General features: G+C 47.9%; 1 long non-coding RNA gene across 1 annotated transcript; it reads right to left on the bottom strand.

Moving 5' to 3' along the window:
* Nucleotides 1-16,938: 16,938 nt before the first annotated feature.
* LOC146768091 (uncharacterized) lies at nt 16,939-37,174 on the bottom strand. Its single transcript, XR_014950244.1, has 2 exons — nt 30,723-37,174; nt 16,939-29,181 (listed from the first exon to the last, which is right to left on the bottom strand). It is a non-coding gene; the product is annotated as an uncharacterized LOC146768091 (long non-coding RNA).
* Nucleotides 37,175-60,416: the final 23,242 nt, after the last annotated feature.

Below are 60,416 nucleotides of genomic sequence, written 5' to 3' on the forward strand. Positions count from 1 at the left end.
AACATAAATGGGGTGAAGGAAATTACAGAAGGATATGAGGGTTTTTCTTCCCAATTGGGATGAAATGAAGATTCTGTGGTTACAACTGTCCTGCTAGCCTGGAGCAATTCTAGTTTTCAAGTCCATCAGGTGACAACTGTCCTTTACAATGGCCAGTAATTCTTTTATTCAGTTTAGGTATTTTCAGATAGTCAATTTTAATTTTAATTCCCCCTCTGTCTGCTCATGGGTCAGGCAGAGCTCTGTGAGAATCCTTCTTGGAGACACTCTTGAGGTGTGGGAGTGAAAGATTTCATCCTTGGTGGGCCATGAGATGGAAAGGGCTCCAGTTCCTGCAGAAAGATGCCAAACCCCCCTCAGGCCCCCTTGCCTCTCTGGGAGTGCCCAGGGTTCACCTCCATCAGATTTTCAGTGCCCTTTCTTAGTGCTTTTTACCATTTTCTATTTCCAAACAAATCAGACCTTCTCAAAGCCTTTCAAGCAAATTTCCCTTTGCTTGAATCCCTCCTCCCTAAGCTTGAGTACTTATCACAATAAACAATTTTGCCTGTCTACTGTAAAATTTAAGTGGTTTCCACAGTAACAGGATCAGTTTTGAAAAGGCCATATTCAAAAATTTCCCGTCTTGAACCGTAAATTTACAGAGCAACTGAGATCAGAAGACACAGAGCTGGCCCTGAGCAGAAGCTTTCATCAGCACCTGGGAGAAAAGCAGGGATCACCATTCCCTCTATACATTAGGGAAAAAGATGCCAAGGGGATGCTGATTGTCTTTGAACAGAAATTGGAGCTTGTGAGAGCAATTTCAGCCTTGATTAACGAGGCCACAGCTCTCCTCACCCATTCTCACACCATCTTCTACCTGCACCTCGTGGAAAGGTGAGGGAAATGTTCTTAGGGTTGGGAACTGGGTTTGGGGTTCACCTCTTCTTCTGAGATGGTCACTTCTTGGTCATCCAGGGCTCTGCTCAGTGGAGACGTCTTTGGGTGCCTCCAGATTCATCAGTTTGGAGTCTCTGGTGCGTGTGCCAAGGCTGTCAACTTCCCTGCCTGTTGTAGGTGCTCCCAGGCACCTGTAAAAATCTCATTTTGGACAAATCCATGTGGTTCCAGGCTCTGTGGTCAGTGGAAAAATCGTCCTACCCACAGAGGATGCAGTGAAGGAATGGAATCATCAGATTGATCCCAGAATGTTTTGGGTTGGAAGGGACCTTCGGAGCTCATCTCACCCATGGGACACCTCCAACAGATCAGCTTGCTCAGGGCCTTCTACAAACTGGAATATTTCCAGGAATGGGACATCCACCACCTCTCTGGACAACCTGTTGCAGTGTTTCACAACACTCACAATAAAAACCTTCCACATTAACCCTCAAATCACCCTCTCAAAGCACTGACCTGTCTCCATTGACCACGGAGACAGCCGGAACGAGCCGCACAGATGAAAAACTTAATTTTCAGGGGGCAGAGCTGACTTCTACCTCCCTGATACCACCTTCAGGAGCAGCAGCTGGCTCGATTAGGGCTGCAACCACAAGCGTCTGATTCCTGCCTGTGCTGCAAACTTGCTCTGGGGTATTTGCGTGTCCCTTCTTGCCCCCCTGCCCCGGGGGCAGCAACATTTCCTTTGTTGTCCCCCGTGTCTTATTTAGACTCGGAGCTCTCTCCGGGGCAGGGACTCGCCTTTGGAGCACCTCACCCTGCAGGACTCGGATCACGGCTGAGCCTCTCGCTGCAGGAGTAAATAATAATAACATGCATTAGCTGCTAAGTAGGGGAATTAGGGGTTAGCTTATGTGTAAGCACCGTGCATGCTGTAATGATATCCTCGTGCTTGATGCAACTGGATCCTTCCATTATTAAAGCAGCAGGAGAACTGATGTTTGATCTACAGGGCTAATTCTAGTTTTTGGAGACATCAAACAGCTGCTTTTCTTTTTTTTTTTTTCCTTTTCTTTTTTTTTTTTCCCTTGGCAAATGCGCATGTTATAAGCAAATCTGAAATTACCAGGTTCACAAGTTGAGTTTCATGCAGAGAAATGTTTACTTTGATGCCAGAGGACCTGGCTCATTTCCATTTACAGTAAATGAGGAAGAAAATTGATTTGCAGCAGCAGGAGGGGTGTCAAACCTTTATTGCTGCTCAGGACATGTATGCACTGCTAACCAGGAAGATAATTAACCTAAATTAACCTTCTGCCTTGAGATGAGTCATAGTTTGGGGAGGGGGGAGGTGGGAAGCGGGGGTGGAGAGGGTGTAGGGAGGGGAACAGTGCTGTAGAGCTGTATGGACATGTCCTGTGCATTTCCAAGCGAAAACGATGGGCCCATGCAGCAACTGATTAGATTTAAATGGAAATTCTCGATGGGCATGAAGGAATTTTTTAAAACCCTGATGTTTAAATTAAGGCCGGACTGTGAATTGCATAAGTTGTGGCTGTAAAGTGGGGCAGAAAAGTGCATTTCCAGGTGCTGCTGAGCCAGGAAATAGCAAGTTCATGACTTTGACCTGCCATTATTTACCGGCCTCATCTGAAGGGTGGAGGAGCTCCCAGGGGTGGGAGTCTCTGCTCCAGGCTGCTTGGATGAGCTGGCTCCCAGGTGGATGTCAAGGCAAGACCCATGTTGCTGTTATCCACCTGCTCAATTAATGGAACCTGAATTTCGTTATTAATTCAAAACAAATAACCATGTAACCATTCCAGGCAGTCATCAGGCAGTTACGGGTGATGGAGGTGGAAAACTGGCTCTGTTTCAGTTTTGTTTGAAATAAAAGCCTAAAATCGGGACCCTTCATTTAGTGATGTTTGAACGTCCTAGATCCAGAAAGATCCAGCAGCCAAGTGCTCCATTTCCTAGGAAATCCATCACCAAACCTGACCTCTTATGATGGAATCATTAAGGATGGAAAAGCCCTCCAGGATTCCCAGAAGCTGTTCCATGGTCACTCCAACCTCCTCCAGGGCGAGCAGCTATGGGGCTGAAATCTCCTTTCTGTGGATCCAGGCCCTGGACATCATTTGGGTCAGGGAACAGCTGAGTTACTGCTTCCCACTTCCTTCCCCACAGAATCACCAACACCTCCAAAATCAGCGAGTCCCAGCATCAGCCCAGCCACCACCAACCCATGTCCCCACCTGCCACATCCACATGGGTTTCAAATCCCTCCATGGCTGGTGATTCAACCAATTCCCTAGAAAACCAGGCAAAGCCAAAGCTGGGTTTCTTTTAATTAGTGTGTTTTAGAGTTTTTTTTGTTTTAATGGAGCCTAAGGATTTCAGATGCCCAAATGCCTTTGACATAAATCCAGTCTTTTACAAATGCCAGTACTTCTTTTATTCAATTTAGGTATCTTCAGATAGTCAATTTTAATTTTAATTCTCCCTCTCTCTGCTCATGGGTCAGGCAGAGTTCTGTAAGAATCTTATTTGGAGACACTCTTGAGGTCTGGGAGAGAAAGATCTCATCCTTGGTGGGCCATGAGATGGAAAGGGCTCCAGTTCCTGCAGCTCCTGCAGCTCTGCAGGAAATCAGAGTCCCTGCAGAGGGTCGCTTATCCAGAGGGAGGTTGTCCTGACTCCCTAAGGATGGGTGTCCTGCTGAGGTTCCATGGGAACAGCTCTGGATCTTTGCCCACAGCTCTGCACACCCCACACACTCTCCAAATCACCCCACATTCACCATCTCTACTCCTCACCTCCCGGGGGAATCTCCATTCCAGCGAGGCTGTGCAGAGCTCATCCCAAATTAATCCTCATTCCCACTGCCCATTTCACAATCCCTCCCCTTCAGAGGCAGAACCCAGGATGTTGGGCAGAAAACTCCTCTTTCAGGGAAACAAATCCCAGGCCAGAGGCATCCAGGCTGAGAAAGGGACAGGCAAAGCTGACCCAAGAGCATTTCTGCTCCTCCTGGAGCTCTCAGAAAGTCTCAGCTGCCACCTGAGGGACAGGTGACCTCTGTGGATCCTCTGTGCTATCCATCCTCCCCCTGGAATGGTGGAGATCATCCAGGTGTGAGGATGCAGACACTGCATGGCGATGAGGAGTGGGTCAATACCTCAATATCATGACCAGTCAAGCCTCCACTTCTTCTCTCTCCTTCTCTCTGAAGGGGAGAAGTTGTCAGTGACCCAACACAGTTTAGACTCATCCCAGGTGGTTTTGTGGAAGAATTTATGGTGATTTAAACAAAAGGCTCTTGGGGAGGTGGGGGAACATCTCAAAAAGTCAAACCTTGATTTTGTTTTCACTAGGTGTTTCTTGCCTTTCAACAAAATCAAATATTAAGTAATTAAAATCACCCAAAGCTTAGAAGCAACACGAAATGGGCCGTTCTGGAGCCAAGCACAGCACTCCGCCCATCTCGAGGCAAAACGGTTTTGACGTTTTTTGGTTCTCTGAACAATTTGGGAACCCAGTCAACCAAAAGCAGCAGTTGTGTGCACCACCCTCCACCTGGCCAGCACAAACACCAATAGCTGAGAAGCCTGATGTGGGAGCAAATGATCCTGCACATCTGGTGGGATGCATCCCAACGTGTTGGCTCTCAGCAGGGATTTGGGGATTTTAAACCACATAGGCCACCCCTCGTTTCCCACATTAAGTTTTTAAGCTCAGTTTTGGCTAAATCCAGCAACAGTTTATCAGTCTTGTTAACAGAAGTCCCTCCACATTCTGGTGGATCCATACAGGACCTGCAAGAAAAGTGCTGCATCCACTTCCCGAGCCCAAACCAGGGTCTCCCCTCCTCCAGAGACAAACAGGATTTCTTTTGAAGTCTGAGTGTCTGTTCCTGGGCCAATAAAGTGCCTCATTTTCCCAGCAAGAAGGTAAAGGTGGTGAAAGGTGTTACAAGCACCTCCTTGTGAAGTGCAATTAGCAGCTGGGTGAAGGGGGGAAGTGTTGGCACAACAAGGGGAGGCGATGGCTGTCTCACCTCGCTGGGGATGGGCCAGATGGGCCAGGCAGGAGCCCAAACACCAGCGCTGGAGACAGTCTGGCACGGCAATCCTGGGCCACTGGAGCCCTCCAGGGAGGCTGAGGGGTTTCCTTGCTCCATATCTCATCCTGCTGGTGGCACTTGGAGGGGGTTGGATGAGCAGAATGGAACAGGAGCTGCTTGAGGAGTTCAGCAAAGCAGATATTTGGTCCGACTCAGAAAACAGGACCATGGTAATCTTCTGTAGCTCTACTGGATTTAAAAATTGGCCATACAACAAGTCCCAAATGCATCTACATCTACAAGAAAATACATCCTTCAAGACCTGCTGTTTTAGGCCTTTCTTGACTACTCTGTTGTCTCCATAGGATGTGGCTGTGGAGGGAAACAGCTCAGAGTCAGAAATAGGGAGGATTCAGGAGAGAGGGGGAATGTGTGGCTACTGTGAGAAAAAGGACATGGAAATGTAATTCTGTTAAAGATATCCCAGGCAATTTTCCAAGGTAGCAATGCTTCTCTGAAAGAAAAAACCAAAAAAACCAGGGAATGAGAGGAAAATGGAAGAGTAGTGAAACACCATAATGTAGTTTGTGGTGTCTAATGCTCGGAAAATGATCCACACAAGGTTCTCACTGGTGGCAGTTTTGGTGTAGATTTGGTGACAGACCCTGAGTAACACAGTCTGCTGGGAGTGCTGCTGTGCTGCTGTTGCCTCCATCAGATCCCACCATCAGTCTCAAGCTAACAGGAGAACCCAGGGACATCCCTAGGGTCAAACCATAATCACACCCTCAAACCTAAACCCAGCTCACTGCACCAAACACCATCACATTTGCACAGTAATCCTTACACCAGGCTGCCAGCTGGGGAGAAAAAGTCCATTTTTGGGACTCAGGTGGATCAAACACTCAAGAAATCTGGGGTTTGCACATCTGCTTTTATCAGCGGACAATTCACTTGTACAAACACATCCAGTCCAAGGGCAAGGTGAGCCCTCTCCAATATTAAGCCACTAAAAGACAGGGGAATAGGTTAAGGACTGGCTAGCAGCCAATGAGGTTTGCAAAACAGTGGAATCTAATAAAAATAATTGAAATATTTAAAGGCAGTTGCTTCACTTTATAAAGAAGCACCTGCAATGATTACCCAAAACATTTGCAGGTGGAAAAAGGGCTGAGCACGTCACTGGTGTTAATATCATTTATGCTCAGAGGGCAAATTAGGCATTGTAATTGTCAGGAACCATTGGAGCTATTTCAATAATGGGATGAGTCTGATAATGAGGGATGATTCCTTTAGATCACCTTCAGTGTGTAACAGTGCAAAGCCAAGGCTTGGGTCTGCTAAAAACCTGCCATCAAGGTGAAAGGTGTTCTCTGCAGTGTGTCCCAGGATCATTTACCTGCTTCAGCCTGTCCCTGTCTGGCAAAAACAGAGGCCAGTTCAGCTGAAATCCCTCCAGCCAATCCAGCTGATGCAGCTCAGTGCATTTCCACTGACTTCTGTAGGAAGCTGCCATTCCATCCCAGCATTTGGCATTTCAGGTTTTGGTTTGGGTGTTGATCCATCACATCCCAATGCCTGGATCCTGGAGCACGAAGGTGTCACTTCAAAGAACAAACAAAAGGCAGACATGCACAGGGAAGGGGAGTTGTACAGCCACATCTTTTTATCCAAATGGAGCCACACCAGCAGCCAGGCCCAGCCATGGCATCAGCCTGTCACCAAACATTTTGGAAGCAGAATCACCTGGTGTCTTTTAAAACAGGTGTATTTAAGCACATACCCCTCCTCACTCTCCTGGGTTCCCAGCAGGATATAGCCACCCCTCTAGACCTGATACAAAATCCAGGTATTTCCATGGAAAGACACTTTATTTCTCATAAAATTTATACTAAGCACTATTAAAATTCATTTCAAGAGTTGGCAAGTAGGTGACCCTCTGCTTGTGCCATCAGGCAGTTTCTTGGCATCAAAAAACAAATGCACTGAAGAGCCTGGGGCACAGAAAACTGTGAGACCAGTTTGTGCCATCCCAGGGCCAAGTTATTTAGGAAGTAAAATATGGAAGAGGACAGTCAGATGTTGTTTGATGCCTTGCTACCATTTCTAAAAATCCTGTTCTACAGATGGTGCCTTGGGTGTTTTCCATCCCAGGAGAAAGACGACTGGAGGGGAATATTCCTTCACTTCAGGAAGAGCACTTCAGCCTTTGTGGAGGATTCACAAATTTAGAAAAGAGTTTTCACACAGAATCTGGAGAAGACACTGTACAGACACCATCTGACTGAGTACAAACCCAAAATAAAACCCTCTGGCTTTTTTTCTGGCCCTCATGGACTCCTTTGAGGGACCATGGAGATCTGGGTAGCACCATCAGCAGGAAAGCTGAACTTCATCCTTCATTCTGGCTCTGAGGGAATGAAAATATTCTGAGGGGGAAATTATCCTGCAGGAAGTACAACAAAGATGAATTCCAGAGTATTTTCATTATGTTGGCCACAAAACTTAGAGACTTCTTCCCAGATCTGGCAGTGGCTGACCTATCAGCTCTGCTGAAGAACATCACCATCATCTGGGATACAATTCCCTGTCCAAGTCCTTCAAGTCCTTAAAAATTTTGTGCTGTTGCTCAGCACTTCAACAAATAAGTCAAGAAGGGCTTCAAAGGTGGCTTAACCTCAATTTAAGGGACTAAAATCTTTGCCAGGACGTTTCCCAAAGTACTGGGCTGAGTGGAAAAGTTGGATTCACCTTTTCCTTTGAGGATTTGAGCCTTGGTGCCCACAGGTGGGCACAGATGGACAACTTAGCCAGGTATGCAGCCAGATTTTGTGTGTAGGCATCAACCTTTCCCAGAGATCTGTAAATTCATTCCTAAAGCAAATAGCTAAAATTAAATAGATTATTCAGTAGATCAGCTGGGGCTAGAAATAAAGAATAAGCTTTCAGCTTGGAGTGGAATTAATCTACTAGTTAATGAGATAAACTCATTAAATCATAGAATCACAGAATGGATTGGGTTTGAAGAGACTTTAAAGATCATCTCATTCCAGCCCCCTGCCAGGGCCAGGGACACCTTCCACTATCCAAGGGTGCTCCAAACCCCATCCAGCCTGGCCTTGGGCACTTCCAGGGATCCAGGGGCCACCACAGCTGCTCTGGGAAACCTGTGCCAGGGCCTCAGCACCCTCCTAGCCAACAATTTTCCCACAATATCCCATTAAAGAAAAACAGTGATGTCCTTTTTTCCTCGGACAGATTTTGGATTGGTATTTAAAACTTGCCCCTGAAATCACCAGGTGGAGCAGGAGAGGAGAGGAGAGGAGAGGAGAGGAGAGGAGAGGAGAGGAGAGGAGAGGAGAGGAGAGGAGAGGAGAGGAGAGGAGAGGAGAGGAGAGGAGAGGAGAGGAGAGGAGAGGAGAGGAGAGGAGAGGAGAGGAGAGGAGAGGAGAGGAGAGGAGAGGAGAGGAGAGGAGAGGAGAGGAGAGGAGAGGAGAGGAGAGGAGAGGAGAGGAGAGGAGAGGAGAGGAGAGGAGAGGAGAGGAGAGGAGAGGAGAGGAGAGGAGAGGAGAGGAGAGGAGAGGAGAGGAGAGGAGAGGAGAGGAGAGGAGAGGAGAGGAGAGGAGAGGAGAGGAGAGGAGAGGAGAGGAGAGGAGAGGAGAGGAGAGGAGAGGGGTCCAGCTGCTGCAGGAAATTTTGCATCTGAACATTTTCCCTCGTGGCAGGACACAGCACGAGAGAAGCCTGCTTGTTCCCAGGAGACACTTGCCTAATTGCACAGAGTCAGCAAGTTGAGGCCTTGGGAATAGTTTTGGATAACATCCCATGCCTCTCACCTTGCACAACCATGCCCAGTGCCCTCCAAAGCCTGCTGAAGCCTTCTGCAGCACCAAGGGCTGTTGGACCAGGTTCACAAACCTGAGCACCATTAAGAGAAAATCCTACCAATATCAGCACTCTCCACTCACTTACACCTACTTTGCATTTTAAATGCCAGTAAATGACTGCCCAAGGGAACAGAGAATCAGACCCATCAATGTGGGTATATTTCAGCAACCCAGACCCCAGGAATTTTGGAAGTGTACCAGCATTAAACATTATTAACGCGTATTGAAAAATAGCTGGAAATCTCCCCAGCATTGTTAAAGAATCATTTAATTATTATTAACTGAGTCACGGAGGGCAGGCAGGCAAGTTTATGAAACCGATACACTGAGTAACTGCGGACTCTGGAGGATGAGCTGGCTCTAATGCCAAGGTTTGTAATTAAACTGTGGCCCAGGGCTGGGTGCTGATGCATTCAGCAAGTGCCCTCTGCTGGACTCCCATCCCAGCCGGAATCTCCCACATCCATCCCTCACCCTTCTCCTCTGCAAGCCTGGGTGCCCCATGGCATCCTCCCAGTGTGACTTCCAGCCCGCTGCCCTTTTGCCAGCAGCCACCTCCCATTCGTTTTCTCAGCAAGAGCAATTATTCAGGAAAAAAAACAAAACCAAACCCCAACCAACAATATGAAGTTACACCACAGCTTGGTTGGGCTTGAAATGTGGGCTCAGCTCTGGGGAACTCATTGCCTTTTCCTACCCCATTCCCACCAGGGACTGGGAAATGTCCATCCTCACTGGTTTCTTCTGGATGATTAAAACAGGTGGGGCTCACTCGGTGAGCAGATATGATGTGAGAGTGCAATTAAACAACAGAGCTTTCAACACCCAGCTCCCAGGGCCTTATTTAGCTAATTAAGAAAGCCATGCATTCATTCCCCTGAGGTGTTTCCAGCACCCTCAAGAGCACTGCCAAGGTCAGATTTGCTGCTGACCATTCACAATGGGCCGTGCTGACCATTCACAATTTGCAATGCCAAGCCACAAGAGCATGATTAAAGAGTGTTAGGCTTCTCTAACTGGGACACATAACAGTCCTGGGTCTCTAACTGGTCACCAGGAGTCCAGCTCTCCACTGGCCATGCCAAGTGAGCCCGTGCTTTTTGCCCCACTCACATTTTCCATCCCCATCGCCAGGTTTGGCTGCCAGGTACTCAAGGCAGGAACGGTCTCTCCGTGTAGGACCCAGCAGAGCAAGGCCTCTAGGCATGCTTATAATGCAAACAGAGAGATTAGATCAAGTCTGGCCTCTCTCTCAACGCTGTAGGCAGCAGAAGAGTGGAGTGTTTGCCTCTTATCTGGAGTCTTGGGGGATTGGCCCAACATATTGACATAAACTCCTGCCAATGTCAGTTTACACGAAGGAAAGCGGGTTATAAAATGTGTTGGCTCGGGAGCAAGATCAGAGCCCTGGTAAGGCATCCCCTCTGCAGAGCCCAGAACCTCCCACAGAGAGGAAGGGACCATCCAAGCCACTCAGCTTTGGACCCCCAAATTTACAGGGGGATGTAACTCAGCAAGGCTCCAAGGCCAAGAGTGTGGGACACGTCCTTAGCGGGCTTGGGGTCCTCCAGAGCTGTTCAGAGACAAGCACAAAGCAATTCCTGGCAATCTTGTGAGGCATTCAACAGTTAGAGGGAAAAAAAGACAAATTTCCAAAAAAAATTCAATTTTTTCTTTTATCTCAAACAAAAAAAATTTGTTTTCACATCAAGAATTTTTGTAAAAAAATTAAAGTGCAAGAAAGGCCTCTCTGAGTCAGACCAGCAGTAAGGGTAGCTCAGCAACCTGTCTGGCACCCCAGAAACAAGAGATGCTCTCCAGGGCGGCCACTTGGTGCAGCCATTGCCCTCAGGTTGTCCCAGCAGCCACCTCCATCACACAGGGATGCTGGAGAGTGCCCCTCTGCTGCTTCTCCATCCATGGCTGAGCCCGGTGTCCACGAATTTTTGACCCTGATGATGAGAACTTTCTGTTGTTGAGGCACATCTCATCAACAGAAGGTTGCTACCTTCTGTAGCAACAGATTCCAGGAGTTCAGAAATTACTTTTTTCACTTAAGAATTAAAATTCATGGAATCGATAAGGTTGGAAAAGACCTCTGAGGAGGCCATGGAGTCCAGCTGACCAAATGCCTCCATGCCCAGCAAACCAAGAGCCTCATTCCCTGACTCACCCCACATGTGCTGGGTGTTTCCAGGGGGTTTGGCTCTCAGGGCTCCCACTGCAGCCACTGGTGCCTCAGACTGTCACAGAATCGTGGAATATCCTCAGTGGGAAGGGACCCACAGGATTGTCACGTCCAGCTCCTGGCTCCACACAGGACACCCCATCCTGTGCATCCCAGAGAATGTTCTCCAAATGCTCCTGGAGCTCTGGCAGCCTTGGGAATGTGGTGGTTCCCTGGGGAGCCTGGGCAGTGCCCACCACCCTCAAGGGGAAGAAGCTTCTCCTGACTGTGGCTCCAAAGGGAACTCTTCCCCCAAGCCCTGTGAGCAACTCAGCTGAGCCTCTCAGGAGGAGACCCCAGAGATCCCAGTGCTCACAGGTCTTTTTTTTATCTCTGTCATCATTAGGACGTCTCTGGCATAAGCTTAGAAGCTGAGAACATCTAAATGTGGGTGCCCAAGTCTGGTGCTCAAATTTACCCAGAAACATATTTAAATTAGGAGAGAGACTTTTGAAATTTAGCAAAATTTGAACATTTTGGTTTTCAGATGTTTTCTGTTTAAAAACAGGAAAGATTAACCAAAGAATAGGCTTAGAGCACAATTCAATTTGGAAGGGATTCCATCTCTCCTCCAACCACCTGTTCCAAACAAGGCCAGCAGTGAGGTCAGACCAGGCTGCTTTAAGGAACAAAACACAAAATCTGGAACTAGAAAATTCCAAAGCAAGGCCCAGAGCTAAGAAGCAACATGGTTTTGAAGCATGGTTTGATTGCCATGGTCCCTGGCAAGAATTTCACCCAGATGTGAGGGAAAGCTGTGGATGAACACACAACAGCAACAATGGTTAAGTGTCCACAACCACAATGACAATGGTCCAGAGGTGAGGCATGGAGAGGAAGGGATCAGCAAATCTTCATAACCACACAAGAAGGAAGAGCAGGTCAGGGGTTAATGTGAATAAATGACAACAAGGTTTCAGTGAAGATCAAGACAACCATGTCCTCCAGCTCCTTTGTGCTCCATGAGGGACGCTGGAAACACACAGGTGGAAGCTGAGTGGTGTAAATTTGGCACAGACCAGAGAAAGACCTTTAACATTTCAACAAATTAAGGATGGTAAGGGTTCATCCATCACAGGTTGCATCCCAGGGAGAGGAATTCCCTTCAACCCTCGTCTTGCAACAAAGGAGGAACAGATCCAAGTGGTCAAACAGCAGCAGCTTCAACAGGAGAGACTTTGCATGAGTCAATATGTGAACTACTCAAGAGTGTTTCTGCTTGCTGATTTAAAATCTACAACCCTTATCAACAAGGAGAGGGACCACAGTGGCTTTTCTTTAGGGCAGATTAAGAAGGAAAGTAAAAGTAGTTATTTAAGATAAGAAAAAAAACAAGCGAGTTATTGTATTAAAATAAAACTGGCAGAATGTATGGAATAAAAAAGACATTTTTGTCCTAGCTAGAGCTCAGGAGTGGGGAAAATCAATAAGGGAAATAAAGGACTTGAAGAAATATTTATAGTCAGCAGAGTGAAGGTTGAAGAGAAGGCACTTTTCTTGTGCAAGCAACAAAGAAACCCTGACGAGAGCATTAATTTGTTACTCCGGGGGAATGGTGGAACCATGGATAATAACCAAGAAAAGCCCTGGGTATCCAATAAAGACCTCAGGTCTGCATTTTGAGAAAAAGCTGCACAAGCTACTTCTACCACACACTGCTGATGATCACACTTAGGGCTCTAACCATAAGCAAGGAGATGGTAATCAGCATCTCCCACAGCTAGCCATTAATAAATCTGCAGATTCAGATCATTTACATCCAGGAGGTTTTAAAGAGCTGGCCAAGAAGGCATTGGAGCCTGTTCAAAAGTCTTTGAACCCCAGGGAAGTTCTAGAGGACCAGGAGAAAATGAGTGTTTTGTCGGTGATTTAAAAGAGGACAACACGGGTTCTAGAGTGCCAGCCTGCCATTAATCCCAGCAAAAAAACAATAATAGAATAGCTCATATGAGATTTGTTTATTATGGAATCAAAGGAAGGTAATATAATTGCTGCCAATCAACTTGGGTTTATGAAAAATAGATCTTGTCAAATTAATTTGATGTATTTTGTGATAACAGCAAAAGCGTGGTTAATAAGGGGAAGAGTGCTGATGTAATTTTACTTGGATTTTCCTCAAGGCAACTGCCTGGGTACTGCATGATATTTTGATTAAGAAACTGGAGTCCCAAACATGGCACACATTAAAGGGATTAAAAACCAGCTAACGTAGGTCTCGGAGCGTTCCTCTAAACAAGGGATGGCTGCCAGATGGGTGTGTTCGAGTCAGGTCCCACAGGGAACCGTTCCTCAATGCGCATTTTAACATTTTCTCCATGTCCTGGGAAAAAAAAAAATAATTAAAAATTGCTGATGACAACACAAGGTTTACTGGATCAGCAGGTAAGGAAGAGGCTGAGGTCAATGGGGTGGAGGAAAAGGACTCCCTTGTTCAGGGGGGTGAAGGCAGGTGAGGGCCAAACGTAAAGGCAGATGTGCTGAAGAGAAGAACGTGGCCGTGTTCCCCCTCCTGGGAAGGAGCAACACAGGAGAGATTTGGACATCACAGCAGGCAGCATAGGAGGAGAGATTGAGGGCACTTGGTTTGTTCAGCTGGAGCAGGGGAGACTGAGGCCAGACCTCACTGCGAGCTGCAGCTCCTCCAGAAGGGCAGTGGAGGGGACAACGAGGCTGGAGAGGGGCTGGGAACACAAACCCTGTGAGGAACCCCTGAGGGAGCTGGGGGTGCTCAGCCTGGAGAAAAGGAGACTCAGGGCTGACCTCAGCACTCCCCACAGCTCCTGAAAGGTGGCTGTGCTCAGCTGGGGCTGGGCTCTTTCTCCAGGAACTGACAGAACCAGAGCACACAGCCTCGAGCTGCACCAAGGGAAACTCAGGTTGGATATCGGGAAAAAGTTTTTCACAGAAAGGTGATAAAGTTCTGGAATGGCTGCCCGGGGAAGTGGTGGAGTCCCCATCCCTGGGTGTGTTTAACAGAGCCTGGATGTGGCACTGGGTGCCAGGGCTGAGTTGAGGTGTTGGGGCTGGGCTGGACTCAATGATCTTGAAGGTCTCTTCCCACCTGGTCATTCTGGGAATTCTGTGAATGGAGAGGCAGCTCTCATCTCTGCTCCCTGTGACTGGGGACAGGACCCAAGGGAAAGGCTGGAGATGAGCCAGAGTTTTCACTGATTTAGTGAACAATTCCTTGGGTGAATAATAATCTGTGAGGAGAACAACAGTGGGATACCATCCCAACACCAGCACAGACCTGGGTAAAGGTCCAGCAGTTCTGTTTGAGGGTGGCAGCGCTGATTCTGTGTAAAGGAACCAGCTCTGAAGGTGTGGATTAAAAGCCTGGGTGCTTTTCCCACAGCAGGAAATGGGACTGGAAGGTAAAATAAATGAATAAATGCAGGAATTTTGTGTGCATGGGAAGGAGAGAATTGGAAAGCCAAAGGGATTTTGGAAAACCTTTGGAGACACAAGTGAGAGCTTTCAAAGTAACAGAATCATACACTGGTCTGGGATTGAGGGGACCTTAAACATGGTCTTGTTCCAAGGTTTAGGTTGGATCTCAGGGAAATTTTCTTCCCCCAGAGGGTGCTGGGCACTGCCCAGGCTCCCCAGGGAATGGGCACATTCCCAAGGTTGCCAGAGCTCCAGGAGGGCTTGGACAAGGCTCTCAGGGATGCACAGGGTGGGATTGTCGGGGTTGGACTCATGATCCTTGTGGGCCCCTTCCAACTCAGAATATTCCATGATTCCATGATTCAGCCCAGTCTGCCTGCAGCTGCAGTTGATTGATGAAATCTCCAGTGCTCTTGGATGCTGGGAAGGAGGAAATATTGAATTTTTGGGATGTGCTCATGACCCCACACTCCTGTGAGAGCCTCGGATTCCTTAGGGTGCTCCAGCAGGCAGTGGAGGGAGATGTTCTTGCTGGGAAGGATCCAAAGCAGGTTTTTAGGGATGGTGAAGGAGGTGCTGAGGGGTCCTGCTAAGTCCTCCCACTGCCCAAGCCAGTCCTCCCAGGCTGCAAACTGGGCACAGCTGAAATACCAGGAGGTAGAGGCATGAAAAGGAGCTGTTAAATCAAGGTGGATTTGGAGGAGAGTCCCAGGAATGGAGGCAAGGCTGGAAATTGTTAGAGGAGGTCAGTCCACCAACTCCATGGACAGAAGGATGGTAGTTTGTGAGCCCATGAATTGTCCACGGAATGGATGTTCAGAAATGAAGAGCTCTTCATTCTGTCTCACAAAGGTGAGAGGAGATTGAAACGCAAATAAACAAAGTTAGCTGTAATAAAACACCAAACACAGCGCCTGAGCTTGATTGTGTGATGGGAAAATTTAGCAGAGAGGATGACAATTCATAACCACAGGTTCTAGAGAGATAAACATTTTATCTAATATAATATGCATTTATGCATTATAATGTATAATATGTGTTGTCACTATAGGACACGTGAAAGCGCAACACACTTTGCTATTGCAAAGGTGAAAAAGAAGAAGTTTATTTTCTGACTCCAGCGTTTATACTTTTCCAAAGGTGACAGTGGATTGGAGAGTGGATGTGCCACCTCTCCAATGACATTGGACAAACTACCAGTCCATCAAATTTCTCCCTCTCTATGGAGGAATGCAAAACAATATGTTGTTTACAGAAAGTTGTGTGAGAAAGTTCTCTAACAGAATGTAAACTCAGAAGGCTTTAAAAATTCTTAAGAATCAGGGTGAGAATGTGTAATATATTATTTTCTAGCTCAAGCAGGATTTTTCCTTCTCTGGCTTTTATTCACACAAGAAGTCTGGGAGAGCAATTCCAACGCTTCTCTGGCTATTTAAACTCCTTCCCTGAACTGAGGCAGAGGATGAGGAGGAGCTCTGTCCTCTGAGAGCCGTGGAAGAATCACCACGAGTCACTCCCAGCCCAATTTGGCTTCCACACAGATGCCATCAGATGGGAATTCATCACCAATGGCCTGGAGAAAGGATTCCACCTGTGAAGACCACAATTCCCAAAAATCCTCTCATCCTTTTTGTCAAGGGAAGGCTTTCTTTGCATTCCTCCCATATTTTTGACTCCTCCTCTCCATTTGTGTGTTCACAAGAGCTCATTCCACTGAACCTCTCCTATGAGGAAAGGCTGAGAGTGTTGGGATTGCTGAGCCTGGAGAAGAGAAGGCTCCAGGGAAAAATTGTTTTAAATGGAAAAAGGGGAGATTTAGATGAGAAACTTTTATATGATATCTATTACTATATTATATTATATTATATTATATTATATTATATTATATTATATTATATTAATTATATTATATGTGAAATATATGTATATTTATGTTTCATTCTGATACACATATATGTATATGTATTTTTATATGCATATATATATGTCTTTTTTATAAATGTATATAAAATATATTTTTGATATATATTTTTATTTTTATACATATTTCTTTGCTCTTCTATTTAAAGACATCTATATACACAGACCTTAGACACACATATACCACAAAGCTATTTATATTTATATTTATATTTATATTTATATTTATATTTATATTTATATTTATATTTATATTTATATTTATATTTATATTTATATTTATATTTATATTTATATTTATATTTATATTTATATTTATATTTATATTTATATTTATATTTATATTTCGTTTGTGTACCCCCATGGCTCCTCTACAGCTGTTTCCCTTTTGACAGCCATGGGCCCAGCCCCACCCAGCACAGGTAACTCGGGTAAAACCACCTCATCCTCTCTGCCTGTGGGCTGCACTTTGCTGTGGTCACCAAAAGGGACAAACAGGGAAATGGAATTGCCAAGGACTTATAACTGTAGAACCAATGTTGGCAAATTGATGCCAACAACTGGCATCAATTTATCTTAATTGATTTAAGATAAAAGGTTCATTTTCCAAAAGCATCCACCCATCAGCACCTGGAAGTTTATTTCTAAAGTCTCACACAAGTCACAGAGTCAGGGATGCTCCCATGGACCATCTGTTCCTGCTCAGAACCCTTTGGAAACATTCACCCAAAATCCATAGTGGGAAGAAATACTTCAGAATAAATTGTTCTTTGTCACCAAATGTTTTAATCATTTTCCCACCCGGGAGCTGTACATTATCCTCAGCCTTGGGTCTAAAGGGATGTATTTACACCAGGAAGAGTTTTTACACTAAGAGAGCTCAAACCCCTCACATGACATTAAATGCGAGTATTAAACATTGTTTTCAAAAGAGACATCAGGGGTTTGAGTGTTTTACAGTTGGCAGCCAAGCCTTGTGATAAATTTTGGGACTTGCTGAGCCAGGGGCAAGGTGTTCATTCCAGACAAAGCAGCTGATGTCTGGTGAGCAGCAGGGTGGGAACGCAGCTTTCCTTAGGGATACACCACGCTTGGCAAGGGATTGCAAACACCACTGAGTTGGGATGGACCTTCAAGGTCTCACCACGCCAAAACCCTGTCCACCTTGCCAAGGAGAAATGGCACACCCTCACAGCAACCAAATCTGTGCCTTCAGACCCAAACCAGCCCCGAGGGAGGGCTCGGGGTGCTCCTCAGCACCTGCAGCCTGGCTGTGCTCAAGGCACAACCTGTTTTCCTCCAGCCTCTCCCTTGTGGCACCATTCCACTGGGACACTCCGGGCCAGCATCCCTGCTCCCCTCACAGCTGACAGCCCTTTGAAGGGGCTGAGCCCTGGGTTTATCTCCAGGATTTTTCTAATGAGCTCTTAAACCTTCTATCAATGACACATTCCATCAGTGGATCAAGGCACCTAAATAAAATTGACATAAGGCAAGGCCTTTTAATTATCCAATTATTTTGTTTCAAGCAGCAGCTGTTAAAAAGTAAAAAGACTTAGTGTTCTTCTTTCGTCTCTGTTGACATAAAATCAAGGATCAAAGCACCTTAATTTTTGGCCTCTGATTTTTCTTTCCTTGATTTAAACACGCCTGTTATGAGTTCAGTGGCCTTCCTGCCCCTTTGCTTATTTAGCAGTGATTAGCGAGTGCTGAAGCTGCAAAGCCTCAGAGTTTGCTGTCATGGGATGAAGCCCCCGTGGCACTGGGAGCTGATGCTGTGCAGTATAAGTCCTCACCCCATCACCAAAACAGTTCTCAATCCCAAGAGTGAGACAGGAATTATTTATCCATGGGAACTAACATGGGAAAGATGAAGGGCTGCGTGGGAAGTGTTAGGGAGACAAAAGCACCTGGTGCGGGTCACACCTCTGTTCAGGGACCTGCTGGAGGTGCTGGTTTGAAATTCCACCAGTGTTTGGATCCCCAGTGTCAGACCAGACTGGAAAATTTTAAATCCTGATTGATTTTTTTCTCCACCTTTCCAGAGAATCCTGTGGATGCAGCCTGGACCTCCCCTGGGTTTCTTAAAGAAGAGATAACTCTGTGGATGCACATGGTCAGATGGGTTTTGCACCAGGCTTGGTCTGCAGGGTGGAGTTTCTGAGGAAACTTCATCCCAACGAGCAATTTGGACCACCCCAGATCAGCCTTGTCCCTGGAGAGGTCTGTTCCTCCCCAAGGGAATGGTGATCCAGGTTCCAGGGAGAGATCTGGGCATGAGTTTTACCCGAGTGTAGCACAAAAGCAAATACCACTCACTTTCCTGATTTATCCTTGCAGAACCTGGACCTGAAGATGTGGTGGGCTGTGAGTCTCTAACATGGGATGCAGAGTCCATCTATCCATGTGGATTCATTTGTTGGAACCCTGGCTGCTGAGAATTTCAGACTTTCTGTGCTGCTAGGCACTGACCCCCAGGAGAACACTGCACTGACCTGAGGCTGTGGAGAAGCTTCCAAAATGGAATGAGAGAACTGGGATTGTGGGTGTGGAGCTTGAATAGAAGTGTGTGATATCACAGGCTGGGAAACTCAGAGTTTGAGGGTTTCGAATACAGGAATAGATGTAAAGCAAGATGGAGGTTTTGGGGCGGAGCCTGCTCCTTCTTCTTCTCCTTCTTCTTCTTCTTCTTCTTCTTCTTCTTCTTCTTCTTCTTCTTCTTCTTCTTCTTCTTCTTCTTTTCCTTCTTTCTTCTTCTTCTTCTTCTTCTTCTTCTTCTCCTTCTCCTTCTCCTTCTCCTTCTCCTTCTCCTTCTCCTTCTCCATGGGTTTGGGTGGTTTTGTGTAATTGGATAAAAAAGTCCCCATTGCAGGCACGGGTGGTTGGTTATTGTGTTAAAAGTAAAAATAATTCAGGTGTCATTTCTTAATTGGATAGTTGATCCTTAAAAGGCCTTGCAGAGAGAGATGGGCTCCATGTTTAGTTTGTCAGAGTGAGGGGCTGCAGAACTCAGGGTTTGTGGGACTGTGACAGAGATGAGAACTGATAAACATCCCAGTCCCAACATGAAATTCCATCTTGAGCATTTGGCAAAAAAGAAGCAAAGATTCAGCATTCATGTACAGGGATATTTATGCATGGATAGAGGGGGAAGCAAAAGCCCAGGAGAGGGTTCCCCAGAGTGTGACTGGACAGCAGAGGCTCTGCAGGAGGTTCTGTGGAGCAGGAGGTGGTGGCAGGTCCCAGCGGAGCGTGGGATCCTGAGCGCTCCGGCACCGCCCTGGGGCTGCACTCCCGGGAAGCTCGGGCAGAACTCCGTGTTCATGCAGGTGTCTCTGTGGATGGGATCCAGCACTGTGCACGAGGAGGGCTCTGCAGAGAGCTCTTCCCACTAAACAAGGGAGGTACCACCCAAACCAGCAAATTTGGGATGCTATCACGCACTCCCAGCTCCTCCAATGACTCTGGATGTCCTGAATAAAGTCTTTTTAAGTCTCTCTTGCAAGACTGGCACTGAAAAGCTTTCACAGCCTTGCCAAGGCTGCTAAGCTGGGTAGTTTTAGGGAAGCTCTATGTGGGCAGACCTGATCTGGAATTCTTCTTGTCACTCAGGTCAGCCATGCTGGAGGACCTGCTTCTAATTCACCCAGCTTCCTCTCATCCAGTGGTCCCAAATCCACAGGAAAATCTTTTTTCCTATGGGAAATTGCAAACTCCAGGCTCCCCATCACCAGGAGAAGCTTGCTGAGCTACCCTTCACCTCCTCTTCCTCAGCTGGAGTAGTGAAAAGCAATAATTAAATGGATGAGGGATTCCAGTGGCAAACCAGCCTTTTGCCACCAGCACAGGGTAGGGGGTGAGGGGCACATTGGCCTTCCCAATCCATCCCTGCAACGGAATGGTGACTCCTTGAGTTTTTGGAACACAGGACATGTTCAAAATCACCATCACTGCCTGAGGTCTCTCCTAGGGTGAATCTCTGGGTGATCCCAGGTTGGTTTTATAAGAGGACTTTGCTTTGTTGGCTAATTGCAGGGCTCCTGTTGATAAAGCCAAGGAAGCCAGGGTCCTTCCCTCAGCTGGGAAATGGGATGTCTAGAGGAGCTGGAGAGTAAATATTAGCCCCACCACCAACCACACATTGTGCTGGTGATGTCTCCAGGCTGGAAATGTTGCCCTCACCAACTCTTCTCCTTCATTTCCATCCTGTCATGGGTCTGGCTCCTTCTGTGACCTTGGCCAAGCCCCTTTGCCTTGGGCTGCTCTGTTTTGCTGCTCAGGAAGTTTTATTGATTTCATTATCAGGAACTGTGTGGCCAGCAGGAGCAGGGAGGCCATTCTGCCCCTGTGCCAGTCACTGCTGAGGTCCCACCTCGAGGGCTGTGCCCAGCTCTGGCTCCTCAGCTTGGGAAGGACCTTGGGATGCATCCAGAGGGGACAACGAGGCTGGAGGGAACACAAACCCTGTGAGGAACCCCTGAGGGAGCTGGGGGTGCTCAGCCTGGAGAAAAGGAGACTCAGGGCTGACCTCAGCACTCCCCACAGCTCCTGAAAGGTGGCTGTGCTCAGCTGGGGCTGGGCTCTTTCTCCAGGCACTGACAGAACCAGAGCACACAGCCTCGAGCTGCACCAAGGGAAACTCAGGTTGGATATCAGGAAAAAGTTTTTCACAGAAAGGTGATAAAGTTCTGGAATGGCTGCCCGGGGAGGAGGTGGAGTCCCCATCCCTGGGTGTGTTTAACAAAGCCTGGATGTGGCACTGGGTGCCAGGGCTGAGTTGAGGTGTTGGGGCTGGGTTGGACTTGATGAGCTTGGAGGTCTCTTCCCATCTGGTCATTCTGGGAATTCTGTGAATTTGAATCCCAAAGGTCCAGCTGACAATGTTGTATTACTCTGATATGCACACCACATTCAGCCACTCGTCACTTCGTCTCACCAAGGGTTGGTTCCTTGTTGTCCCTTCAAACCAGGGTATTCCATGATTCTAAGAACACAAATCAAGCCCAGCTGCTGTGTTCACTGCCAAAACCAAGCCCACATGGAGACAAAGACCTTGGGAATGGTCCAACCCTCTTAACTTTGAACATCCAGAGAAGGTAGCATCTTTTCTCACGTCTCTTCAGGCTGAACCTTTCCTCAAAGCCTTCCTGTTTGTTGTTCTGGGCAGCAAAGGGCAGGTGGCCATCCCAGAGTGCCAAACCAGCCCTGTGGCCATCTGAAGGGGGGTGAGGTGAGCACCATCCTCGCTGAACCTGCTGCACTTCAGTCCAAGCCAGGGGGATGAGATTTCTCTGAGTTGGTGCCACTGGTGGCTTCAGGTGTCCCAAAATCCTGTCATATCCAGGGTGCATTTAACACGGGAATGACCACAGAAGAGTTGGGACAGCAGAAAGTCAGGGGCCAGGTTTAAATCTGAAAAACCCCAGGTGTGGCATCCCCTGAGGACCTGGGGAAGCCTACGGAACAGAAAACTCAAAGTAAGAGTTCATCGCTGAGGATGCAGCTTCATCAGGGGTTAACAGGAGCAGTATTTGGGAAAAAGGAACCCAGAGTTGGGGTTGGAGCACTCCCATAAAAACTCCCAGAGTTTGAGGTCTGGTAGCCTGCAGGCACAGGCTAGCTCAGATTAAAGCTGCATGGGAAGCTCAGATAGAACTGGGGGTTCCAGAGCTTAATCACATCAGCAATCCCAGGTTATTCCTTTCAAAATCAAAGATTAATTAAAGAAGAAACCCAAGGCAGAGCTCAGCACAGTGTCTTGCTCAGAGGAACACAGATTTCACACAGCAGACACAGGACTGACAAACCATAATTAACATCTGGGAGAAAACAACGAGGACCTGGAGAGGCAACGACTCCTATTGTAAATTAAATATCAGTTTGGTCAGAGGGTCAATAAAAATAGGCTTTCACCTGCTCCTAATTATTTCCTCCACTACAATAGCTGTTTGTTCCCACTCAGGGGAGGACAGGGCTGTGAGACAGAGTGTGCAGAGGGTGGAATTCACCTCTCTGAGGCAGCTCTGACCTGCTCACACTCAGGGCTTCACGAGGGCAGAAGTCCTTTGCATAAAAGTGCTTTTCACCCCGGTGTGAAGCTCAGAGCACCTGAAAAATTGCATATTTTAATCTGCTGAGCCCGTGGCTGGGCTCTGGCAGCAATGGAAGTGGCTGCAATCCAGCTGCAGAACCAGCCCTCCCCGTGTGTTCGTGTGCAGGCAGTGTGTGTTCATGCAGCTATGCAAATGCACCAGCAGCGTGTTTTTAATGCAATTGAATTTCATCACAAATTAAATTTTTAAAAATAGAAAAAAAAAAAAGAAAGAAAATAAAAGAAAAAAAAAAGACAAAAAAAAAAGAAAAAAATAAATTTAAAAAAAGGGGAAAAAGAAAGAAAAAAATGAAGGAAAAAGCCCCACATTTTTTAAGCCTTCAAAACAAACGCTCTTTTCAACCCACTGGCAATTACGGAGAGGTCCTGATCCTTTCTGCATGTTACTGTCAAACAAGTTTTCAGTAGGATTCAATAAAGTGATCTGACATTTCTTTGGAGATCTTTACACACAGTAGCTCAAGCCACGAAAGAACTTTACTTCTGGCAGCTATGTGAATATTTTATTTTGCCCAAAGCTAGACAGGTGTGATCAAGAAGAACAGGGGGGAAAAATATATTAGCAAAAGGCCTTTCAGTGGCAATACAGGTGTTTGCTGGAGTGCAGTCAGTTTGGGTTGTGTGTGTTTTTTTAAAGAAGAAAATCTTGGTAGGGTTAAGATTAAAGGCACAGCACATTTATTTCTCATAGACTGAAAATCAGGGAAGCATTTTCTAAAAGGAAAGGTAGGGTTTGCCCCTGGAAAGGGCATTTTGAACTAGGTCTGAAATAAGGATTAAGCTCCCCATTCCCATAAGCTCAAAGAGATTTTGGCACATCAGATATTCCCTGGATCCCAGCCCTTCTCACCAAGCACTGGGGAGTCAGTAAAGAGTTAAATGATTTTATAATTCACAGAACAAGTCAATACATTCATTCAAACAGTTACAGAAAGGTCACAGGCTGGGATGCCTGAAACCTGCTTAAGCAACAATTTTTTGCTCCTAAGGTAAGGCGAAAGGCAGGGCACATTTCCTGGAGATCCTGCTAAAGCACCAGGACAGGGGGAGGAAGCTGCACTGGTTTTTTTGGGATCTGGGAATCCTCCTCCCAAGTCAGATGCTTGGGAAGTTTGTTGGAGATAAGAGGTGGGTCGAGAAAAATTGAGTGTGTGTAGGAGAGTCTTTATTTCAGTGTTGAGGACAAAACGTGGCAGAGGAGCTGGAGTGAGGTCCAGCAGGAGGGAGACCCCCAAATCCCACTGCAGGGTGGGGGATCCAACGTCCTTGGGGATGTTGGGAATTCTGGGACCATGTCTGGGGCTGGGATCCAGGCCAAGGAGAAAGGAGAGGGACAGGGAGCAGCTGGGCACTGGGTCAGGGTCATCCATGGAGGAGGCAAAACTGATGTCTGAGCATCTCCAGCTGGGATGGTCCTCAGAGATCCTACAAGGTGTCAGCTCAACCCTAAATATTACACAGCAAGGCCCTCAGTGCCTGAGCTCACAGCATTTCAAGTGAAAATCTCTCTTTCTGGTTCATAACCACCATGGGCTTTCGTCTTAAAAATTACTTGTACACAGCTTTTCTTTCATTCTCCCAGAGGGATGGACAAGAAATCAATCTGCAGGGGTTTTAAAACCATGAAGGACAGAAGCCATGGTGAGGAAAGAGAAGGAACAAAAATTGAAAATAAAACTAAAAAAAAAAAAGGAAAAAAAAGAAAAAGAAAGAAAAAGAAAAAGAAAAAGAAAAAGAAAAAGAAAAAGAAAAAGAAAAAGAAAAAGAAAAAGAAAAAGAAAAAGAAAAAGAAAAAGAAAAAGAAAAAGAAAAAGAAAAAGAAAAAAGAGAAAAAGAAAAAAATATAAAAAGAAAAAAGAAAAAGAGTCACAGGAGGGAAGTGGTACATTTTTCTTTAGGTTAAGTCTCACTTTGCATTGATCACAAGCACAGTGAGGCACAAAGGATCCCAGCAGCCATAACCAGAGAAGAAATTTATGACTGAGCCACCTCCAGCCTCACAGCAGGCCCGGGTTCTTCATCTGCAAACCTACCCTCCACATCCCCATAGATAATTTATGATCCTAAAAATGATTATTTTTTGCATTGGTGCTGTCTTATGCTTATGGTTGGGAAGCTGCCCAGTGCTTCCCTGAATTACTGAAAAGATCTGGGTTCTGTTTTGGGGAGGAAAAGCCACTTTTCTTGCTGTTTATGCAGCACAGCCCCACACGAAAGGAGGGCTCGGGGCTCGGAAAGCTTCAGGATCTTTGGAGCCTCTCAAAAGCCTTTTAATTACCTTTGAAATAGGACAGGTCTCACTCTTTGGGGAACATCACGAGACCTGAGAGCAGAAAAAAGCTGAGAGAGCTGGTCCCACCGACTCCCAGCTCCAAGCCAAACAGGTTTGGCCAGCCCTAATTAAGGTAATTAATATCCCCAAGCCTGTTATTAAGCAAGAAGCAGTACAAGGGAGTCTCCCCTTTACCTCGGGGTCCTGCTGAGCACCTCAGCCCAACAAGCAGCCCATTGTCAGCCCCAGGGCTGGGTCCTGCTGCTCACAGGAAGCCACCAGAGGAGCCCCCATCCCCTCCTGAGCAGGATTTCAGGCCGTGTTCCAGCACGTGCTTTGGGCACAACGATGCCTGGTGGGGCTTTTGGCCAGTGGGAGGTGGGGTGAGAGGTGTTGGAAAGGGGGCTCAGGTTATTCCCTGCTCACCACGAGACAGGGGGGGTGAGGTGGGACCATCCCCAGGGCAGGGTCAGGTCTGCACGTCACCCCCAGAGAGCTGGAGTCTGAATTTGGGCCTTGGGCTGGAAGGCTCATGGACATGCATTTCAAAGACCCTGGTGAGCCTTCAAAATGAAATAATTAATATAAATTGAGAGAGATAATGAAGAAATCCCATTTAAATGTAAAAAGCAGATTTTTCACTGTGAGGGTGGTCCAACAGGGCTGCCCAGGGAGGCAGTGGAGCCTCCATTCTTGGAGAAAGGCAAAATCCAATGGAAAATGGTCCTGGGCAGCCTGTTCTAGGTTACCCTGCTTGAGCAGAGTGCTCTCCAGAGATCCCTGCCAGCCTCAATTCTCCCATGATTCTATGAAATTAAATATACATCAAATAATGATATGCAGCAAATTCATGAAGTGAGAAAAACCCAGGATGGTTTGGGTTGGAAGGGACATCAAAATTCATCCAGGGACACCTTCCACTATCCCAGGTTGCTCCAAGCCCTGTCCAACCTGGCCTTGGGCACTTCCAGGGATCCAGGAGCAGCCACAGCTTCTCTGAGAATCCAATCCCAGCCCCTCCCCACCCTCCCAGCCAATAATTCCTTCCCAGTCTCCCATCCATCGCTGCCCTCTGGCAGTGGGAGCCATTCCCTGTGTCCTGTCCCTCCATCCCTTGTCCCCAGTCCCTCTCCAACTCTCCTGGAGCCCTTTTAGGACCTGGAAGGGCTCTGAGCTGTCCCTGGAGCTTCTCCTCTCCAGGGGAACATTCCCAGCTCTCCCAGCTTTTCCTCACAGGAGAGATGCTCCAGCTCTTGGAGCACTTTCATGGCCCTGAGTGTCCATAAATACACAATAAATACGTGTATATGGGTGTGAAGTGTACACCATGGTGGAACACAATGTATTCCAGGCCTTTCTCTCCTGATGGGACTCATCCTTCCAGCTCCACCAGGAAAACACCACGAGGCATCCAAGGAAACAACCCCTGGTGCACAGCAGCTACAGGAGAGATGCTCTGCCACCAACCTCCCCTTTTTCCTGTGCAAAATAAAAAGGACCTGACCATTTTTTTAACCTCATACCTGTCTGTTCAAGTCCTTTTTCCCCCCTCAGCGCCCCCAGGTAGGAAAATTCCTCCCAGAGGAAAGCATTGTTGCAATCTATTTTGTTTCTCAGTCAAGTACAAGAGTTTGGTATTTTTCCACTGGAAATTCTTCTCTGGTGCCTTCTTTCAAACACGCCTAGAAGGGAAAATTTGCTTTTCCACTGCTGGCCTGTGAGAGCCCAAGGTGTCAGGCTGCCCTGCAGGAATGTGGGGTTGGATACCGTGGAAGGAGATGAGCAGCCCCTGGAGCAGCACGCCCAGGGAATGGCTGCTACATCCCAGCCAGCCTCCAAGAGGGAAGGAAGGAGCACAAGGGCTTGGAAAAGCAGCAGCAGTGTGGTCCTGGATGGTTTTCCATAGGGGGATGGAATATCCCAGCGTGTGCTGGGATACGTGCAGACAAACAGTTGGATCTGTTCAGCCAAAAAACACTTTCAGTCTAAAACCAGCACAACTGAAGGACATTTTCTATAGCAGCTGATATTCTGAGCTTGAGAAATCCCATCCTCATCATTCCACTTCCCTGGAAGTGTCCAAGGCCAGGCTTGGAGCACTCTGGTCTAGAGGAAGGTGTCCCATGGCAGGGTTGCAATGACTTTAAAGTCTCTTCCAACCAAAGCTGTTCTGTGATATTTTTCAGGGTCTGGGTTCCCTTTTCATGAAGATTTATATCTCCATGGGGTTTGTCAAGCCTTGCTAGCCTCAGGGGCTTCCTGGAGCCATGGATGATAACTACTGAAATGGAGAGTCACTGAAATGGAGAGCTTCAAACTCTGACCAGCACCGTCCCAGGACTGGCCGTGGCCATGGCTCTGGGCTTGGAGGGTTAGCCATGAGGATGGGATGTGGCAGGATTTACCTTCGCCTTTTAAACTAACTTTTCCTGGCCATGTGCAAACAGGAGTTTTTGCTCTCTGGAGGAGGACAAAATCCTCGGTTAACTCCAAAACTAGGAGATCTTGCCCCAAAAATGTGTGAGTTCGCACCACCAAATCCAGCAGCTGTCGCTGAGAGGAGCAAACCACTGAGGTCTCCCCTCTCAGCAGCAGCAAACAGGCAGATGTGGGCCTGGAAAATTTCATCCCAAATACTGAAAGCAAAGTTCGAAGACCAACTCGTAGAGGGAAGTGTCAGACCAAATTCCATCAGAGCTGGACAGAGCCCAGGAGGCAGGACAAGCTCCATCCCTCTGCTCTCAGCCACCCTCTGTGCCAGGACCTCCCTCATCCTGGCCAGGCACCAGCCCTCACTGCACCGGCTTCATGCCCTACAGAGCTGGAGAAGAGCTTTAATTACTTCAAACAAAACCTTCCAAAGCTTTATAAGAACGGGTAAACCACCTGTGTACCTGTGGAAAAGATAATAAAGGAGCTTTTTTTTTTTAATCTGAGGTGTGTGGTTGCCCCAGGGAACAGAGAACAAGATTCCAGCAGGGTTCAGAAGCAAACTGGACATTGATGCAGATGGAGATTCAGAAGGGTGACCCCTCTGGTGCTCAGCAGGGAGAGGACCTCCAGTGCCTGGCATTTCATGGGGGATTTTGGAGACAAGTTCTTCCTTCATTTGGAGATATTTTCTATGTATTGTTTTGCTGCTCAGGTATGAGTTTGTGGGCTCAGAGCCCGATCCAGTGAGCAATAACTCTGCATTGACTTCAAGAAGCTTTGGATCAGGCACAGAATGAACTCAAAACCAACATCTTTGAGCTTCCTAAAGAGAAATTCCCTCTCTTCACATTTCTGAGGCCAAGCAAACACTTTAGCACAGTGGTTGCTTTCAGGGCTGGGCTCAGGTACACGGCCTCAAGTACATTTTCCAGGGCCAAGGAGGAAGCTCTCCACATGAGTGGGGGCTTTTCTGGTTGGTGGAGGAGAAATCTCTTCAACAGAAAGTGTCTGACTGGACAAACATCCTTCCTCAACATCATCCAGCCCTGATAAGCTCCCAGCACTAGACAGGGCAGAATCTCTGCAGAAAGGTTCTCTAATAATTCTTTCCCCTCTTGGGCAGGTGCCAGTTGCTCAACATGGGTAATAATTTGCTTTGTGAGTAAGAGCACCCAGATCCCTCGTGCTTGACCTGTGTCCTGCCTGGAAAATTCAGAGGAGTGATCAAGGACCCACGCTGGTGAGATGGTCATAACAAAGAGAACACCCTGTGTTTAGGAAGATTTCTCTTTTATTTTAGCAGCATGGTGCCTTTCATACCCTCTCACAAAGTTTATACCTTTTCATTGGCCACAATAAATCAACATAAAGTTCATTGGTGCAAGGCAGTCTCCACGATTGTTTTCCACCAAAATCTAACTGCAGGCCCCTCGTTTATCTCCTCTTCCATTTGCACCCCAATAGTCCTTTCAAGGGATTCTTATCAGCTTCTCCACTTCAAATGACTCTTTCTGACTCTCAGACCAACTGTGAGCCCCTTCCTGCTCCCACGGGAATGTCCACGTTGGCTCATCCATCCTCTCCTGGCGGGTTGGGATGGAGGCTTGCAGCACACCCAGGATGCTGATACACAGCTGGCGTGCAAAGCCAGGAAATCAGCGCTGTCCCCACGGGAACAACACTGGGAAAAGCTGGGTTATATCCTAAATTCCTGGCTGGGGGAAAACGGGAGGCAGCCGGAGCTCCCAATCCCGCCGGAGCGCGGAGCCAACAATCTGTCCAGGGAGACGGAGGGGAAATGTACCAACACCAGATCTATATTTCTTAAAGGGATTAATTCAATCAAATCAATTCACATCACGCAGTCAGCAGCTCGTCAGGAAGCAAAACAGAGGGAGGGAGGGAAAGGAGGAGGCTGAGACAGGCCGGCTCCGCCAGCCTCCCCTCCGTGCCCTCCCGAGGGATGCACGGCTCTGGGGAAGCACATCCAGATGCCTGCAGGGAGAGACAAGTGGCTAATTAGAGTCCTGACCATGAAGGGCACTCAGCAGCTCTCTGAGGGCCTCTCCCCGAGCCCCAGGATGAATTGCCAAAGGGAAAACATGCCAGGAGCGAGCTGGGAGATTCAGTCACACCGTTTTTTCCCCCCTATTTTTTCCCTCTTCCTGGCGGTGTGATAATTTTTTATTAATTATCAGCTTGTGTTGCTTTGACTATCTCAGCAGCATGGGGCTGGAAACTCAAATATCCATCAGCTGTGGAGCAGTGGAGGTCCAAGAGGGATGAGAAGGTTGGGATCAGGGGGGATTCCAAACACGTGTAATCATTTTAGCCACCATAACTTTGGGCACAGCCCCTTTTCTTTCTGAATTCTGAATCTGTAACTTTTCCAAGATCTGTTGTGCTTCTCCATGAGCTAAAAGCTGCTGGTTCCTCAAGAGGAAAGTCATGACTTCTCTGAAATTTCAAGAGCCCAGAAGTTGGAACAGCAGAAGGAGAAACATCAGGAACCCCAGGAATCACACAGGTTGGTAATGCTCAAACCACATTCCCAAGGGAAAAAAAAATCTGGAAAAAATGCTGAAAAGAATTAGTAGGGAGAAAACCCTACTGAGGTTGTCTCTAAACCAGTGGTATTTATTTTGCAGTTCAGAATAGCTGAGGAGCTTTGAAACTGCTCCTGGCATTTTTAGTGAGTGGGAAACTGGAGCTCAGAGTGATCAAATCATGTTTCTGAGCACAGCCATGGATTTTTGTTTTTTCTTCCTCTTTGGGACCCTCTGGCTGCTCTCATTTGGACTTGTCTTGGGAGAGGTCACTAAACTCAGCTTTGGTAATGCCCCTAAAACCAGCATCTATTTTTTCAAGTGCAGAATTGAATTCAAATGAAGCAATTTAGCAGCAATGATCAGAGCAACCTGAATTTCTCACCCTTGGCTTGACCATATATCAGAGAGGGCAACCAAATTTTCCACAGGTGATACTTCCCTCGTTCTTCTCTCACATTTTAAAATTTCTTTTGAAAAAGTTCCCATCCCCATTTTACTTTTTGTCCTCAATTGTCCCCCTGAAGTCTCCAGCAGAGGTCACAAATGAATCACTTCTGCCATGGACTAAACCAAACATTTATTTGCAGCTATCTAGAAGTGAAAAGAGCTTTTTCAATATTTTTGAACTATTTTGCTAGTTTGTTCCACTTGGGCCTACCAGGATAAAATTATCACCTGATTTCAGCCACCAAAAATGCTATTCAGAGCAGTTGAGTGTGAGTTGGTGTTTTGGACAATTTTTGAAGCGTTCTTTATTTCATAAATTAATAAAACATAGGCACATCCCATTTCCCACCAAACTTGCCAGGAAATATTATTTTGTCCCAAACTTTCTGATTAAAAGCAAAGGAGAAATATTGCAAGAGCAGTTCATATCCACTCTAATGAGAAATTAATGCGTTGCATCATCCAGTCGCTCCCTTCCTTGAGGATTTTGAGATAAGGGCAAGGCAGAGGGAAGGAGAAGGTTGAACTTGGATCTCTGACCTTGTGAAGGGCTGATCCACCAATGATCCTCACACAGAGCTGCTCTTTGTCCTTTTCTTGGTGGCCTGGATCCCACCTTGCTGAGGAACAGGAAAAATCCTTTTATTACAATAATTTCTCACCCTGTTCAAGCTGGAAGGACCCCACACAACCCACAGGGCCCTGGAATGGATGGGAATAAAATTCCATTCTCATCCTTGTGCAGGATCTTCCCAAGGCACCAGAGAAGGGGACACAGGAACAGGAGCTTGGGTGGCCCTGCCAGTGTCAAAGCAGCTTTTCCAGAAGCCCTTAAATAGTACTTAGGGCTAGATCTGCTGGCACATTTTTTATTTATTTTAATGCAGAGCATTTCTTTCTTGGCACTCAAGAGGCACTGAATCCATGACTTAATCCAGCAGATCTGCACCAGAAAATCATCCAAGTGTATTGGCCAAAAGGGGTGGGGAAGATAAATAAAAGAGGAGGAAAAAAAAAAATCAACAATTGGTTTAAAGTCTAAATAACTGTGTCGAGTGACAGCTGCAGGAGTGAGGCTGAAATCCTGAGTGGGAGATGAAGAGAAATAACCCCAGACCACAGAGCTGGTGTGATATTTCCCACCCCACATGGTGCCCACGTGGCCAGGCTGGGTTTGTGTGAGAAGGAAACGAGGACAGAAGCTCTAGTGAGGAACGGGAGCGTGGTCCCACCTCTTCTAATTGCAGCTGTGGTGAGATTCATCCCACCTAATGACAGGGATGAAAGCCAGCAGAGAAATTAAGACCCCCAAATTGAGATGTTCATATAAAATATCTTCTTAGGCCCCTGGTGTTTGAGCTCCCAGAGGAAAGAACAGAGATCCAGGCACTTAAACCTCAAAGAATTCAATCTGAAAGATGTTTTTTCCACAACGACCTGAGCTCCTCAGCAAAGACGTGTTGAAAAGCTCTGCTCCACCTTCAGATTTTCTTCCCCATCTTCACCTGAGGAGGCAGCAGCTTGCAAAGAGGCAGAGTGAAGCCTCACCAGCATTTGGGATTATCCATCTGCTTGGATTGGCTCCATGTGACACGAACACAAGCACGCTGGAAATGCCAGGAATTGCCCCATTTTGCTTCAGGGAGGGCCATAATTAGATAGGGTCGGAGAGAAGCCACAGCAGAGCGAAGCATCAGAGGCATTTCAGAGCCAGCTTTGTCACTCAAGAGGAAAACAATCCGGGGGAAGATGGCAGCTTGCCACAAAAATGTTCCCAATCCTCACGTGGCATTTGGAGCTCAGTACCTGGGACGTGTCCCAACACGGAACTCGACGCCTGACACGCTCCACAGCATTGCTGGGGAGATGGAGAGGCCTGGAGTGGACAGGAGTCTGTTCAAACCTGAGGAATTGCAGTGGAGAAACCAAATGTTGCATGAGAAAAGGGCCCAGCCCAGAACAAGCTAATCCCAGGCTGTTCAAGGGCTCGGAGGACCATGTTGGAGCACTGCTGCCCATGGTGGGAGCATCTCCAGGAGGGACATTTGATGGGATGAGCTGCCCTGAGAAGGTGCCTCTGTTGGTCATGAGAGTTGCTCAGATGGGAACAGCTCAGATTTGGTGGAACAGGTTGCCTTGGTCTCAGGGTTCTGTGGTCAAGATGACCCCAAGATGGTAAAAAGTCTTTTCCTCCCAGCCCCCCAGCCAAAGAAGTCCAGATGCATCAGTTTTGCTCCTCAAGGTTGTTTATTTTCTCTTATCTATAAAATTCTTTGTCTGACCTGCCAAGCTCTGTCCAGCCAGTCAGATCGTGGCATTCTCTCTGCCCTCCAGGGCAGTGTTTACATTTTATACTAAAAACTACGAGTACTTTATTTACGATTAATTCCCAATACCCATCACTTATGTTAGACAGTGTGTCTCTAAACCAATAAAAGTGTCACCATCACAGTGAAAGATGGAGGACAAGAAGAAGGACAAGACACATCCAAATTCCTCCATCTTGCCTCCTGAACCTCATTCTAAAAACTCCAAAATTCTACTTTTTAACCCTGTATTACATTAACTCAAATTCTTGTGACCTGTAAATCTTCACACAAAGTTGGCATTTTTTTTCCACAGGCTAAAATCAAAGCCACAGGTGTTTTTGACTTCGTGCCAACATCTCTGATCCAATGTCTGGAGCCAGCCTGGGCAGCCAGAGGGATGTGCTGGGTTCCCACACCTTGGGAGGAAAACAGCTGGGGATACAAAACAAGAGGAACCCACAGGATGGTTTTTCCTCAAGGCCCAATGGATTCAAGCCTGGGAATTGAACTAAAGGAAGTTTATGTTAGGATCTCACTGGCCAGGCCACGCCAAGCACACCCAGCACTCCCACGGGGACCAAAATGAGCCTCAACCCAAGTCAAAATGAGACTCCAACATCAGCTTGCAGGAAGGTTTTGGGATTTTGCACCAGAAGAGGAACATGTCAGAATTTAACCCTTCCTCACAAAATCAGCGATATTCCCAAATAACCAACCCTCAGTGTGCTTGTGCCCAAATTTCCTCAGGAAGCCCTAAGCCATCTTTTTGATGGGGGAAAGGTGGGGGTGGTCCCAACTGGCTTTGCAGAGGAGGACACAAACTGTCCCACTGGCCTTGCAGCCCTGGTGACCACCACAGATGTGCCCAGGGACCATCCTGGGTTCATCCCAGCAGAGTCAGGACACAGAGGGACTGTGGTGCTGACAAATCCCACCAGCACGGTGGTTATGGAGAGGGATTTTCCAGATCTGTCGTAGCTGAGATGGAGACAGTTCAAAGCAGCACACTCCATCTTCAGAAGGATTCAAACTGGTTTTATTCTAGCATGCATGCTTTTTATACACGCTTACAAAACTCCTAAGTTTTCACTTTATTCATTGGTCAGCAGAGACAAACAAAGGGCTCATTGGAACAGGCAGTTGCAGGTTCCTCCTATTTATCCTTATTTCTTTCTTGGTTTCTGTGTCAGTGACCTTGGCAGAAAATTCTGTCAGGGGTAAACGTGGATCCTCTTCTCAAACTGCTCTCTTCAACAGAAGTCGTTTTAAAACCTCTTCCACACAGATCCTGTCAAAAGACCAGTTCAAGGAGTGGGAAAGGCCGGACAGTGCACATGGAGTGAGGCTGATGATGCTGCAAGCAGAGCCTGGAGCCAGGAAAATCTGCAGGATGCAAAGGGAGAGGAGGAGAGAGAGAGTGACCTCCCTGCTCAGCCCAGGCCCAGGGCAAGTCAGGATTAACTCAGCCTGGAAAATACACCCGGGTGGTCCATAGGGTCTGGACACAAGGGATGAGGCTTCTCTTCCAAACTGCCACTGACAGCCTCAGTTTCCCCCTGCTCGCGCTGTTTGGAGAGGTTGGAGGAGTTTTCTCACATATCTGTCCTCACCTGCACGGCTTCAGCTCAAACGCTGCTCGGGAGGACGCGATAAGGAGATGTCAAGGCTGTTTGCCAGCCTGCCCAGCAGCAAGAAGCTGCTTTGACAGCCAGGAATGACAGGGAAAGAGGAGAAATGAAGCTGGCTGTCAGCCCTGGGAGCAGGGAAGTCACCGGGGATGTCCAAGGGTTTTATCTGAACTGTCCAGTTACATACGGGAGGGGAGGAGGAGCACGGGTGGCTCACAGATCCTTCCCACACCCAGCATCACTCTGAAAAACCCAATTCCCTGCCCCAGGGGTTGTTTTGGTGGGTAAAACTCCCAAAATTTGCTTGTCCCTCCTGGTGAATGGGGTGGTGAGTGAGAGGGGATGTTTTGGAGGATTTGCACATCACTTGAGTGGTGCACCAGGCACTTCCTGGCATCTCCTCAGGCAGTGGCATTTGTAGGGATGTTGTAGCTGAGCCCAGATCACCACCACCATATTTCTACAATTAGTATTATTATTGATAATCATTATTAAAATACTGCTACCAGTCACTGCTCTAAGTTATTACTGAAGGTGGCAGTGGAGGGGGTGGAACAGGAAATTTCTCAAGACAAAACCAGTGAGTTTTGTCCCCTGGTCTGCCTCACAGGGACACCTCAAAGCTTTACATCAGTGGGAGAAATTAAAGATGCTCTTCCTGGGACAGCAATCCTGAGTGTCCTTCTGGACCTGAGCAATTCCCTCACCCACCAGGGATGTTGAGGTGAACTTTACAGTGAATTTTATAGTGAATTATCAGTTTCTCTGTGCTCTGCTCTGCAGTCCTTGGCTGCAACTGGGACTCAGGAGCTGAGGTTGCAGCCTGGATGTCCAAAACGGGTCAGCTGTAGGCACCTGAGCTTTTCCTGATGGAAAAGCACTTCCTGAGGAAATTCTCAGCTGCTCTAATAGGAGACAGGTGAGAAGTGACACAAGCATGGAGGTGGTAGTCGCTGTCAGATGGAGCCCTCTTTCACCACCCATCACTTTAATATTCACCCTTCACTTTATGCTTCTCAATAATTAATATTGGTAATTATTATCGCCACCAGCCACCACGCCTCACCCCTGTGCTGGCATCCATGTGCTCTGAAAGTAAATTTGCTTTGCAAGGAGGCTGAAAAGCGTGCACTTGAAGAGGAAGGGAATAGACCCAACTCGTTTACACAAACAAGCAGGAGAACAGGCTTGTCACATTCCAGGCGTGTTTCCCCTGGCCGCCGGCCCCCTCCTGCTCCCACCAAGGAAAAAAGGCTTTTTCAAAAGAAATCCAGCATGGAAAGCTCCCCATCCCCAAAAATCTAGGGGGATCTATTTGTGAGGTGACCTGGTTATGTTTGAGCTCCCAGAGTAATTTTTCCATCCTTGTTTCGAAACACGAAGGGAAGGGGTTGAATTTTCCCCTTGGAAGGGCTGTCATCTATTGTAAATGCAGGTGAACCCAATGGGAAGAAATGACGATGTCTGAGTCAATTCAGAAGGCTGAATGATTTCTTTATTATAACTATGCTAAAATACATTAATATACTATATCAAAGGAGGATACTAAAACTACATACTACTCTCACACAACTCGTGACCCACTCTGAGAGTCCAGCCCGAGGTGGGTTGGATTGGCCATCAGGCTCAAACAATCCTCACCAGAATCCAACCAAGCAATCACCCCAGGGAAACAATTCTCCAAACACGTTCCACATGGGAAAAACAAGGAGCAGAAATAGAAATTGTTTTCTCTTTCATTTCTCTCTCTGTACCTCTATGAAAAATCTTGAGAGGGAGAGAAATGTGCTTGCCACAGTCATCATCTCAGTCCCTTCCCTGAACAAGATGGGATGGCCTGTCCAGGCTGGGGAACTTTTTGGTGTCCAAAAGGCAGAGACTGTTCCCTCTTTCGGGGCACGTTCCTGGATCCACTCTCTCTGGGAAGATCCCAGTGAATCCCATCGGCTCCTTACTGATGCTCCCTTGGGATGTCTGGGTCTGGGAGCCCGGAGGGGAGACTGAGCCTTGGTTTGCAGGGCTGGGGAAGAGAAAATCCAGGAGGGAAATCAGATAAAGCACATTCCTGGGCGCACATTACTGGAATGACTCCGCGTTGTTGCAGGCGCACTAATGCCCATACTTGACCGAGGAGCTGCACAAATCCACTTGATTTATGGGGCAGAGGCACAGGCAGAGCCAGCCTGGGGAGGGAGGGTGTTTTCCCACCCCCCGTGGAACAGGGACAATGTCTGTGCTGTGCGTGAAGTGCTGCGCCGGAGAAAATGGGAAATGCCAGCAGAGAGATAAGCGCTGCTCCAAGCGTGTCCGTCACTCCTCGGCTCTTTATCAGCCACCTGGGCACCTGGATGGGGGATCCTGCTGGCTCAGGGCCTGCAGAGATGGAAAGAACTCAATATTAATGAGGGGGAAACAGCTCAGCCACAGCCCAGGCCACAGGGCTGTCCCTGCTCACCCCACAGCCGATGGGCACCAGCGATGATCGACTTCCACAGCTCTCCATCATCCCCATCCTCCTCCACCCACCTCCCAACACCAAACTGCTTTTTCACTCTTTTTGCTGCATACTTGGCAGAGAACATTTCAGAACATTGGAATCATGCTCAGCACATATCTCAGAGGAGTTTGGGTTGGAAGGAACTTTAAAAACCATTAATTCCAACCCCTGCCACGGGCAGGGGCAGCTTCCACCATCCCAGGTTTCTCCAAGCCTGGTTCAACCTGGCCTTGGACACTTCCAGGGATCCAGGGGCAGCCACAGCTGCTCTGTGCCAGCCCTTCATCACCCTGATATTGAGGAATTTCTTCCTAATAACTAATTAGAAAGCTCCTTTGTCAGTTTAACCATCACCCCTGTGGGTTGGTTTGATTGGTCTCATTTTGCAGAGGAAACTGAGGCACAAAAGAAACAGGGTGGCATCCATTCTCCGGGCAAGTGACCAGGCCTGAAATGGGCTGGAATTGACTGTGGTGATTCTTCAGCTTCCCTGGGAGAAATTTATTTACCTTCACACCTCAAGCTGGAGGGGGAATTAGAAGGGTCTGATGTGAAAAGCCACATCAGAGTCCAGCCCTGATAGCTGAGATTTGAGGATTTTATTTTCTGGGATTTGGGGCTGTTTATTTTCTGGGATTTGGGGCTGTTTATTTTATGAGTTTGGGGCTGTTTTTTTCTGATCCCAAGAGAAATGGGGGTAATTAATGGACTCAGAAACATCAGAAACACAAGCTGCCAACTCCTGTATGCTCTCTGCCTCAGTTTCTCCAGCTCCCATAGGATGAACTCTGCTTTGATTCCCCCATCCCAGCAGAAATCCAAGGAGAGCGCTGTGATTTCACCCAAAATGAGAGCTGGCAGCTTGGCTCCAGCAGCCTGGGTGTTCTTCAGCAGTTCAGCCTAAATCTGCACTGGGCTCAGCTGCAGCACAGCCCGAGGTGCTGAGATTATCACCCCATACCTGATGCTTTGGATTGTTCTGCTATGGCCCGAAATTCCAACCCCCTGACCACCACCTCCTGGAGTTTGCAGCTTGTTTACACACATTTCCTCCCCTAGACGGTGACTCAGGCCACAGGTATTTGAGAAATTGGTAATTCCTGAGCTAAGTCACCTTCCCAGCACTGGGAGGGACTTTGGGAATCCTCAGTGGTGCGTCCCAGTTCCCACCACCCCTGTCTATGGCATGGTTTCCCCTGTCCCAGGCATCCTGGAGTCATGGAGAAGCCAACAAGGCATGACCCCAGCATGTGCTGTGACACCACCGGGAGATTTTTGGTGCTGGGGCCAGGACAGAGAAAGCAGACCCACATCTTTCAGGTTCAGCTTGGAAAAGCAGCAGCAACAGCATCAAATTAACAGCATCAAATTTAGGGCCAGTCTGATGCTTCTTGTCTGGGGGTGGAAAGCAGGAGGTCTTGGGGCTCGGTGTGGGTTTGTGCTGGTGTGGGACATGGACACTGTTGGAATCTGAGGTATTGATGATTCTGGGATTGTAGAAAGTCTCTGTCTGTCAGTCCCGCTGCCAAAGCAGAAGCCATAATTGGTCTGTGCTGGTTTCCAGGTTGTTTATTCTGTTGATCTCTCACATGTTCTGCTGCCCTGCCCAGCTCTGTCCTGCAGGGCAGCGTGTGGGGCTCTGCCCTCAGTGGGATGTGACAAACATTCAATACCAGAAACTCCCTGGGCTGCATTTACAAGAACGTGCCAATATCTGTCACCTACGTTGGACAGTGTGTCCCCAGCCTGAACCAACAGAAAAATGCCAACACCACAGTGAGACATGGAGGGCATGAAGAAGGAGAAAAAGGACAAGGCACACCCAATTTCCTCCATCTTGTCCCCTTTGGACCCCTCATCTAGAATCCTAAAATTTTACTTTTGCACCTGTGCCACACTTAATTATTACTGATATCAAACCCTCAGAGCTTGTAATTCATCCTGTAAGACTGAAAACTCTTTTCCATGGGCAGAGATCACAGCCAGTGTCTCTGGGGGCTCTGTCCAGGGGGGTTCCTGACCCCTGCCAGGGTCCCAGACCTGCCAGGGCAGCCAGAGAGAAGCTCTGGCTTCCCACAGAGAGGGATTTTCCAGATCTGTCGTAGCTGAGATGGAGACAGTACAAAGCAGCACAGTCCATCTTCAGAAGGATTCAAACTGGTTTTATTCTAGCATGCATGCTTTTTATGCATTCTTACAAACTCATAAGTTTTCACTCTACTCATTGATCACCAGAGACAAATAAAGGGTTCATCGGAAGTTGAACCTGCAGTTGCAGGTTCCTCTTATTTATCCTTCTTTCTTTCTTTCTTGGTTTCTGTGTCAGCGACCTTGGTAGAAAATTCTGTCAGGGCTAAACTGCAGCCCTGAGGGACCCTGGCACAGGGTGCCCAGAGAAGCTGCCCCTGCATCCCTGGAAGTGTCCAAGGCCAGGTTGGATGGAGCTTGGAGCAGCCTGGGATAATGGGAGGTATCCCTGCACATGACAAGGGGTAGAAGGAGAAGAGCCTTAAGGTTCCTCATCCAGGAGAAACCCCAGCAGTTCTCACAGCCACGAGGCAGGAGGGCAGCCAGCTCCGTGTCACCACTCCCAAAGGCCGGGCCATCCCTCCTAATCCCCAACCTCTGACCTGGCTTTTGTGCAGCCCAGGGAGCGCGAGGCAACACGGAAATGACCCCGAGCCTGATCCCCTGATCCCCTGTTCCCTGTTCCCTGATCCCCTGTTCCCCTCATCCCCTGTTCCCCTGATCCCCTGATCCCCTTATCCCCTGTTCCCCTGATCCCCGATCCCCTGATCTCCTGTTCCCCTGCTCCCCTAATCCCCTCATCTCCTGTTCCCCTGATCCCCTGATCTCCTGTTCCCCTGATCTCCTGATCCCCTGATCCCCTGATCCCCTGATCCCCTGTTCTCTGATCCCCTGATCCCCTGATCCCTGTTCCCCTGTTCCCCTGATCCCCTGATCCCCTGATCCCCTGTTACCCTGATCCCTGATGCCTGATCCCCTGTTCTCTGATCCCCTGATCCCCTGATCCCCTGTTCTCCTGATCCCCTGATCCCCTGTTCTCCTGATCCCCTGATTCCCTGTTCTCCTGATCCCCTTTTCTCTGATCCCCTTTTCTCTGATCCCTGTTCCCCTGATCCCTGTTCCCCTGATCCCCTGATCCCCTTTTCCCTGATCCCCTGATCCCTGATCCCTGCTCCGCCTCCGGGACAGGCGATTTCCCACACCCTAATCCCCCTGCCCGGGCAGCGTTGCACTAAGGTAGAAAAATCACACAGAAAGTCTTCATAAAATCAAATTTTCTCCCTTGGAATCAAGCTGGCCTTGTCAAAGCTGCCATTTTGCAAGTTCCCATGTGACAGCAACGCTGGTGTGAGCAATTCGTTAACATAACAATCTATTCCTGGGTAAAAAAATATTCTATACCAATCTATTCCTGGGTAAAAATAATAACTTGCGCCTGGCATAAATTGGTTTTGTACTGTTAGAAAAATGAAAAATATCTTTCATAAACGACTTTTCCTGCACGTACACAAGTTTGAGTGAGCAACCAGTACAGAATAACAACTTGTTAATAACCAGTAAAGTAATTGGCAAGAAAGCTCCTGACCAATTGAAGTCACACACTGAAAAACTGAATAAAAAGGATTTATGTGAATAAAGAATGGGTTTTTTCCACCATGGGATTTATTCCCATTGGGCAGGCTATGGAGGGATGGTCCCCAGCGCAGGACACTGAGCACCCAAGGAGTGGTGACCTGTCTGAGTGCTGGAAAAGAGCTGTTCTGCCCCAAATCCTTCCCAATCTGTCCCAAATCCTTCGGGGGCCGAGGTGGAAGGCGAGGATGGAGCGGATGAACCTCGAGCAGGGAATTTTTGTTCCTTCATGTCTAGGGTCACTGCTCCATCTAGTGTTGGAAGTGTCCCTCCAGCAGCCGGGAAGGGACAGATCGGCTGCCTGGGAAAAACCACACCGAAAACATTTTGGAGGAGCAAAAAGTCCTGGTGACTTTATTCTGTTCGGTTTCCTGGGGGGTTTTGTTGGTTTCTTTTTTTTTTTTTTTTTTTTTTTTTTTTAGTTTTTGTTTGTTTGTTGGGCTTTTTTTGGGGTTTTTTGGGGGGGTTTTTGGTTTGTTTTTTTTTTTTTGTTTTTTTGTTTTTTTTTTTATTGCCAGGAGGATGTGTCTCTTTTCTCTTACACATCCCAAAAACTTTGCCAGGTGATCTCCAAAAATGCCATGGAAGGAGCTGGAGAGTTGGATCAAATCCGGGTGCTCAAGTGTGGGTGGTCACTTTATTCCCAGGTCTCAAACATGACACCTCGACCCCCAAATGAAGATTTAGGTTCAGGGGAAATCAGGAAAACCCTCTGGTGAGGGCTGGCACCACGAAGGGGAAGAACTCAACGTGACACAAAAAAAATGCCATCAGCAGGGTTCAGATAAAGATTTTCTCATTTTGGGAAGGCAGCCGTGCCTCTCTCCAAGGTGTGTGAGCAGGAAAGAAGGTTTGCAGCCTCTCTGTAAACCTTGCAGTTATCTCAGACCAGCCTGGGCTCGAGACATTCTCAAGTTTTGGGGGTGAAACAGAGGAAATTGGCTCATTTTTCAAAAATAGCCCAAAGTGATTGTTTGTGACTCAGCTGGGTCAACCATCCCTGCAAAAACCCAGGGAAAGGGAGGAAAGGAGGATCTTATCCAGAATTTTCAGAGAGCTGGAGGGTTTTGATCCTGCTCCTGGGGAAGCAGGAGGAGGTCACACCGTGGGGGCACCCAAAGTGCAGATGTGAGGAACCAAAAGTGCCTTCCCCAGTCAGCAGAGTGAGATGGGCTCTGCTGGGGCAACTCTGGGCACAGCTCTGGTTTGAAATCCCTGGAGAAAAGTGATACTATTGGAGCATTTCTTAAAAAAATTAAAAATAAAAATACCCAACCGAATAATTACCTGAAGCAGTCATGGTCTCAAAATAAAATGGATTTTTTTTTTTCCTAGCTTGTAAATAACACTGATTGCTTCCAAATTGTTTTGATGAAATGTCTGTGATGGAGAAGTGAAATTTTTAAAATGCTGGAGTGGGAGAGAAATTTAAGTTATTTAGGAAGCACCACACATGGATCTGGGTTGATGCCAGAAGAGAACCTTCTAAGAGGACCTTAACAGAGTTTTCCAGTACTGAAAGGAGGCTTAAAAAATAGAGGGACAATGAGTTTTTACATAGGCAGGTAGTGACAGGACAAGGAGGAATAATTTTAAACTAAAAGATATTAGATTTAAACAAGATAATTGGAACAAATCCTTTTCTCTGAGGGTGGGGAGGCCTTGCTAGAGATGCCCAGAGCAGCTGTGGCTGCCCCTGGATCCCTGGCAGTGCCCAAAGCCAGGTTGGACAGGGCTTGGAGCACCCTGGGACAGTGGAAGGTGTCCCTGCCCATGGCAGGGGGAGAGCTGGATGATCTTTGATGTCCCTTCCAACCCAAACCCATTCTGGGATTCTCCTTCAGAACCCCCAGTGGGGTCTCAGCTGCCTGGACAGACCCAGCAGTGTCAGCTCCTGGCTTTGAGGAGCTCCTCCAGCCACCACAGGAACAAGAAAAGCCTCCAAAAGCTCAGACAGGACAGGAGCAGAGATCCCTCATGTCCAAGGGCTGGAGGACAACTCAGGTGGGAGGGAACCTCAGGGGGTCCCCAGTGCATCCTCTCACCCAAAACATGAGGGGGTGGGTCAGACCGAGGTGGGTAGGACATCCCCCAGATGGGCCTTGCAGGGTCACTCTGCCCTTGGCTTTATTCCTGATGCCAGAGAGGGGAAATGTGGGTGGAGGAACGGCAGGTGGTGACCTGGGTCAGGATTTTGGGGTCCAGGTGTTTGGCAGTGTCGCATCATCACTTCTCACTCGAGAAATCACAGAATTCACAGAATGAGCAGGTTGGAAGAGACCTTCAAGATCATCGAGTCCAACCCAGCCCCAACACCTCAACTCAACCCTGGCACCCAGTGCCACATCCAGGCTCTGTTAAACACACCCAGGGATGGGGACTCCACCACCTCCCCGGGCAGCCATTCCAGAACTTTATCACCTTGCTGTGAAAAACTTTTTCCTGATATCCAACCTGAGTTTCCCTTGGTGCAGCTCGTGAAAGGGAGGAAAGCTGCAGGAGCTGGCAGGGAGCACAAACCCCTCTGCCCATCCGTGTCCCTGCTCAGCCTGGCACACCTCCTGTCACAGCTGCCCCAGCGGCACCAGGGAGTTTAATCAGATCTCACCTTAAAGCCAGGGACGTGTCAGGAGGAGCTGAATGAGCTTTTGGTTTCCCCCCCAAATACAATTTCCCAGCAAATGGTCATTTTGAATGGGAGGTTTGCCCAGGACATGAGATCGCCCAGCCCTGGGGTATTTCTCTCGGCATTACACACTCTGAATGCTCCGAGACAAGAAGTTCCACAGAGAACGCCTTTTGTCTGGCAGCACAATCTGCTTTTTTGTTCCAAGGGGGCCGGGATAATTGGAGCTGCGAAGCGCTACCTTAACGCCCTTCCACCAGTCATGGACTTAATTCTGGGGAGAATAACTCCCCGCAGTTATTGCCATAAAGCAAGGCAGCGATTCAGAGAGCCCTTTTCACTCGCCGATGCCGGGGGCGACCACCCAGGCTCCGGCGGGGACAAAGCCACCCCGGCGCCCGCTGCGAGGGGCAGAGCCGGGGAGGGACGGTGCTGCTCTGGTCCCCCCGCTCCGGGATGCAGGGATGCAGGTCGGAGCCCCAGAGCATCCCACACGTGTATAAAGCAAAGAGCATCCCTCTGGCTGCCCTGGCAGCTCTGGGACCCTGGCAGGGGTCAGGAACCCCCCTGGACAGAGCCCCCAGAGACACTGGCTGTGATCTCTGCCCATGGAAAAGAGTTTTCAATCTTACAGGATGAATTACCAGCTCTGAGTGTTTGATATCAGTAATAATTGTGTGGCACAGGTGCAAAAGTCAAATTTTAGGATTCTAGATGAGGGGTCCAAAGGGGACAAGATGGAGGAAATTGGGTGTGCCTTGTCCTTTTTCTCCTTCTTCATGCCCTCCATGTCTCACTGTGGTGTTGGCATTTTTCTGTTGGTTCAGGCTGGGGACACACTGTCCAACGTAGGTGACAGATATTGGCACGTTCTTGTAAATGCAGCCCAGGGAGTTTCTGGTATTGAATGTTTGTCACATCCCACTGAGGGCAGAGCCCCACACGCTGCCCTGCAGGACAGAGCTGGGCAGGGCAGCAGAACATGTGAGAGATAAACAGAATAAACAACCTGGAAACCAGCACAGACCAATTATGGCTTCTGCTTTGGCACTGGGGCAGAAAGAGACTTTCTACAATCTCAGAATCATCAATACCTCAGATTCTGGCACACACGGATGAGGCATGTGCAGAAAGGGATGTTGTGCTCACCAGGGGGGCAGAGTGATTCGTTTTTTAGGGGTGCACAGAGGCAGCCACCCCCTCTTTGCCACCTCTTCCCTGCTGCTGTGCTCGTGCATCAGCTGCAGAGGCGTTTGCCAGCTCAGGCATGCAAATCTACACATATAAATCCATAGAAATATATGTTAAGGGTTGGGGAGGGGGAATCAGTCCTTTTTTTACAGCTATTATCTGATTTCTTCTTGCATCATCACCATCTCCCCTTCTCCCATCCTCTTGTCCCCTGGAGCAGGTCATGCTCAGACATCAGCTCCCTGACCCCACAGACAGCAGCTGTCCAGAAACTGAAATTAATTTTGGCAGAAACGAACCTGGAGAAGGGCTGAGGCACATCCCCTGAGCCACATCCACAAGCAATGTCTGCTGACCTCCATCCCTGAGTGATGTCCTCTGAGCCCCATCCCTGAAAACCATCCCTGAGCCACATCCCTGAGCCACATCCCTGAGCCCATCCCTGAGTGACATCCCTGAGCCCCACTCCTGAGCCCCATCCCTGAGCCCATCCCTGACATCCCTGAGCCCCATCCCCGAGCCCATCCCTGAGCCCCATCCCTGAGACACATCCCTGAGCCACATCCCTGAGCCCATCCCTGACATCCCTGAGACACATCCCTGAGCCCATCCCTGAGCCACATCCGCGGCTGTGTTGTTCCCACTCCCCAAGGAAAACTCAGCAGGAACACAGCAGCATTCCCACCTCTTCATGGAAAGAAAATCTTCATTTTCCCCATACTGGGGACCAGAGGCAGCTCTGCCATTGATGTGTGTGGCCTTGGGCACGTCACTCGTCCCTGTCACCCTCCCATCTTTACAGCAGGCATGGTCTGGTGGGTCCAAGCTGGATGGCTGCTCCCACAGGGACTGTGTTCAGGATTTGGGAAAAGCATTTTCCTTAACTGGGCTGAAATCAGCCCAGAGAACAGGAATCCTATGGAGAGGACACACCAATGACATCAGATCCCTCCTTGATTTCAGAAAGTTAGCTAAAAAAAGAATCAGAAAAAGGGAGAAAAACAGGTTCATTAGGAAGAAGAAATTATTAAAAGACTGGCTGAGATTCCCAGAGGAATCTCCACTGCAGAGAAATAAGGATAAAGTGGTCAGGCTCTGTCAGTGTTCCTGTCCACCCCAGCTCCAAACCAGTGCAATATCGAGCACATGGAGGTTTCTGGGACCACTGGAATGAAAATTTACTGTCTGGGGGGAATATCTGTTCAGCAGCCCCCACATCCAACCCCAGCACCGGGAATTCCAGGAGAGCAGGAGCTGCTCAAGCCCTCTGTGGGACCCTGGAGAACCCCCCCACACCCCAGCAGCTGGGGTTTGCTGTTTGGCTGTGGGGTGCAGAGGTTGTGGGATGATGGGTGGGACACTTCCCTCCCGAAATCCCTGCTGGAATCGTGGGGTTGGATTCAGGAGCTGCCAGGACCTGGCTCCGGTGGCTTCTCCAACCCGCTGCTGCCATCTGCTGCGAGAGACCTCCCTGGGAGCCAGAATTGGGGCTGGGAAACCTTTCCCGAGCCAATCTTGCTGCTGTCACAGCTGGACGGGAGCCAGTGCCTCAGTTTACCTGCAGGGAGGCTCTATCCCGATAAAAGCACAGATCCACACGGCTGATTTCAGCATCAACCCCGTTGGGAATGGGCTATCACAGCCAAAGTACTGCATGTTTATTCTTCTTCATGCACTCAAATATCATCCATTCCCCCTCCAGGAGGAAATACAGAGATTTTCCAATGGGATAAATCCTCCCCTGTGAGGTTGTAACTCATGGAAAGCAAAAACAGCAGAAAAAAGGCCATATTTGATGCTGTTTCTCCCTGGAGAAAAGTGGTCAAAACATTCCAATTTGACTTTTTTTTTCCTTAACTGCCCATTTGTTTTACTTTTCCCCCTTTTTTTCCCCCCAATTTTCCATGGTTTCCTACTTGATCTCAAGACACCTGGGACCAGATTGGGCCCTCTGGCATTGCAAAGAGCTGCCAATCATTATTATTTGGCCCCCAAATTTAAATTTTATCCGGAGAATTTTGCTTTTGCTTTCATTTCAGCTGGAAAGGGAATAAAGAAAGAAAGAAAGAAACCAAAAAAAAAAAAAAAAAAAAAAAGGAGAAGAAGAAGAAATGAAACCACAAAAATCTTCTCAGAGAAGAGCAAGTCATGCTCTTGTCCTGCTCTAATGCAAAGAGCAGCTGGGGCTGGACCAAAAAAAAAAATTTATGATCTCATTAAAATGAGGGGAGCAGTCAAAATCATCCCAGCACAGCTTGCAGTACCCTGCAAACAGGATTGCACCTCAAAGCTGGATTTGGGATTTTTTTGGGGGTACCAGCAGAAAATTCAGGGTGATGGTTCCTGTTTTCGGAGATGTTCTGGAAATCTCTTTAATCCAGGAGCTCTTGGAGCAGCTGCTGGAGGGATTTCCAGCCAAGGAAACTCGCTGCTGTAGGTTGTTCCTTGGAAAATGAGGGTTTGAGCCCAGGCTCCTCCAGGGAGGTGTGGAACTGGAGTCAGTGTGAGCTGCAGCAGGAGCCAGAGGGATGGAGGAGCTTCCAGGGTGACTCAAACTCTGGAGCTCACAGCTCAGCAGCTGCTCCTGACATGGCCAGAGGGGACTTCCCCTCACCAAAAGTCTGCACCCAAGGAGAAAAGCCTTGCAAGGGCACCAGAGGTTGGGATTGAGCATTTTACCGCTAAAGAAATTCCAGGTGGCACATCCCAAACCCACGTCTTGCTGGATGAAGCCACCAAAGCAGGAGGGGAACACCCCTGCAGCCCAGGGAGGTCACTCTGCCCTGTGCTGGTGAGGGCACATCTAGAGCTGTGCCCAGCTCCGGCCCCTCAGCCTGGGAAGGACCTTGGGATGCATCCAGAGGGGACAACGAGGCTGGAGAGGGGCTGGGAACACAAACCCTGTGAGGAACCCCTGAGGGAGCTGGGGGTGCTCAGCCTGGAGAAAAGGAGACTCAGGGCTGACCTCAGCACTCCCCACAGCTCCTGAAAGGTGGCTGTGCTCAGCTGGGGCTGGGCTCTTTCTCCAGGAACTGACAGAACCAGAGCACACAGCCTCGAGCTGCACCAAGGGAAATTTAGGTTGGATATCAGGAAGAAGTTTTTCACAGCAAGGTGATAAAGTTCTGGAATGGCTGCCTGGGGAGGTGGTGGAGTCCCCATCCCTGGGTGTGTTTAACAGAGCCTGGATGTGGCACTGGGTGCCAGGGATGAGTTGAGGTGCTGGGGCTGGGTTGGGTTAGGGTTAGCAAATAACCATTTTCTGGGAAATTGTATGTGGCAAGCACATTTCTCTCCCTCTCAGGATTTTTCATAGAGGTGCACACAGAGAAATGAAAGAGAAAACTATTTCTGTTTCTGCTCCTCATTTTTACCACGTGGAATGTGTTTAGAGAATTGTTTCCCTGGGGTGATTGCTTGGTTGGATTATGGTGAGGATTGTTTGAGCCTGGTGACCAATCCAACCCACCTGGGGCTGGACTCTCAGAGAGGGTCACAAGTTGTGTGAGAGATAGAGTCAGCGAAAGTAGTATGTAGTTTCAGTATCCTCCTTTTATATAGCATATTAATGTATTTTAGCATAGTTATAATAAAGAAATCATTCAGCCGTCTGAATTGAGTCAGACATTGTCATTTCTTCCCATTGGGTTTGTCTACATTTATAACAATTGTATTTGGGGGGGAAGCCAAAAGCTCATTCAGCTCCTGCTGACACGTCCCTGGCTTTAAGGTGAGATCTGATTAAACTCCCTGGTGGCGCTGGGGCAGCTGTGACAGGAGGTGTGCCAGGCTGAGCAGGGACACGGGATGGGCAGAGGGGTTTGTGCTCCCTGCCAGCTCCTGCAGCTTTCCTCCCTTTCACGAGCTGCACCAAGGGAAACTCAGGTTGGATATCAGGAAAAAGTTTTTCACAGAAAGGTGATAAAGTTCTGAAAGGCTGCCTGTGGAGGAGGTGGAGTCCCCATCCCTGGGTGTGTTTAACAAAGCCTGGATGTGGCACTGGGTGCCAGGGTTGAATTGAGGTGTTGGGGCTGGGTTGGACTCAATGATCTTGAAGGTCTCTTCCAACCTGGTCATTCTGGGAATTCTGTGAAGAAAACTTGTCCCCACTTGAGCTTCACGTCCAGGCAGAAACCAAGGCGCCCATCCCAAAGCCACGTCGCCACCACGCTCGTGCTATGCCCCAAATCAACCTGGAATTTGTGTTTTCCTTTGTAATTACAGGTTTCACAACTCCAGAAATTCATGGCTTCAGGTCCTGGATGCTGGCTGCCAGTGGATTAGGAGAGGTGCTCTCCAATTCAGGGCCTCAAATCTCCATTTCCCCTCCATTTTCCTGTGCCTGCCTATTGTAAATGCAGGTGAACCGAATGGGAAGAAATGCTGATGTCTGACTCAATTCAGAAGGCTGGATGATTTCTTTATTATAAGTATGCTAAAATAGATTAATATGCTATATAAAAAGAGGATACTAAAACTACATACTACTTTCTCTGACTCTATCTCTAACACAACTTGTGAGCCTCTCTGAGAGCCCAGCCCCAGGTGGGTTGGATTGGCCACCAGGCTCAAACAATCCTCACCAGAATCCAACCCAGCAATCACCCCAGGGAAACAATTCTCCAAACACATTCCACATGGGAAAAACAAGGAGCAAAAATAGAATTTGTTTTATCTTTCATTTCTCTCTGTGCACCTCTATGAAAAATCCTGAGAGGGAGAGAAATGTGCTTGCCACACCTGCCTCTCACACACTGATGGGAAGAAGTGGTTGGTCCCCTCCAGCCTCTCCATCCCAGCACCCAACCCCCGTGCTGAGCTCACATCCACCCCTGCAGAATAAAACGGGGAACCAACCTCTATTTTGACAAGTTTATTGTCACATCCGTTTTAATTAGTGCCCATCACGTGCTCCTCAGAGCCTGGCCAGTGGATCAGGGAAAGGTGGAGCTGTTTTGGCAGCTCTGGAATCAGTGATAGCATTTTCTGTTGTGTGCCCAGCTCCCACCAGGATGAGCTCATGATTAAAAACCTGATTCATTATATTGCTTTTGTAGCTGCATCATGGGCACAGGCAAATGTTAATTGCAATCTCTCGAGGATAAATCCCAGCTGTTTCCCTAGAGATGAGTGTGGCACAAGCCCTGAAAATGTCAAGAAAATGAGTGTTTTTCTAAGGAATGGCAGAAACCCAGGGGACAGATTTGAGGTTTTACCCTGAATCCTTGAGGGGGGAGAGAATGTCACCCCAGGGTCTCAACTATGAGGCTGTCCCTCGGCCAGTCCTTGCTGATGGGTCAAGGCCTTCCCCTCTGCCCTGTGGTTTTGGGCAAGGAGATGTCCTGGCAGGTGATTCCTGAGGCAAGAGACCTCTCAAGGTCCTCATTTGTGATGTTTGTAGGTGTCACATGGAGCTATTGGTAAATGTTATGGCCAGCTGCTGTCCTTGAGGGCTTTTTCCTCCTGGGAATTCTGATGGATCTCTGGGAACTTTCAGCACTGGCAGATTCCACCCTCACCTGCAGAAAACTGGGAGGATGATCAGGCTCTACTGCACCATACAAGCTGTTGAGTCCTGGTTATTTCCATTTGCCTTTGACTTCAGCAGATTTACCTTTGGTCAGAGAAAATCCTCCTGATCCAGCCCATGGGAGCAAAATCTGCTGATCTGAGCTCGAAGCAGGTGCTGGAGGCTTCTGAGTGAGCCAGCCACACCCCTGCCAGCCAGGCAGCTCCTCTGCCCCATGCCCAGGGAAAGAAGGGAAAACCTCCCCAGTCCCCAGGGTTTGTGGGGAGGTGCAGGGATTGTAGAACAGAGAGATTTCTGCTCCTGGGGGCAGCTCTGAGACCCCTCAGATCTCACCTGAGAGAGAGACAGTCAGCCCAGGGCCTCTCTCATGCCTCTGTCATTCTCCTCCTTCTCCTGGCACAGAGATCTGTAAAATGAGGATGGAGCTGGCCCAGCCCTGGAAACACTCAGGGTGGTGTTGGACAGGCTCTGAGCAGCCTGATCTGCTTGAAAGTGTCCCTGCTCACTGCAGGGCTGGACCCAAATGTTCTTTAAAGACCCTTCTGACCCAAACTATTCTATTTTCTACAATTCTTAGGGAAAGAACTGTGGCAAGCACATTTCTCTCCCTCTCAGGATTTTTCATAGAGGAGCACACAGAGGAAAGAAAGAGAAAACAATTTCCATTTCTGCTCCTTGTTTTTCCTATGTGGAATGTGTTTGGAGAATTGTTTACCTGGGGTGAGTGCTTGGTTGGATTCTGGTGAGGATTGTTTGAGCCTGGTGGCCAATCCAATCCAATCCAATCCAATCCAATCCAATCCAATCCAATCCAACCCAATCCAATCCAACCCAACCCAACCCAACCCAATCCAGTCCAACCCAATCCAATCCAACCCAATCCAATCCAACCCAACCCAATCCAACCCAACCCAACCCAATCCAATCCAACCCAATCCAATCCAATCCAATCCAACCCAACCAAATCCAAACCAACCCAATCCAATCCAATCCAATCCAACCCAACCAAATCCAACCCAATCCAATCCAATCCAATCCAATCCAATCCAACCCAGCCTACCCGGGGCTGGGCTCTCAGAGAGGGTCACAAGTTGTGTTAGAGTTGGAGAAAGTAGTATATAGTTTTAGTATCCTCCTTTTATATAGTACATTAATGTATTTTAGCATAGTTATAATAAAGAAACCATTCAGCCTTCTGAATTCAGTCAGACATTGTCATTTCTCCCCATTGGGTTCACCTACATTTACAATAAAGAACTTGTCAGGAGAATTGCTCATGGAGACAAATGTGATTAAATGGCTCTGTGCTGCTGTGAGTTACACATTCACCACTTTTTGACCTCCACACCTTTCTCCTGGCCACAAACCCTTCTCCATCTCAGACCAGCCTGGGCTCAAGACATTCTCAAGTTTTGGGGGTGAAACAGAGAAAATTGGCTCATTTTTCAAAAATAGCCCAAAATGATCATTTGTGACTCAGCTGGGTCAACCATCCCTGCAAAAACCCAGGGAAAGGGAGGAAAGGAGGATCTTATCCAGCATTTTCAGAGAGCTGGAGGGTTTTGATCCTGCTCCTGGGGAAGCAGGAGAAGGTCACACCATGGGGGCACCCAAAGTGCAGAGCTGATGTGGGGAACCAAAAGTGCCTTCCCCAGTCAGCAGAGTGAGATGGGCTCTGCTGGGGCAACTCTGGGCACAGCTCTGGTTTGAAATCCCTGGAGAAAAGTGATACTATTGGAGCATTTCTAAAAACTAAAATAAAAATAAAAATACCCAACCAAATAATTACCTGAAGCAGTCATGGTCTCAAAATAAAATGTTTTTTTTTTTTTTTCCCTAGCTTGCAAATAACACTGATTGCTTCCAAGTTGTTTTGATGAGATGTCTGTGACGGAGAAGTGAAATTTTTAAATTTCATTTAAGTTTGCATAAGTTGACTCATTAGCAGATAATCAATGATTCATTAATTCTGCAAGGAAAACTTCGTGATTTACACCAAGAGGCATGGATTTCTGCAACTTTTGTCTTCAGAAGAAAGCTGAATACATGAATGGAGTAAAACTGAAGGTACAAGTAGCAACATACACAGATTAATCAGCTCCTCCACGGCCCTTCCTCCACTCCAGCAGCCTCCCCAGTCCAACTCCTCCTGCCTTGCAAACTGAATTCCTCCCTCCTGCATCCTCAGCCTTTCACAAAATCTTTGCTGCCTGCACAAAGCCCTTCAAGGTGACATTTTTCCAGCCTGGAAACAGAAGCTGGACCCCAATCACCACCGTCTGGGTTTTTTTTTCCCCTCTCCATCAGGCAGGTGTCCAGTGAGGGGCTGTGACCTGACATTGATGTTATAATTAGGCTGGTTTCCATCTCACAGAACAATTGCCGGCATTCTTGCCGGCGGTCAGAGTTCACCCAGGGCCAGGGATGCTGTGACATTGATTGGCAGCTCCCAGCCCAGCCACCATCTCCTCCTTGTCAGCTCTGGGCTTATCAATTAGTGGCTGCACAGCTTAATGAGGTTTTGATGATGGAGGGCGGGTGGGATTTCATTCCCACCCAGGCAAACACCGTGGCAATAACTTTGCTCCCTCTGGTGTGATGTTTTCTTCCAGAGCAGTGACTTCATCGGGAAATTGGGAGCCTTTCTCTTTTTTTACAAGGAATCCTGGCTGGAAAAGTGTCCTGAGTGACAGGGTGCAACATTAAGAGTGTCTGAGGGGGCAGCTTTGCTGGAGTTTCAGAGCACTCTGCTGATGGAGGGCAAATATTTCAGCTGAGCTTTAAAAACCCAGATTTTCTGTCCGTGCTCATTAAAAGCAGGAGGGTTCGTGCCACAAGAAATCCTGTACAGCAGCGTGGTGACTGGTGATGGTCAGAGAGCTTTCCCTGATGGAGTTCTGTGAAACTGCACTGAGCTCTCCAAATGGCATTACTGCATGCTGCCCCTCTTTATTTCAGTGCTTCCAATTTGCTTTTAATTCTCCCATCTTTTATGTTAATGCTCCCACTTTTGGTTTTAATGCTCCCATTTTTGCTTTTAATGCTTCCACCTTTGGTTTTAATTCTCCCACTTTTGGTTTTAACACTCCCATTTTTGGTTTTAATGCTCCCACTTTTGGTTTAATGCTCCCACATTTCTTTTTAATGCTCTTCCTTTTGGTTTTAATGCTCCCACCTTTGGTTTAACGCTCCCACCTTTGGTTTTAACGCTCCCACCTTTGGTTTTAACGCTCCCACCTTTGGTTTTAATGCTCCCACCTTTGGTTTTAATGCTCCCACCTTTGGTTTTAATGCTCCCACTTTTGGTTTTAGTGCTCCCATTTTTGGTTTAATGCTCCCACTGTTGGTTTTAATGCTCCCACCTTTGGTCTTGACACTCAGAGAGAATAGATATACTATAAATATAAATATATATATATATATATATATATATATATATATATATATAGACTATTAATGAAAAATAAATTTTATTTATTTTTTAAAATATATTTTATATATTTTATAAACATTATTTTAATATAGTATTTATTAAATATTATACTTATATCATATTTATTAATTATTAGTACTTTTGATATTAATCATTAATATTTGCTATTATGAATGTTTATATATTTATTTTAGATATATTACATTAAAATTAGCTATATATTATTTATATACTTTAGATATAAATTTATATATTTGAATTAAAAAATATTTTTCACTAAATAACAAAAACTTTAAGTTTTTAAGTGTAATAATATATATAAAGCAAAATAAAAATTTTAAAACAATGTCAAGTCCTTCTTCTTCAGCTTCTTCATATGTTTAAATAATGCTTTATAATTAAACAAAAAAATCCACATCGCAAACTTTAAATAATTCATTATTGAGCTAAAAATAAAAATAATTTAAACATCAATGGACAATCTCATGGCTCTGCCATGAAGACCTTGAGGAGTGGTTGGTGTCCTTTGAGGATGCCCAAAAACAGGGGACAGAGGTTGTTGTCCCCACCCCACGTGGACTTGAGCCCCATGGATCAGGACACCTGATGGAGTGTTGGAATCTGGTATTGATGATTCTGGGATTGTAGAAAGTCTCTGTCTGTCAGCCCCGCTGCCAAAGCAGAAGCCATAATTGGTCTGTGCTGGTTTCCAGGTTGTTTATTCTGTTTATCTCTCACATGTTCTGCTGCCCTGCCCAGCTCTGTCCTGCAGGGCAGCGTGTGGGGCTCTGCCCTCAGTGGGATGTGACAAACATTAAATACCAGAAACTCCCTGGGCTGCATTTACAAGAACGTGCCAAGATCTGTCACCTACGTTGGACAGTGTGTCCCCAGCCTGAACCAACAGAAAAATGCCAACACCACAGTGAGACATGGAGGGCATGAAGAAGGAGAAAAAGGACAAGGCACACCCAATTTCCTCCAGCTTGTCCCCTTTGGACCCCTCATCTAGAATCCTAAAATTTGACTTTTGCACCCGTGCCACACTTAATTATTACTGATATCAAACACTCAGAGCTGGTAATTCATCCTGTAAGATTGAAAACTCTTTTCCATGGACAGAGATCACAGCCAGTGTCTCTGGGGGCTCTGTCCAGGGGGGTTCCTGGCCCCTGCCAGGGTCCCAGACCTGCCAGGGCAGCCAGAGGGATGCCCTGGACTCCCACAATGGAGCTGCACTGACACGTTTACCTCTGACATTAAAGCACCAAAAACCCAAACCTGGGTTTTTAGTGAGAATTTGGAGGGAGGCACCAACAGTTCACAGCCCCAACCACCAGCCTGGAGCTGCACAACCCCCCCAGCCAGGCTCAAGCACTGACATTATTCCTCACTCCGAAAACACAAGCTTGGAATGTTCAGGACCTGCCAAAATTTGCCTCAGCATCTCCCCACACGGGTGAATTCAGCTCATCATCCCCTTTGAGGGGAGGGCTGGCTGTCCGAAAAGGAGATGGGTGTGGCAAGCACATTTCTCTCCCTCTCAAGATTTTTCACAGAGGTGCACAGAGAGAAATGAAAGAGAAAATTTCTTTTTCTGCTCCTCATTTTTACCATGTGGAATGTGTTTGGAGAATTGTTTCCCTGGGGTGATTGCTTGGTTGGATTCTGGTGAGGATTGTTTGAGCCTGGTGACCAATCCAACCCACCTGGGGCTGGACTCTCAGAGAGGGTCACGAGTTGTGTTAGAGTTAGAGAAAGTAGTATATAGTTTTAGTATCCTCCTTTTATATAGTATTTTAATGTATTTTAATATAGTTATAATAAAGAAATCATTCAGCCTTCTGAATTGAGTCAGACACTGTCATTTCTTCCCATTGGGCTCTCCTGCATTTACAATAGATGTGTGCTCAGGGCTGTGTTTCTACAGCTGCTGCCTTAGTTTGAACAGACAGGTGTCTGCTAAGGAAGGCAGGAGTCTCCCCTGAAATGGAAAAAGTAAACTCCCTCCCTCTGAATTGTTACAATTTTAAAGTTAAGGGGCTCTCAGGCAAAGATATGGGCCCTGGAAGATATTTCCCAGAGAAGCTGTGGCTGCCCCATCCCTGGGAGGGTCCAAGGCCAGGCTGGACAGGGCTTGGAGCAGCCTGGGATGGTGGGAGGTGTCCCTGACCATGGCACAGGTGGAATGAGGAATATTAAAAGTCCCTTCCAACCCAACCCATTCTCTGATTCTTTGACAGGAAAAAAAAATTAACTTTTCCTGCCCAAGCCACCTCACCTGGGTACCAAAAGGCACCACCCAGGCTGCCCAAACAGGGCATCACCCTGATACCTTGTGAGGATTGACCCAGAACAGAGACTGGACAGACCTAAAGAATAAATTAGGGATTTATTCAAGGATCTCCTCCATGGATCCACCTTGGGCAGCACCAGAGCCCAGCCAGGGCTGCACCCAAATGACCCAAAATGGTCCCAAAATGCACAAGCGCTCCCGGGGCTCTCCCTGGGATCAGTTCTGCTCCATTGGCACCTTGGAGTTCATTGTCCCATTCCAGCTCCAGCCCAGGCAGTCCCATCCTGCTTGTTTTTCCCTCTCCAGCCCACGGTGTTTGTGCTCCTGGGCTGAGGTTTGGATCATTTGTCACAGAATCACAGAATAATGAGGTTGGAAGAGACCTCTAAGATCATAAAGTCTAACCTATGCCCTGACACCACAACCAGACCATAGCACCAAGTGCCAAGTCCAGTCTTTTTTTTAAACATATCCAGAGATGGTGATTCCACCACCTCCCTAGGAAGACAATTCCAGTATTTTATTATTCTTCCAGTGAAAAATATTTTCCTAATATCCAACCTAAACCTTTCCAGACGTAGCTTGAGGCTGTGTCCTCCTGTTCTGTCAGTGCTGCCCCATGGAAGAGACCGACCCCAGCTGTTTGAACCTCCCTTCAGGAAGCTGTAGAGAGCAATGAGGTCCTTGGTCCCTTGGCTGGAGCAGGAATTGTTTTGTCTCCCTGCTCTGCGCAGAGAGCTCAGCATCCCCTGATACGAAGCCCAGAATTACACACTAAAGCAGCACAGAATATGAAAAACATGAAAGCCAAAAGCTGAGGCATCACCCCACTGCTGCTGCAGCTTCCTCCCGAGGTGCCAGCAGTCAGCAGTGCTGAGGTTGAACATCTTCACTGCCAGGTTCCCCTGCACGCCACCGAGTCATGACGTGCAGCTGCTTCCAAGAGAAGGAGGGGAAAAAATGAGGCCAAGAGAGGTGAGGCAATTTCCCAACATCCCTGGGAGTCGGTGTTGGGAGCACGGAGCTGATCTGCTCCCTCTGCTCTCCAGCCCTCCGCGCCACAGCCAAGGGGCTCTCAAAGGTGCTCCAGCTGAGTGGATCCTTCTGCCACCTAAATCAGCTCTGAGAGGAGAAACCACAGCAAAATAACAGCTCTGGATCTGAATACTCTTGATTTTTCTGCCTCTCCATGCAGCTGTGTAGAGTTTTTTTGCTTTTCTCCTCTTTCCACCTTCCTTTTCCGTCCAGGATGGTGAAACACGAGCAGCAACATTAGAACTGTCGTCTTTTCAACAGCCCAAGCCCATCTGGAGGTGACCCCAGGACCAGAAATCCCAGGAATCATGGCTATTTTTGGTAGGCAACATAGCAAATTGCTGGAGGGGCGGAGGGTGTTGTAATTTCTCAGCTCCTGTTCGTAATTGCAATTCTCACCTTCAGGTGAGAGACTCAGAGGTGAGAAATCCTCAACCTGACAGCAGCCAGGAGCTCCAGGGCAGCAGAAAACAGAGCGGTGATGGGTCCCAGTGTCCTTCAGCCCCTTCCACTCTTTTGGGGTGGGTGTCCACCCCAAAATTAATTTTCCATCACCACCAGGAGGGATTTAATGGTTGGACATCGCTGCCGCCTGCTCAAGGGTCTCCACCACCTCATTATACCAAATGTTCTCATCAAGAATCTTCTCAATAAAGACAACTTGCCCACACTTGGGAGAAAAGATTATTTTGGGGGGCCCTGAAGCAAGAGCAAACCCAGCCTGTGGTGTTTTTCCCTCGGGGAAGGTGCAGAAGGAAAAGCAGGGCTTGGGAAGCGCTTTGAGACTCCAGGTGATATTTTTATAACCTCAGAAATCGCCTTGCACAAACACCTTTTTTTTTTTTTTTTTTTTTTTTTTTTTTTTAATCCAAAAGGGCAGTGAGAACAGGGTGTATTTCAGCTGCAGATTTGTCATCAGAGGCTCCCAGCAGGGAGGAAAAGTCTCCAGCTCCAAAGGGGCCATCCAGGAAAAGCCAGGGAGTTTTCTGGAACCCCGGGAGCACCCAGAAAATGAGCTGAGCTGCCCTGAGAGATCCCTTCCTGTTTTGTCCTTGTCCCACATGAGTTTTTCTTAGGATGGAAGGAAGCAAAGGGGCATTTCTGCTCCCTCAGCTGAAAAAGAAACGGAGGCTTCTTTCTTCTCTCCACGAATGCTGTGAGTCACAGGGCAAAGGGTTCCAGCTGCATCACAGCAATGAATCAGAGGGACGAGACCTCGAGCTCAGCGTCCCCTCAGGTCTCCAGAGGATGAGAATAACGAAATCAGATCTCCCTGGTGATGTGTCATGGGTGATAATAATGAAATAACCTCCTCTGATTCGCCCTGCAGCTGGATTTTCACCCTGGTGGGGTGGTGGGGTTGAGCATCTTCTCCCCTGAGGCAGCTAAAACGAGGAGCTGCTCTGGGTTAAAAATAAAGCCAAAGAAAAAAAAGGAAAAGAAAAGGAGAGGAGGGTTATTTTTAACTCAGAGCAGCCCTGATCTGGTTCACTGCCCGGGCATGGAGACAGAGCTGTGAAACAAGGGCTGCTTGGCTCAGCTGGGGCCAGGAGGGGATTTGGGGATGGGGAGAAATTCAGGTTTTTTCTGCTGAAAAAGCACCTTCCTGTTGTCACAGACACACAGAAACACCCAGCTCAGCTCCTGCCCCAGGGCTCACCCAAAATATCCAGCAAGGACAGAGGCAGATTCTCCCCAGAAGCCTTGAGCAAGTGCAAAGTCTCTTTATTCTCTTTAAATCTCACTTGGTATTTTTGGTTCAACTCAGACTCTTTCAAACCAGGTCCTGGAGGCTGCTGTGTCCCAAACAGGTCACAAAGGCAGGGGACAGGGACATCTGTGATCCCAGTGGGAGCTGTCCATGCCTGGGCAGCAATCTGTCCCCTGGAGCATCCTCCTCTCCCTGAAACCCCCCATGTCAGCCAGCCCAGCTTCCACAGTGCAGGAAAACAGGATTAATTTGAATTTTCAGCGTGTCCTTGCCATCACTTTCTTAGCCCATCAGTGCTGCTGCTGCTGAGTGACCGTCTGGGGAGATTTAATGCAATTTAGGGGCTTTCTTAAGCAAAATAATAATATGAATTTAAACCTGCTCTGCATGGGGGTGGTGCCTCCCTGGAAGAAGCACAGGGATGATCTTCCCTCCTGCCCAGACTCCCTCCTGGCACTTCTCAGCCCTGTTGCTGCCATTTCTTTTGCGTGTGACCCAATTATTTTAGGAAAAGAAGCTTTTGGGCTCACGCCCATCTGCCTGTCTGCCTTCTCTGTGTAATGCTGGGTGATTCCAACAGAGGATGGAGGACTTTGAGGTACTTATCTCCTATGAGCATCGAGGGGAAATCTAGAAATAAGCAGTTTTGGTGGCTTCCTGCTCTGTTTCAAAACTTCTCGTTAACAAAGGAAGTATTTAGTATTTAGCCTGGGACAGCACACGACCTCGATTTATCTCAAAGTTAACCCAAAACAGAAAGGAGATAAGCCTGAATTTTTTTGTGCACAGTTGTTTCTACACCCACCTCTTGAGCTTTGGGACCATGTGCATTATTCTATTTCCACGTGGAGTTAAGATCCTGCTGTGCTGACCTGTTCCCTCTGTGCTGTGTAATAAACGAATTAATACTAGTTTAAATTAGGAAAATTATTTGCTGAGGTAAAAAAAATTTAAAGGAATTTTCCCTCTGTGGGGGAAACTGAGGTACAGAGAAGCTGGAGCTCAGAGAGGATCGTGGGCTGCTTTGGGAATGGGGAATGGTGCAGGAAAAAGGGAATGGTGCAGGGGAAAGGGAATGGTGCAGGGAAAAGGGAATAGTGCAGGGAAAGGGGAAATGGTGCAGGGAAAAGGGAATGGTGAAGGGAAAGGGGAATGATGCAGGGAAAAGGGAATGGTGCAGGGAAGAGGGAATGGTGAAGGGAAAGGGGAATGGTGCAGGGAAAAGGGGGAATGGTGCAGGGAAAAGGGGGAATGGTGCAGGGAAAAGGGAATGGTGCAGGGAAAGGGGGAATGGTGAAGGGAAAGGGGAAATGGTGCAGGGAAAAGGGGAATGGTGCAGGAAAAAGGGAAATGGTACAGGGAAAAGGGAATGGTGCAGGGAAAAGGGAATGATGTAGGGAAAGGGGGAATGGTGTAGGGAAAGGGGGAATGGTGCAAGAAAATGGGAAATGGTACAGGAAAAAGGGAACGGTGCAGAGAAAGGGGGAATGGTACAGGGAAAAGGGAATGGTGCAGGGAAAGGGGGAATAGTGCAGGGAAAGGGGGAATAGTGCAGGGAAAAGGGGTCCAGGAAAGAGGGGGAATGGTGCAGGGAAAAGGGAATGGTGCAGGGAAAAGGGGGAATGGTGCAGGGAAAAAGGCAATGGTGCAGGAAAAAGGGAATGGTGCAGGGAAAGGGGAATGGTGCAGGGAAAAGGGGAATGGTGCAGGGAAAAGGGGAATGGTGCAGGGAAAAGGGAATGGTGCAGGAAAATGGGGAATGGTGCAGGGAAAGGGGGAATGGTGCAGGGAAATGGAAATGATGTAGGGAAAGGGGGAATGGTGCAGGGAAAAGGGGTCCAGGAAAAAGGGGGAATGGTTCAGGGAAAATGGGGAATGGTGCAGGGAAAGGGGGAATGGTGCAGGAAAAAGGAAATGGTGAAGAGAAAGGGGGAATGATTAGAAGTGCAGGGAACAGGTAAGGAATGGTAAAGGGAAGCGGGAACAGAGCAGGGAAAGGGGGAACTATGAAGGGAAGGGGGAACAGTGCAGGGAAGAGGGAAGGAATGGTGTAGAGAAGGTGAAGGAACGCTGCAGGGAAAGGGGAACGGGGAACGGGAAAAGAACCGTGAAGGGAAGCGGGAACGGCGCGGGAGGAGAACGGCGCACGGAAAGGGGAGGGCACAGTGCAGGGAAAGGGGAGCTGAGCGGGAAGGGCAGGCTCGGTCCCCACGAGCCCCGTCCCACCCTGTTATCATCCCGTTATCCCGTCATCCCGTTATCCCATCACCCCGTTACCTCGTTATCCCGTTATCCCATCACCCCGTTATCCCGTTATC

The sequence above is a fragment of the Lonchura striata genome, chromosome 2 (assembly GCF_050655825.1).
Source record: "Lonchura striata isolate lonStrDom1 chromosome 2, ASM5065582v1, whole genome shotgun sequence".
In the NCBI taxonomy this organism is placed as follows: Eukaryota; Metazoa; Chordata; class Aves; order Passeriformes; family Estrildidae; genus Lonchura; species Lonchura striata.